The sequence below is a fragment of the Budorcas taxicolor genome, chromosome X (assembly GCF_023091745.1).
Source record: "Budorcas taxicolor isolate Tak-1 chromosome X, Takin1.1, whole genome shotgun sequence".
In the NCBI taxonomy this organism is placed as follows: Eukaryota; Metazoa; Chordata; class Mammalia; order Artiodactyla; family Bovidae; genus Budorcas; species Budorcas taxicolor.
The window spans coordinates 21,225,801-21,297,889 of NC_068935.1; the positions used below are offsets into that span (position 1 = coordinate 21,225,801).

Below are 72,089 nucleotides of genomic sequence, written 5' to 3' on the forward strand. Positions count from 1 at the left end.
TTGACCATGAGAATAAGTGACTTACAGCAACTGGCATCCAGCCCTGAGAACTGGGGCTTGCAAACAATCTTCCTTCACATATGTATGAGTCTGCTTGGGCTCCCAAAACAAAATACCACTGACTGGATGGCTTAAACAATAGAAATTTATTTTATCAATTATGGACGGCTAAAAGCCCAAGATGAAGGCATCAGTGGGGTTGATCTCCTGAGCGCCCTCTCCTTAGCTTGCAGATGACCATGTTTTGCTCTGTTCTTAATAGCCTATTATTTTATGCATGTGCCTCCTGGTGTCTGTTGTTTGTTTGTTTGTTTTTTGTACACACACTAATACTATTGGATTCCCACCTCATGACCTTATTTATTTAGTTACCTCTCTAGAGGGCTTCCCAGGTGGTGCTAGTGATAAAGAACCCACCTGCCAATGCAGGAGACACGGGAGATACAGGTTTGATCCCTGGGTTGGGAAGATCTCCTGGATGAGGAAATGGCAGCCCACTCCAGAATTCTTGCCTGGGAAATCCCACTGACAGAGGAGCCTGGCAGGCTAAAGTCCATAGGGTCACAAAGAGTTGGACACAACTGAAGTGACTTAGCACCCACGCACCTCTCTAAATGCCCTATCTCCAGAGAGTGTCACATTGGGAGTTAGGGCTTCAACATATAAATTTGAAGAAACAGAGATCAGTCCAAAGTATTGGCGTTGAAGCCCCAATACTTCGGCCACTTGATGTGAAGAGCCAACTCATGGAAAAGACCCTGATTCTAGTAAAGACTGAAGGCAGGAGGAGAAGGGGACAACAAAGGATGAGATGACTGGATGGCATCACCGACTCAGTGGACATGAGTTTGAGCAAGTTCTGGGAGTTGGTGATGGACAAGGAAGCCTGGTGTGCTGTAGTCCATGGGGTCGCAAAGAGTTGGACACAACTGAACAACAAGATCAGTCCAAAAGAACATGAAAACTGTGACGACTGGATACAAAGAATGTTTATCCTCATTCACCCTGCTGCTGATAAGTCATTCCCTGCATCTATGCAACTGCACTTCCAACTTCTTTCCCAACCCCATTCCACAAAGACCCTTCACACACATCTCTATAACCATTATTGGTGCTTCCTCAAGTCACATCCCTTCTACTCCAGCCCCCAAACACCCTGTCCCCGGTTTTGTGGCCTGGTCCTGGGGCTGTCTTTATCTTCTGCATGTGTTTTTCATACATGGGTTCTATGCTCCCAAGAAACCCTATTAGCTCCTCAAGGGCAGCGCCCAAATCATCTTTTTCTTTTGGAGCACCAGAACAGGTAGCAAACGTCTGGGCACACAGGGGACACATGTACTAAAACCACGTTATGCCCTATTTAATGACATGACATGAAATGACAGTAAATGTCACAGCACTCCAGAAATGTTGACTGACTGCTGAGGGACAGAAACAGGGTCACCTCATCCTCCTTTCTGCTCCCTTTTTCAGTATTTTCCAAACACCATGGAAAAGGTCTTGCTCTCTGCTTCTGTTAGACAGTTCTATTTTCTATCCTTACACTCTAGGCAGTGAGAAACTCAAATAAGAATGAAGGATATTTATCTCACTCTGAGAGGCTGAGGTTTTTTTGCGGTTTTGTTTGTTTGTTTGTGTGTTTGTTTTTGCCTGCTGCAGCTCTGGGGCTCTCACTCTCCCCAAAAAACAGCTCAATAGCAAAAAGTGAAATTAGGTATAGAGGGCTGGGAGGAAAGAAGAAGGAAGCAAAGAAAGCAATGAAGGTGGAAGGGAAAGCCAAGCCATTTCCAGCACCATGCTGCCCTTCCTGCAGAACAGGAAGAGAGCTGCATTTTGCATGCATGCATGCCTAATGAATTGCTTCAGTAGTGTTCATCTCTTTGCAGTCCTACGGATTGTAGCCTACCAGGCTCCTCTGTTCATGAGATTCTCCAGGCAAGAATACTGGAGTGGGTTGCTATACCCTCCTCACATTTTGCAAAGCACCTCTACATAGACAAACTTTTTCTGGACAAAAACCCTAATGGGAATGGAAAGATGAGTGGTCCATTCCCATGATCATGTTTAAAGTGTAACTTCATCATCAGGCTCTTCAGCCCGAGAATGAGGGCAGCAAGTGCCTCATGGTTTATTTTTATAAACCACTCCAATCACGTCCCAGATCCCAGAGGGGCCCAGCCTGTCTTATTTAAGACCGCACAACATTGTTATTAAACTCGTGTGTGCCTGAGGGACACTTCCTATCTGTTTCAGGGGAAGAGAGAACCGAAGCTGAGCAACTTAGCTCTCTGGCCCTTGTCTTCCAGCCAGTATTTTAATAGTGGCAGGAAATCAGAGAAGCAGCTCAATGATACTCTAAGTCCTGTGAGCAGATTGATCAATTGCACCTGGATTAGTGAGCTGATCTATCATCAGTGAGCAGTTCTGAAGTACTTATTGGACACAAGATTTTGCATTAGGGACTGTGGGCCTTTTCCATGAAGATGACATGATCCATGCTTTCAGGAGCTTCACGGTCCTGGGACAGAATTCATTCAGTAATATATTCATTTTTCTGGCTGCCTAACAAATTACCATCAGCTTCATGGCTTAAAATAATACCCATTTATTCATTCACAGTTCTGTAAGTCACAAGTGCATCACAGTGTAATAGGAACCTCTGCTCAGGGTCTTCTAAGCTGTCAGCTGAGTTGAATTTTCAATAGGAACCTCTGCTCAGGGTCTTCTAAGCTGTCAGCTGAGCTGTATTTTCGATAGTAACCTCTGCTCAGGGTCTTCTAAGGTGTCAGCTGAACTGCATTTTCGTGTGGAAGCCCAGGACTCTCTTCTGTGCTTGTGTAGTTGTGGCAGAGTTCAGAGTTCCTAGTTACCCTGTAAAAGGAAGGGCTGTGCAATAAAGGGGGGAGAAAACCTCTCTCTCCAAATCTGCTAATTGAAAACAACCTTAGCCTGGCAAGAGTTAGGTAAGAGGATTTCATTGTTAATGAGTTAATGTTCTACACTACTGCTGACTCAGACCTAAAAGGATGGTGTGGAGATAAGCTAGTCCTGGCTGAGAAAGCAAAACTGTGAAAGAGCTTAAAGCTCACATAATAATGAAATAGGTCCTTTTTCCTAGGTTATATTCCAGAGAGTTTAGAGTTTGATTCAGGATCCTGGAATGCTACTACTGAGTCAGAATTTTGTATAAATAATGAGAGCAAGTCTGACCTAGAAAAGAGAGATGAAGCATATAAAGTTCAGCCAAAAGGGGCTTTGCATTTGGGGGCAGGGGGCAAGGAAGCAGAGACAGAAATGTAACATTAGATTGGGGAAAATAGAGACTTCACTTAAAGAGCACACACAGAATTTCACAGGCTCTGGGACCCAGGGCAAAAGCCATAATTGAGTAGGAGCTTAGGTAAGACCCACCTGCTGGCCTTGGAGGGTCTCCCCAAGAGGCAGGAGGCAAGTGCAGCTCACTCTGAAAACACAGACACTGGCGGCAGCCATTTTGGGGAGCTCCTTCTACTACAGGGTACTGCTGCTCCTCCCTCTAGCTTATTAACCCCAGGACCCAGTCCTGCCCTGGCCTAAAAGCCTGCAGTTGCCACTGTTGGGGCACCTCAGGCCAACCAACTAGCTGGGCAGGGACACAGCCCCACTAGGCAGCACACAGATTGCCTAGACCATCTGAGCCCACAGCCGCCTCTGGACAAGGCCCTGCAAACCAGAGGGCCCAGCTCCACCCACCAGCCCCAGAATGCCCTGGGCCCCAGCCCTGCCTTCTAAGAAGCTTGCTTTAGCCTCTGAACCAGCTGCACCCACCAGGGGGCAGATACCAGGTGCCTAGAAAACCATAGTCCTGGAGCCTGTGGACCCAGCATGCTTATCAGTAGGCCAGACCCTTCCCTTAGACCAGCTGGGTCCTGGCCCTGCTCACTAGCAAGCCAGTACAAGCTTTGGGACACTCCAGGCCCCAAACCCAGCTGTGTCAAGAACAGCCCATTCCCCACCACTAGAGATCTGACACCTACTCTGGTTACCCTGGGTCCTGCAACCAGATACTGGGACCCAGTTCTGCTTGCTAGTAGTCCAGCACTAACCACAGGACCTGGCTTCATCCACCAGTGGGTGGGGAACAGCCCGAAACTCTTCTGAACATGGACTCTACCCACTAGTGAGCCAGCACTAGCCTAGAGATAGTACTCTGGGAGTCATCAATATTTAAATCAGTGGTTCTCCATCATAGATGCAAAGTAAAATCACACGATGACTTACAAAACTTGCATATGTCAAGGCTCTACCCTAGACCAATTAAATTAGAACCTCTGAAAGTGGGCCTAGGCATTTGCCGGGTTTAAACTCTTCAGCTGATTCCAATTTGCAATCTAAGCTGAGACCAACTGGCATAGAACAGTGCTTCTCAAACATTAATGAATAAAAGTCACCAGGGGACTTTACTAAAATGCAGATTATGATTCAGTAGGCCTGGGGTGGGGCCCAAGATTCTAAATCTCTAATGCCATCCCAAGATTTTGGATTAAAGCTTACACATTGAGTAGCAACAGTATGAAACAAAGTATTAGTCACTCAGCTGTGTCCAACTCTTTGCAACCCCATGGACTATAGCCCACCAGGCTCCTCTGTCCATGGAATTCTCCAGGCAAGAATACTGGAGTGGGTAGCCATTCCCTTCTCCAGTGGATCTTCCCAACTTAGGGACTGAACCTGGGTCTCCTGCATTGCAGGGAGACTCTTTACCATCTGTGCTACTAGAGAAGCCCAATTCTAATGTGAACCAGGATTCAAAATTACTGTTAATCAGTGCAAACTGAAAAGTATGGGGCCATTGGATGGTTAGTGCCTCCTATAGCTCCTGGACACTGAGAAGCAGACAGGAGAGGCCGTCTCAGAAAGCTTTGTAAACTCAGAGGAGTAATTTGCCCAAGAACACACAACTCACAAATATCTGGGCTGGGATTCAAACCTTGATCTGTCTGGGAACTTTCCTGGTGGTCCAGCAGTTAAGACTCTATGCTTCCAATGCAAGGGATGCAGCTTCGATTCCTGGTCGAGTATCTAAGATTCCACATGCTGCACAGTGTGGCCAAAAAAGCAAAAAAAGAGAGGGGAAAAACCCAACCATTATTGACTCCAAAACCTTAATTGTACAAAGAGATATCTCAGGGGGGAAAATGCAATGTTTCCCCAAATGAGATTCTAATAGGCCACACTGGCAAAAGGCACTGTGTCTCTGGAATGATCCCCATGTCTACCTCTCCATCTACCCCTCTTTCTTCCCTTTGATCTTTCCACTAGCTTTGTTTCCTTTCTGTAGTTCCCACCACATCTTTCAGAAGTGGAGGCACTACATGAAAAGGAGCCAACATTGCAGGCTGCCCTCATGGAGGCCAGCCAGATTTGATGTCCTCCTTCCCCAAGTACTGTGCCCTGGAGCCTCCTTTAAGGAGAAAGAGGAAGACGCAGGATACAGCGCTGCAGTCAAAACGAAGCATTCTGTTTCCCACTACTTCTGCCTCCTGACATAGCAGCAGCTCTGTAATGAAAATCTAAATCATTTGTGTGCACACATAGCAACTGTTTATTTGCTGTTAGCTTTGAGGACACAGTAGGGGTTCGATACATTTAGAGAAGAGATCAACACTGGGAGAGTCTAATCTCATAAGTAGACAAAATGAAAAATGAACCCAAAAATGCATCCCTCCATATCTGAAAGAGAGGCCAGTAATAAATATCTTTCAACCTCCATATCTGAAAGAGAGGCCAGTAATAAATATCTTTCAACTTCAGCCCCTCTCCAGCTCAGAAAAATGCCTTTAAAACAGTGATGCAGAACAGAGATGACTCCTTGTAAGGAGATGACTCCTGTCTGCTTGCTAAAAAAGCTTTACTAGGTCTGGTTGGAGATTGATTGTGAAACCATACAACTTTCCTCTCAGGCCACTGAGTGTCCTACCTTCCATCTTTTACAAAATGCATGCACTATTAGTTTTCTGGAAACTTCCATTTTTTTCTCACCAACAGACTTCCTGGGACTAAATACAATCCAGAAGCTTCTCCACATTAGTATTTCTACCAAGAGTGAATACCTGATTGAAGAAAGTGTCCTTATCACATTTTGAAGGGGCCAGACCACTGTCTTAGTGCAAACTGTTGGACAGTTTATAAAATCTCTGCTTGCCAGCAGCTTCCTCATGCCTTCATCCTCCCAGGTTTTCTCCTCACCCAACCCAAACCTCATATTACCACCTGCTCTTGCAGAAACTCAGAAACCAGAGCTGGTCCATTTTGGTTTGGGCACATGCTCCTGTAAGGCAGGGACCCACTGCCTGGAAGTCACCAGCATCTGAAAATCAATGCAGGCAGCTACTCCCCTAGGACTGGCATAATGAGAGGTGACATTAGGGAGAAGGATCATTCAAGACAGGTCTGAATGACTTGAGACCTGCAGTATACTGAGGGACACCGAAGGTGGAGAAATTATAACCCTACAGAAAGTGAAAGAGGAGAGTGAAAAAGTTGGCTTAAAACTCAACATTCAAAAAACCAAGCTCATGGCATCCAGTCCCATCACTTCATGGCAAATAGACGGGGAAACAATGGAAACAGTGACAGACTTTATTTTCTTGGACTCCAAAATCACTGAAGATGGTGACTACAGACTTGAAATCAAAAGACGCTTGCTCCGTGGAAGAAAAACTATGACAAACCTAGACAGCATATTAAAAAGCTTTGCCAACAAGGTTCCATCTAGTCAAAGCTATGGTTTTTCCAGTAGTCATGTATGGATGTGAGAGTTCGACTGTAAAAAAAGCTGAGGGCCGAAGAATTGATGCTTTTGAACTGTGATGTGGCTGAAGACTCTTGAGAGTCCCTTGGACTGCAGGGAGATGCAACCAGTCCATCCTAAAGGAAATCAGTCCTGAATATTCATTGGAAGGAGTGATGCTGAAGCTGAAACTCCAATACTTTGGCTACCTGATGCACATTGGAACTGACTCATTGGAAAAGACCCTCCTGCTGGGAAATATTGAAGGCAGGAGAAGGGGACAGAGGATGAGATGGTTGGATGGCATCACTGACTCGATGACATGAGTTTGACTAAGCTCCTAGAGCTGGTGATGGACAGAGAAGCCTGGCGTGCTGCAGTCCATGGGGTCGCAAAGAGTCGGGCATGACTGAGCAACTGAGCTGAACTGAACAGGCATGTCAATTGGGTAGGTGCTGTCAATCTGACATTCCTTCTTGAAGGAATATCCTGCTAAGTAGGCTCTTCAGAAATGCTCAGTTGGTTCTGAGCTAGCCTGCCACCCATCACCCCTCTACACACAAGATCTAAGTGGTTCTGAGAGTCAGAGAGGATCCATGGTTAGGCACTCGATTTGTGTGTACAGGAGGGAGCATGTTAGCCAGCCAAGCGTGGGACCGACCCCTGTCTCTCAGATCCTCCCTTTGCCCTTTCAACCCTCCCCTAATCCATGGGCTCTCCTTCCTCTCTACTTAACAGGGACAGACAAGGAAGGCTGTCTTAGCATCCAGAGTCTGCTCTAGGCCACAGGGGGACAAAAACAAGCAGGCTAGTCAGATGTCTATTCTGTGCAAAAACAAGACTTGGCAGGAAAGAAACCAGACATCGGCAGTGAGGAATTTAACTTCACATTGAACAAGGGGCTGGATCCCTCTTTGAATATAAGCCCCCGTGGGCCTGGTTTCTTCACAGGAAAAAAAAAAATCCCTTTAAATCCTATCCCCTTTCCCTGGAAAAGGAGAGGAAACTGGCCAACGAACTAATACCTTATACAAGATGACAGTCATTTTAAATGGTTCTTTTGAATTAATCCCTTTCTGCTCAGCCTCCTCTCTAGGGTATAGCTACTTCACAGTGTGTTCAGGTATCTGAGCCAGGGAGGGCAGCGAGGCATTGGGGAAGCAATGTGGAAGGAAATCGGGAACTGAGAACACTCACTGAGCTGTTATTTTCCTTTTGCCTCTGAAATCCCCAAGGTCCATGCTCTGCCCTTCTCTGCCATGCTCTGTGCCAAAGGAGGCTGACCTCAATGGACTGTAGCAACAGGCTTTTTTGTCAGCTGGCATCTGACTGGGGCTGGCTAATGGTGGGCAACAGTAGGAGATCCGAGAGCAGGAAGAGAGGGAAATAAAGATTTTGTGCCCCTGCCTCCCTCCCAGGTGTGTTGCATTTAGGCAGTGGGCTTCCCTGGTGGCTCAGACAGTAAAGAATCTGTCTGCCAATGCAGGAGTCCCAGATCCAATCCCTGGGTGGGGAAGATCCCCTGGAGAAGGGCATGGCAACCCAGTATTCTTGCCTGGAGAATCCCATGGACAGAGGAGGCTGGTGGGGTACAGTCCCTGGAGTCACAGAGTTGGACACGACTGAAACTTTGTTTCACTCAACTCTTCTGCCTAAAGACACAGCTCCTATCAGATAGCCCCTCTTACACCACTAGAATTCTTGCTGGGTTCTAATAACACAGTTTCTTCCCTTTGCCCCTTCAGTGTTTGGGGTGATATCAGCTCTCCACCATTCATCATCTCTGCATGCCCCACCATCATGATAGATTCCCTGAATTCTACCCGTACCACCATAAATAGCCCCTTCATTAAGCTCAGCTAGGAAAACTCCTTGAGTGTACCATCTGTTTCCTGCCAATACCCTAACTTAAACACTTACATCACTTTCACAAATTTTATCCTGCAGAATTCCAAAAGGTTCCCTAGACTTCTGAGAAGAAAGATTACCTGATCCAACTGCCTTTTCTAAAGAAATGGATCTGCATTTTCTCAAATGACAGACATATTCTCCATATACCAAGCTCTCCTAAATTAAGGTTGCATTATTGTGCTTACACAATAGAAATGAAGTTTGAGCCAGTTCCATTTTTGTTTCACCTGTTCTTAGTCATCTTGCTCAGGGAAAGGGGGTGCTACAAACCTAATTACATTGTTTTCCTCCCAGTGAGGTATGCTCAACTTTCTTTACCTTAAACACTTAATCCAGTTTCATGGGGAAAATACTTGCCATTAATTCAAATATCAGTTCCCTACTCTCTGGTATTCCTATGTTATTCCCCATCTTGATGAAAGCCTACATCCCAAAGTGATCATACCAAAATGTTCACTTGTCCTCACCATCACAAAACCACTAGACATCAAGTGTTATGGGATCTATTTCCTAGATGCCTTTATAAAATTTTAATATGTTCTATTTAATCCAGTATACCCCAAATATTATCATTTCAACATTACTTGGCCTTTTGGCTAAAAGCAAATGTAGTTAGTATCTGTTCTTATCAGTATAAAATTATTAATAAGGTATTTTAATTCTGGTATGTAACAAAATATTCTAAATATCTTCATTCAGATTAGTCCATCTGCTCCAGCCCCACAGTCACTGCCTTAGTTCAGGACCTGATTGTCTTACACCTAGACTATTGAAATATCTATAGCCTCTCCTTATTTTCTTCCATTCTCCCCATATTTGTCAAACTGATCTTTGAAAAACACAAATACGTTCACATAACTTCCCTTTCAATGGCCCTCCTTTAGGATAAAATCCAAGCTCCTTATCCTGGTTTAGAAGATCCCATTAGTATTTCCCTTTGCAGCCTCAGCTTTTGCCACCTCCCTTTGCACACTTTTATTCGTCGTTCTTGTGATGGAGCCATGTCTTGTCAAGTCTCCATGCCCTGCTTTCCATGTTCCCTTATATGGTACACACTTAGCCTTTGCTATCTCTCCCTATTCATCTCTCAGACTCATCTTAGACATCATCTTTTCTAGAAATATTTCCCATGAACTCCTTCATCCCCAAATTCGTTTAACAGCCCCTGTATGTGAACATTTAACCCCCACCCCTTCACTTATTAGCACTTAACACACTGTTTGACAATTATTTACATGTCTGTCAATACCCTATCACTTTTAGGGTAACTGTATCTTTATCTTTTCTCCCCAGTACTTAGCATAGAAAGTGGCATATAGATAGATATTCAAAAAGTGTGTCCTGAATGAGTGATTAAATGAATGAATGAGCTCATGAATGGAGTATACACTTGAATTCACTTACCTCCATAAGGCCGATATATGGACCCTGATTGGCCCTTCTTAGGATGGCCTGTAACTAATGAGAACACTTTTTGCCATTTCTCTCCTTCCAGGTAGGGCTGTCCTGGGTTGTATAAAAACCACACTGGAGTGATTAAGAATAGAAAAAGATGAACTGGCCTTTTGAGTCACAAGCCGTCCCTAGTCCCTAAAACTGTACTTATGGAACAATAGAGCTAGCCTGAATTAATTAAGGAAGAGTAGGGGAGATAAATTCTCTTCCTGAGAAACACCAAGTTCCTCACCATCCATCAGCCTTGAGCACAGATGGGATGGAGGCCAGGCCTAAAAATACATCAGCCCTAGGTGACATCAGGACTGTGTTCTTTTATGTCTAATTCACCCCAGATGGAAGGGAAAGCACTTGAAAGTCTTTGAAACAGGCAGAGAAACATGTATCATGCTGGGAATGACTATAGGGGCAAAAGGCCACTGTGGATTTCCTTGTCAGTGAAAGTGAACTCTAGTAAGAATTTCTATAAGGAACCAGCAGAAACATCCTTGTCATCATCATTTTGAATTAGTATTTATTGAACACACAACAAATGCTAGTCTCTGCTCAGAACATCTGATGAAAACCATTCCTGTATCTATAAGAGACGAGGGAATACTTGCCACTATTTTAATGCCAGTCACCCGGCCAGAACACAAAATGAACTCTTATGAATATTTTCTGAAGCATAATGAGGAAGGAATCTTAGGCTACATGCAAGCATCCTTGATTACTGTTTTTTTCCACTGGCAGTCGCTCTCCCCACAAGCTTTGTCACAACCAGAAAGGAAGAGAAGCAAGGAAAAAGAGGAACAGTCAAGGCACAATCATGAGAGAGGCATAAAAAATTGGGCAGGGGCGCTTCATAGATGTTTGCAGAAGGCAACAAATATCAAGGGAGGACCAAAAGAATGGAGCAGTAGGAACCAGCCCTGTTCATCTAATGGCTCCTCCCTGCACTAGTGTTTTTGTTGTTGCTATTGATGCTGTTGTTTGGTCACTAAGTTGAGTCTGACTCTTTTGTGATCCTATGGACTGCAGCCTGCCAGCCTCCTCTGTCCATGGAATTTCCTAGGCAAGAATACTGGAGTTGGTTGCCATGCCATTCTCCAGGGAAATCTTCCCAGTTCAGGGATGATTGAACCCATGTCTCCTGCATTGCAGGTGGATTCTTTACTGCTGAGCCACCTGGAAAGCCCATAAGTGTTTTTACCCAACCTTTAAGCTTTGGGGTAAGTGACAGAAGATGCAGAATTCTGAAGAACTGCTTGATTGTACAGCTTTCAACTGAGGATCTTTCTTATTATTTTGTATTAAAGGGCACTTTGGGACTTTGGAGGCCAGTGGGTACTCACCAGCTAGATAAACATTTGAGAGAATTATTGTCCTTGGTGAATTTTGTAAATAGCCACTGACCCACTGATTTAAGGCAAAGTGAAAATGAATGATGAGTTAAAAAGCATACAAACACTGTGTTACATGACTGGCAAGTGGGTAGCAACTGGCCTAGTCTTAGTACTTCTTTTCAAGGCTCCCTTCCCTCCTCTTTCCCACCCTCTCCAATTCTGCCAAATCTCAAGGTTTGAGGCAGTGGTCAAGCTCCATGGTATAAGAATTGGTGTTCCTCATGATGCTCTCCACCAACATGACAGGCTTGGGGTTTCTTCCAGCAAAGCAAGAGAGCCAGGTGCAAATCAACATGGCTGCAGCTGCGCCACCTCCAGCACAGTAATAGGCCCAGCCAAGCCGACAGGTACCTGTGGAAACAGGGATAGAGACATAAGGGTTAGATTGTCTTCTCATACATTCTCTTGGAGATGTTCAGGTTAAAGTGAGAGTAGGGAACAGTGAATGAGACTAGGCTCACTCTTTTCTCTTTCTTCCTTTGCTGATGGCTGGTATTAGCTTTAGCAAGAGGTTGTAAAATGTTGTTTTGTTACACATCTGTAACAGAATGGGGGTGGTGTGGGTAATGGCAGTGGTGGTGATGCTTATGACAATGATGACAAGAACAACTTGATCAAGTGTCAAGAACTATGTTAAGTTCTTTAGACATATATCTCAATGAACATGATAGTAACTATAGGAGTTAGGTACTCTTATTATCCCTACCTATTTTATACAAGATGAGGCAACCTAGGCACAGGTTTGTGGAAAATCGCACAGATAGGAAGTGGTAGAATCAGGATATAAACACTTGCTCATCCTAACTCTGCAGCTTCAAACTTTTAACCACACTGATATACTACACTGCATGAACTGTTTTCAAAGAACTATATCCTGTATCATGGGGAAATTTGCAGGCAAAATCAAATTACTTGCTCCATGCCATGTGTTTCTATTCTAACCTAATCTTTCAACATCCAGGGAAGAAATATGCACTGGAATCAAGGCCAATCTTCTAAGGGGTAATTTCAGTCTGAAGGATAATGGGAAAAGTCACCTGTTCACAAACATCCACCACACCCATCATTTATTCTAGCACAGGTAGATTCTTTCCTTTGAAGTATTTGAGTTTTTTCAGAGATCCATCAGAAAAAGTCAATGCCCAAAGAAAGAGCTATTATATCACAAGGGATCAGAGTAATAAGTAACTGCTGAAATCAAGTGCTTAAGCAAATAGGACTCCAGAAATTGGAGTAGATGCCCAGTAATACAAAATGGCAAAGGAATCCTGAGGGGGAAAAAAAAGCGGCTTTCACCTATATCACAGTCCTATAGAAAGCAAGTCCTGACTATAGTCAGTCAGTGGTGATGTCAAGACTGATTTTCAGGGCAATTTATATGTATTAATTGAAGTATAGTTGATTTACAAGATTATATTAGTTTTACATGTACAGCATTGTGGTTCAGTACTTTTACAAATTATAGTGTTAGTCACTCAATCATGTCCGACTCTTTGAGACCCCATGGACTGTAGCCCAACAGGCTTCTCTGTCCATGGGATTCTCCAGGCAAGAATACTGGAGTGGGTTGCCATTCCCTTCTCCCGGGGATCTTCCCAATTCACGGATTGAACCCAAACCCAGGGATTGAGCCCAGGTCTCCCGCATTGCAGGCAGATTCTTTACCACCTGAGCCAGGGAAGCTCTTACAGATTATACTTCAATTAAAATTTATTATAAGGCAATGGCTATAATTCACTGTGTATACAATATATCCTTGTTACTTCTCTATTTTATACACAGTAGTGTGTATCTCTTAATCCTATACCCCTATCTTGTCATGCCCCTCTTTCCTAGTCCCACTGGTAATGAAGTTTCTATTCCATATCAGTGAATCTGTTTCTATTTTGCCATATACATTCGTTTGTACTATATTTTTAAATTCCACATATAAGTGATATCATACAGTACTTGTCTTTCTCTGTTTGACAAATCACTAAGCATAATATTCTCTAGATCCATTCATATAGCTGCAAATGGCAGAATTACATTATCAATATTTTTATGACAGAGTAATAGTCCATTGCATTGGGTTGGCCAAAATGTTTGTTTGGGTTTTTCCATAACATCATATGGAAAAACCTGAACAAACTTATATATATATATATATATATATATATATATATATATATATATACACACACACACACATATATACACCACATCTTCTTTATTCTTTCATCTGTTGATGGACATTTGGGTTGCTTTCATATGCTTTTTATTGTAAATAATGCTGTTATGAACATTGGGATGCATGTATCTTTTTGAATTAGTGTTTTCATGTTTTCCTGATCTATACACAGGAGTGGAATTGTTAGATCATACAGTCATTTTATGAGGACTCTCCAAACAGTTTTTCATAATCTCTACAGCAATTGATATTCCCGCCAACAATGTACAGTGTTCCCTTTTCTCCATGTCCTTACCAACATTTGTTATTTGTAGGCTTTTTGATGATAACCATTCTGACATGTGTGAGGTGATCTCTCATTGGTTTGACTTGAATTTATGATAATTAGTAATATTGAGTACCTTTTCATGTACCTGTTGGCCATCTGTATATCTTCTTTGGGAAAATCTTTATTCATACCTTCTGTCCAATTTTATTTATTTTTTTATTGAAATATAGTTGATTTACAATGTCATATTAGTTTCAGGTATACAGCAAAGTGATTCAGTTTTATATATATAAATAGTCTTTTAGATTATTTTCCATCATAGGTCATTAGAAGGTACTGACTATAGTTCCCTGTGCCATAAAGTAGGTCTTTGTTGGTTATCTATTTTACATATAGTACTGTATATTTTATTTTATTTTTATTTATTTATTATTATTATTATTTTTTTTTACTTTACAATATTGTATTGGTTTTGCTACACATCAACATGAATCTGCCACAGGTGTACACGTGTTCCCCATCCTGAACCCCCCTCCCTCCTCCCCCCCCCACACCATCTTCTGTCCAATTTTAAATTGGTTGTTTGTTTTTACAATATTAACTTGTATGAGCTATTTTTTAATATTTTGGGTATTAATCACAGTAGGTCATGTTATTTGCAAGCATTTTCCTCCATTTCACAGGTTCTCTTTTTATTTTGTTGATAGTTTATTTTGCTGTGCAAAAGCTTTTAAGTTTAATTAGGTCCCATTTGCTTATTATTGCTTTTATTTCTTTTGCCTTGGAAGACAGACACCCAAAAAAGGCAATGCTACAATTTATGTCAAAGAGTGTTCTGCCTATGTTCTTTCCTAGCAATTTTGTGGTTTTGGGTCTTACATTTAGATTCTTAATCTATTTTGAGTTTATTTTTGTATGTGGTATGAAGAAATATTATGGCTTTATACATAGCTGTCCAATTTTTCAGGCACCACTTATTGGAAAGACTGTTTTTTCTCCGTTGTATATTCTTGTCTCCTTTGTCATGAATTAATTGACCATAGTGTGTAGGTTTATTTCTGGGCACTCAATTCTGTTCTATTAATCTGTCTGTTTTTGTGCAAGTACTATGCTATTTTGATTATTGTAGCTTTGTAGTATAGTCTGAAATCTGGAAGGGTTATACCTCTAGTTGTTCTTTTTTTTCTCAAGATTGCTTTGGCAATTTTGAGTATTTTATGGTTCTACATGAATTTTAGGATTATTTGTTCTAGCTTGGTGACAAATATTATGAGTATTTTATTAGGGTTAGGGTTTTAATATTTAGGGATTAAAAAATCCTTACTCTTTGGAAGAAAAGTTATGACCAACCTAGACAGCATATTAAAAAGCAGAGACATTGCTTTGCTGACTAAGGTCCGTCTAGTCAAGGCTATGGTTTTTCCTGTGGTCATGTATGGATGTGAGAGTCAGACTGTGAAGACGGCTGAGCACCAAAGAATTGATGCTTTTGAACTGTGGTGTTGGAGAAGACTCTTGACAGTCCCTTGGACTGCAAGGAGATCCAACCAGTCCATTCTGAAGGAGATCAGCCCTGGGATTTCTTTGGAAGGAATGATGCGAAAGCTGAAACTCCAATACTTTGGCCACCTCATGCGAAGAGTTGACTCATTGGAAAAGACTGATGCTGGGAGGGATTGGGGGCAGGAGGAGAAGGGGACAACCGAGGATGAGATGGCTGGATGGCATCACTGACTTGATGGACGTGAGTCTGAGTGAACTCCAGGAGTTGGTGATGGACAGGGAGGCCTGGCGTGCTGCGATTCATGGGTCACAAAGAGTCGGACATAACTGAGTGACTGACCTGAACAGAGGGATTGCATTAAATTTGTAGATTTCTTTCTTTCTGTTGTATAGCCATTTTAGCAATATTAAGCCTCCTAATCCAAGAGCATGAGCTAGCTTTTCCATTTCTTTGTATCACTTCAGTTTCCTTCATCAATGTTTTACAGCTTTCAGAGTATAGGTTTTTCACCTCTTTGGTTAAGTCTGTTCCTAAGAATTTTATTATTTTTGATGTTATTTTAAAGTGGATTTTTTTAACTTTATTTTTCTGATAGTTCATTAACAATGTATAGGAAAGCAACAGACTTCTGTATATTAATCTTATATCCTGCAATGCTACAGAATTTATTAGTTCTAATAGTTTTTTGGTGAATACTTTAGGTTTATTTATATGTTGTATTGTGTCATCTGTAAAAAGTGACAGTTTTACTTCTTCATTTCAATTTGGATGCTTTTTCTTTTTCTTGTCTAGTTACTATGGCTAGCACTTCCAATACCATGTTAACTAGAACTGGCAAGATTGGGCATCACTGTCATCTTCCTGAATTTAGAGGAAAGGATTTCAGCTTTTCACTGTTGAGTGAGCATAAGTTAGCTGTAGGTTTGCCATAACTGGTCTTTTTTATACTCAGATACATTCACTCTATACCCATTGTGATGAGGGTTTTTATCATGAATGGATATTGAATTTTGTCAAAAATTTTTTCCTGCATCTATTAATCATGTAATAATCATGTGACTTTTTATTTTATTAATCTGTGTATCACATTGATTGATTTGTAAATACTGAAGCATTCTTGCTTCCCTGGAATAAATCGCACATGATCATGGTATATGATACTTTTTATATTTTGTTGAATTTGGTTTGCTAATATTGTGTTGAGGATGTTTTCATCTATGTTCATCAAACATATTAGCCTGTAATTTTCTGTTTTTGCAGTATCTTTGTTTGCTTTTGGTATAAGAGTAATGGTAAAATGAAAGTGTTAGTGGTTCAGTTGCATCTGACTCTGCAACCCCATGGACTGTAGCCTGCCAGGCTCCTCTATTCATGGAATGCTCCAAGCAAGAATACTGGAGTAAGTAGCCATTCCCTTCTCCAGGGGATCTTCTTGACCCAGGGATCAAACCCAGATCTTTTGCATTGCAGGCGGATTCTTTACCATCTGAGCCACTAGGGAAGAGTAATGGTGTCCTCATAGAATAAATCTGGGAGTATTCCTTCCTCTTCAATTTTTTTTGAATAATTTCAGAAGGGTAAGTATCATCTTTTCATATGTTTGGTAGAATTCCCATATAAAGCCATCTAGTTCTGGATTTTTGTTTACAGGGAGGATTTTTGAAATTACAAATTCAATTTGACTACTAGTGATCAGTTGGCTCAAATTATCTATTTCTCCTTGATCCAATCTTGGCAGAGTCTATGTTTCTAGAAATTTTCTTTCTTCTAGTCTGCCTAATTTGTTGGCATATAACTATTCCTAGTATTCTCATTATTTTTTGTATCTCTGTGGTAGCAGTTATTATTTCTCCTCTTTCATTTCTTATTTTGTTTACTTGGGCCTTCTCTCTTTTCTTATTGGTGATGCTAGGTGAAAGTTTATCAATTTTGTTTATCTTTTTAAAAAACAGATCTTGGTTTCATTGATCTTTTCTATTTTTTTATCTTTATTTTCTCTCTGATCTTTATTTTCTTTCTTCTACTGACTTTGGTTTGTTGTTGTTGTTGTTGTTGTTCTTTTTTTCTAATTCCTTAGGTTAGGTTGTTTATTCAAGATTTATTTTTTTTCTTAAGGAAGGCCTTTGTTGTTATAAACTTCCCTCTTAGAACTGCTTTTGCTGAATCTCATAGATTTTGATGTGTTGTGTTTCAATTTTCATTTGTCTCAAGTATTTTCTGATTTCCTCTTTGGTTTCTTCATTGACTCGTTGATTTTTTAGTAGCATGTTGTTTCACTTCCATGTGTTTGGGCTGGAAATGGAGAGGCTAGAGCTGGAGCCAGTGTGAGGTGGGACTTCTGCTCAGTGGCTGTTACCACCCTGTCGAGGATTGGATCTGATCCCATCTTGCTGGAGGAAAAGCTCTGAAGTCTGAGCTCAAGCTGACTCTGTTGCCTTTATGCATGTATTTTCCCCTCTCCCTAAACTAGGACCCTTGTCCCAGAGATGGAGAGTGCTAAAGTAAGGGGGCCTCTCTGCTCAAGTCAGCTGCAGACAGTGATTCAAACTGTCTCCAATAAGCTGCCTATATGGACGACTGAAACTGTTTCCTCTCTGCTCAGACAAAGCCTCAGATGCAAGATCCCTTTGTTCCTCATAGCTGACTACTGCTCCAACCTCTGCCACCCATGTTACCATGCCATATCACAAGGCAGGCAGGGCCCATGTGAATTCTCAGTGTAAATTGGGGATTGAGCTATAGTGGAATCCTCAGAGGTCTAGGCTGCTTCTGATACACTGCTTGAATAAGCACCCATGATAGCCACTGCTATTCTACCGAGACTTTGCCCTAGGACCTGATCACCTCTGTATCCCATGGTTGAGTCTTCTCCTTGGTTGTGGCTGCCCCAGATCCAGTGCTGCATTGTGATGTGGAGTGAGTAAGGCTGGAGCGTTTTCTTGGTTTGGGCTGGGGCACAGCAAGACATTCATGGGAAACTGGGCAGTCACCAGAGAAGAGCTCTCTATGCCCTGCCTAGGGAGCAAGCAAGCATGTGTACACAAGCACATGAGCAGAGTTCAGGCGTCCCACAACCCTACTCCACCACCCTTCAATAATCCCTGTGGTTTTCCAACCAGCCAAAATGGCTTGTCTCCTATACATAGGACCCCAGGACTGGGGACCCAATCTGTAACTCTCACTGTCTCCATCCTTGCATTCTCCCTTCCCAGGGACTCAGGTCCTTTTCTTCCTTCCTATCAAATTACTTATGTATCTTTCATATAGACTTGCTTGTGCAGGGGTCCTTCTGCCAGTTTCCAGATGATTTTCAGTGAGACTTGTTCCACACATAATACATTTTTGATGTTTTTATGGGGGGGATGTGGTCCCCAAGTCCTCTCACTTCACCATCTTGATTGATCTCCCCTCATGACAATTTATTTTTCAATAACCAATTATTTATTTTCACATGGTTCCCACTGACTCTTAATTTTCTTTGTTTTTCTTGTCTGGTTGGCATGTTATATAAAGAGTCTAAGATACCCCCAAGTTAGGCTGCTTTGCTTTTCCATTAGGGCCAGGCTAATTTATCCCTAATTTCCCACCTTAGAAATAATCTTTCTACCACCAAGGCATCACTCATGCTGTCTCTCTTGCTATAAACACCTTCTTTCCTTTTATTCACCAATTCATATCTTCCTAAAAATGCTCTTCAGGATTCAGCACCTCCAGGAAATCTTCCCTGGCTAACCCCAGTGAGCTCAAGTCACCTCAACCAGGTAGCCCTCCAGGAATTTATCTATATACCACTTACATAAGTATATCTGTTAGATAAAATGTTGGAATAAATATTTTCATATCATGTATTTTTCATTTACTCTTTACCTCATTCCAGATTGTTGGCTCAATAGAGTAAATGTATATGTTTCTTTTTTGATAATGCCCCCCATGCTCTGTCAACAGTGGATGCTCAGTATGATTTAGCCTAACAATACTTCAAAGATAGATATATTTGCATTTTCAACCCTCAACACCCAAAACTATGACTTAAAATTGGAATTAAAATGACAAAACCAGCTATTTTATTTGTTTCTGGAATGTGCTATAAAGCATAAGTGTATTCTATTCCTTTTGCCTAAAATGCTTATTGCATGTGCATACATACATATACACTTCCCACCACTCTGTGTAGTCAATGTTCAATCATTCTTCAGAGCTCAACTCTGAATGTGAAAGAGAAGAAAGGGATCCAACTTTCTGAGTAACTGCAACATGAACAATGACAGTAGAACTCTGGGAAGAATAAAGTGAAAAATAACATCTTGAGGCAAGCAGACAATAGATCTGGATCTCCCACTCCAACCTTGTCACACCTTCCTTTAGACACACACTTTTTCATTCACTCAGTCACTCAGTAAAAGTAGGTTTTATATACTTAGGGTTTTACAGAGTGAAAATTCTAGAGAAGGTCAAACCTTCCAGTTTTGCCATCCTTACAAGGAAGGCTACAGGCTATATTGTACCTATTTCACAGACAGGAATTTGAGGCTCAATTTAAAGCCTTTAGAAACTCTCTCAGAAACAGCAGGTACAGGCAGGGATCCAGATCAAGTATCTTTACTTTCAATCTGGTTCTCTGCCCTCTATTGTTTTTCTCATCCTCCCAAAAGCCTCTTCCAGGACCCTTAATCTATAAACCGTACAGAGGGGGATCCTGTGTCAATTTGCAGTAGACTCACCCACCAGAGCTTCTTTCCTAACCCCTCAAATGAAAATCTCCTGTGCTCACATGACAGTGTAGGCAGGAGCCAGCTTTGTGGAGGGGCCACTGTTGGAGAGTTTCCTCCTCTCTGCAATCCTTCTAATCTAGTCTAGGCAGGCATCAGATGTCTCAAGCTGCTGCTTCAGTTTCCTGTCTGGTCACTCCCACCCCCATTGGAGGGGCAGAGCTTTTTCTATTAGGTCCATGCACCCTGGGGCCAGGGAAAGACTTGTTTCTGTAAATGAAAGGAATAAATGCATACCATGCCATTACTCCAAAGCCCTAAGCAGGAAGAAAGCTGACACAGTGGGCAGCTCCAGAGTGAAGAGCTAGCTAGAAAGGTCTTAATAAACCTTATTGAAGCCAAGTCAGAACCAGGTATCCCTGGGCTAAAAGCCAACACCAAAGTGCCCCCATGGCCACCTGAAGTGCAGAATTTCCTCTCACAGAGATGCCAGTTAAGCCACCGAACAGCATCTAAGCCCAAGGCTGCTATCACACAGGAAATCAAAGAGAAATAGAAGAAATATATCTCCTATCCAATCCTCTCCCGACAATCCTACCTGTTATCTACCTGAGGGAACAGAGAGGTTACAACATTAGCATTGCAAATGAGGGGAAAGAGCAAACCTTTTAAGAACTACATTTCCAAGTTGAGAGATGCTGTCATTATTCACATACTCCACAGAAAGCCTGGACACTGGTCTCATGGCCTACAGAAGAACTCGTGTTTTCTGTGGAAGGATGTAAAAGTAGGAAGCCGTGGGAATAAGCTACCACACTTTACCTCCAATCACCTTTTAGTGAAGCCCCATGGAACATCACCAATCCCTAAATTCTATTTCTTAAAATACAGTTGATCCTTCTATTCATCTGACAAATATTTATTAAGTATCTACTATGTGCCATACATTTTGAATACATCATCTCATTTGATTCTCACAACAGCCATGATTATTTCCATTTAAAGCTGAAGATTTAGTAATCTCAGAAACTTAATTACTTTACCAACTTACAAGTGTCAGAGTTGACATTAGAATGCCAGGACTAAGTCCATGGTTATCCATTTCAACCATGCCAGGAGAGTGGAATCAACAATACAAGTTATTATGGCCCAAGTTTTATGAGAAAGTATGATACCTTTGGGCTTCCCAGGTGGCGCTAGTGGTAAAGAACCCACCTGCCAACGCAAGAGATGTAGGAGACTCGAGTTCAATCCCTGAGTCAGGAAGATCCCCTGGAGGAGGGCATGGCAACCCACTCCAGTATTCTTTCCTGTAGAATCCCATGGAGAGAGGGGCCTGGCGGGCTGTAGTCCATAGGGTTGCAAAGAGTCGGACACGACTGAAGCAACTTAGCACACACACACACGCATGATACCTTCACCTAATTAATTCACTGCTCTTGGTCTCAATTTCCTTTTTCTAAAGTGAAGGGAATTTTACTGGAGACATTTCTAAAGGCAGCTTCCAATTCAAATTTTCCATTGTATTATGAATATGATAAATGTTTTGAGAGACATACAAGTAAAAAATGTACATAATATCCAGGGAAAGAATTACTTGCAGCTGAGAGGATTTAGGTTCAGGTAGGGTTTTATAAAGTAGCTAGCATTTCAACAAGACTTTAGTCATGAGGAGTGGGCATTCTGGGCAGGGGGAGAGGTTGGTGAGCAAAGTTATACAAGTGAGAATGCAGACCACATGGTTTGGAAACAGCACTCCATTCAGAGTCATTTCAGAAAAGAAGCTGTAGATGGCAAATAATGAGCTGAATCTAGACAAGGAAGGATCATGACTCTGTCATCTTTTCCACCAGGAATAGAGAACAATGGTAATTTCTGATCAGATAATGATATGATAGAACAAAGTTTCTCATCCTTGGCACTATTGACATCTTAGGCTTTTGTCATAATGGGGGTGGGTAGTGTTGTTCTGTGAATTGTAACACCCTGGCCTCTACCTACTAGATGTCTTCAACTTATCCCTGCTCCACTGAACTGTGAAAACCAAAAATATTGACAGACTTGGCCATGTGCCCAGGGTGGAGGTATTAAGAACCACTGAGTTAGAATTACATTTTGGGAGATTAACCTAAAAGCTCTGTGTAAAAGGGATTGGAAGTAATCCTGTGCTATAGGCAGAGGCCAGTTAACCAGAGGCCATGGATGCTGCAACACATCCAACAATACACAAAGCAGCCTCCCACCACAAAAAATCATCTGGACTAAAATGTTCATATTTTCAAGATGGAGCAACTGTCATCGAGGCAAACACCACAATTTTATACTTTGTACTACCTCCGAAAAGAATCCAGAAGAATGGATTACCCCCAGAAGAATGGATTCTTCTTCCTTAAGAACAGCTATGCATGGTTCCTCACTGACCTGGCAAGCTGGCTGAAACTGGGGCCTGGTCAGCCTTGAGAATTCTAGTGTGCTAGCCCAGGGAAGCTGGGGAAGGTCAAGGAGAGAGATCTCATATGGTATTGAGAAGGATCTACTGATTCCCTGAGAGCCAAGAAACTGGAGTCTTTGAAGAAATCTCTTAACCCTATAGGATCTCAGCTCTCTCACTCTTTAAAATGGGAGAAAATAATTAAGTACCTTTGTAAAGATAGAGCAATAGGACGAGATGAATTTTTGAGGTCACCTTCAGAAATAGCCAGGCTCACAGGTGCCTAGCCTTTCAGCCTGAATGCATGGACTGAGCCTGCATGCTGGAACTGTTCAAGGACCTGTGTCCCCAGAAAATACTGCAGTGAGTTAACATCACACCTGGGAATTGTATCTACATACACGTGTAGTTATCTGTGACATGAAAGACTGGGTGGCAGGATAGGGCGAGAGAAGAGGTCCTAACTGCAAATTAGCTTTATGCAAAGCTTCTAGATAAGCCTTGAGATAAGCCTGTTTCTTTTTGTGCTCTTCTGTATCATTTCTAACACCCTCTCTGTAAGTCATTCTATTCTAGTGTTGAATTTGCTGTGACAAGATCCCTCATAAGAGTTATTAAATCATCACTCAGCAGTGGGCCTGACATTTAAATCAAGAAACATTGCCTTTTATTCCAAGCTGCAAATCAAATTGGTTTGGAGTTTGACTATTTCCTTTGATTCAGCATCAAGTTATGTTATTACATCTCCACTGTTTAGAGAACAAGTCATCATTGTCTGCTACTTAAACTGACCCTCCTCCCTAGAGATCTAGTCCTATGCTTTTCAGGGACTTGGTGTCTGGCCAAATGTCAATGGTTCATGATGAGCAAGTGGGAAGGGTTAGCCATAAGCTAATGCTTTTCGTGGGGCCCAACAGTGGTGTGGGTGTCAGAGTTGGGAATAAGAGTAGGAATGAGTCTGATGGAGAATATTTCTCTGCAGGGGGCATGGTTGTAGTTCCAGCTTGAAAGCCAACAATGCCAGTGAAGTAATCCAAAGAAAAGAGTCTTCCTTGGAGGAAGAGAAGAAAGGCATAAAAAGAGAATGTGCCCACTTTGGAAGATAGTTAGTTTCTTACAAAACTAAACATATTCATACCATATGATCCAGCAGTCACACTACTTGGTATTTACCCAAAGGAGTTGAAAACTTACAGCCACAGAAGAACCTGCACACAGATGTTTACAGCAACTTTATCCATCATTGCCAAAACTTGGAAGCAAACAAGATGTCCTTTATTAGGTAAATGGATGAGTAAACTGTGGTACATCCCGACAATGAACTATTATTCAGTGCTGAAAAGAAATGAGTTTTCAAGCCATGAAAAGATGTGGGAAAACCTTAAATGTATATCACTAAGTGAAAGAAGCCATTCCCCAAAGACTACATAGTGTACAATTTCAACTATATGACCTTCTGGAAAAGGAAAAAAGATGGAGACAGTAAAAGGATTAGTGATTGCCATGAGTTGCAGGAGTGTGGGAATGACTAGGCAGAGCACAGAGGATTGCTTAGTTCAGTTCAGTTCAATGACTCAGTCGTGTCCAACTCTTTGCAACCCCATGGACCGCAGCACGCCAGGCCTCCCTGTCCATCACCAACTCCCAGAGTTTACTCAAACTCATGTCCATTGAGTCAGTGATGCCATCCAACAAACTCATCCTCTGCCGTACACTTCTCTTCCTGCCTTCACTCTTTCCCAGCATCAGGGTCTTTTCAAATGAGTCAGTTCTTCGCATCAGGTGGCCAAAGTATTGGAGTTTCAGCTTCAACATCAGCCCTTCCAATGAGTATTCAGGACTAATTTCCTTTAGGATGGACTGGTTGCATCTCCTTGCATTCCACGGCACTCTCAGGAGTCTTCTCCAACACCACAGTTCAAAAGCATCAATTCTTTGGCACTCAGCTTTCTTTATAGTCCAACTCTCACATCCATACATGACTACTTGAAAAACCATAGCTTTGACTAGACAGGCCTTTGTCAGTAAAGTAATGTCTCTGCTTTTTTTAATAACAGAAGATAGAGCAGTGAAATACTCTGTAGGATACTATTGGGTTGGCCAAAATGTTCATTCAAGTTTTTTTCTGGAAGATGTTTTCCCAAATGAAATTTTTGGCCAACCCAAAATAATGATGGATGCACATCATTATACATTTGCCCAAACTCATAGAAGGTACAATACTAGGAATGAACCACAGTGTTCAAACATGGGCTCTGGGTGATTATGTTGTGACAGTGTAGCTTCATCAGTTGTAACAAATGCACCACTCTGGTAGGGGTGTTGATAATGGGGGAAACTATGCATGTGTGGGAGCAGATAGTATATAGAAAATCTCTGTACCTTCCCCTCAATGTTGCTGTGAACTAAAACTTATTTATTAAAGTCTTAATAAAATGAGAGAGAAAGACTGAGGGAAGTCTGTCTTTTCAGTTTCTCAAGTCTTCCCTTTTAGAATCATTGCATCAGATGCTAGGCTCCTAAAAGGCTGAAGGAGGAGACAGAGAAGCAGAGATATAGAAAGAATATAGCAACCACTAACACCTTGAAAACTGATGAGGGCTAAATGAAATGGAATGGAATTTATAGATACATTAAGTTTTGATTTCACACGTGCTGCTGCTGCTGCTGCTAAGTCGCTTCAGTCATGTCTGACTCTGTGTGACCGCATAGACGGCAGCCCACCAGGCTCCCCTGTCCCTGGGATTCTCCAGGCAAGAACACTGGAGTGGGTTGCCATTTCTTTCTCCAATGCATGAAAGTGGAAAGTGAAAGTGAAGTCGCCCAGTCGTGTCCGACTCTTAGCGACCCTATGGATTGCAGCCTACCAGGCTCCTCTGTCCATGGGATTTTCCAGGCAAGAGTACTGGAGTGGGGTGCCATTGCCTTCTTCGTTTACATGTGCATATGTGCTCAATGGTGTCCAACTCTTTACAGCCCCATAGACTGTAGCTCACCAAGCTCCTCTGCCTATGGAATTTTCCAGGCAACAATACTGAAGTGGGGTGCCATTTCCTACTCCAGGAGATCTTCCCAACCCAGGGATTGAACCACGTCTCATGTCTCCTGCATTGGCAGGTCCGGTTCTTTATGACAAGCGCCACCTGGGAAGCCCTTGATTTGACACAAGAGTTGGCAAAAGTCAAGTTCTGAGAGCTAATACTTCAGGAAAAGACTTGCTTGTGACTTGAGATCAGTGGGAAAAAGACCTAGATATTAGTGCGGTAGAGGAGAAGCTGATGGAGGCAGGCCTTAAGGTAGGGGAAGAAGGAATAAATTTGCTTTGAAAATATAAGCAGCTCCAGGGTGTAGAGAGAGGACTGAAATCCTGTGCAAAGAGAAAATACAAATTCCAGCAACTCATGGAGTCAGAATGTTGGGAAGTGGTTGATGAAGAATGTAAAGAGAACCATATTAACAGCTGTTGTTTGTTGTGGGTTTTTTTTTTTTTTGGTCTAATTTAGTCCAATAACCAGGAAATGTGAAAAACACTGCTCAAGCCTTAGGTAGGCAAAATAAGGGAAGGAGTGACTGCAGGATGTCGAAGGACCTGCAGTGGGAACCAGCATAGCTCTCAACCTCAGTACCCAGAGCAGAGGGATGGCATAGATATGAGCTACACAGGATGTCTGGGGCTTTCATAGCCTTCATCATATCAAATCAGGCTGTCTACACTGGCCCTGAGGGAAAGACCCTCAGCTACAGAGAGATACCCAAGTTTCCTTTGGAATTCCAAGGAGTAGTTTGAGAGGAGAAGGACTAGAGAGAGATCAAAGGAGGCAGTGAGACTAAATAAGACAATGAGACTAAAGGGGAAGGTGGAAGAGTATGAGAAGAAAGGCAGGGGGAGTTTGTTGAGAGAACATTAGGAGAAGAGCAGAACACTTGAGAACACAATGCACACCGAGTTGAGATCTTCAACAGACCTCTTCCTCTTGAGGGTCCTATTTTTTCAAAGCAGACTCAGCTCAGGAAAAACAGGTACTCTCTCCATCACTGCAGCACCCTCTAAGCTTATGAGACCAAATCTCCAACCCACTGCCCCAGTTGCTGCTTGGTGTGTGTGGTTGGTGGACTAGGAAAGCAGTGAGGAAGAGGGCAGGTTGTTACTTGCTTACTCATATTTTTTTTCCATGGGGACCTGAATTTAGTGCTAAGCATACTGCTGACTTCACGGTCTCCATGAAAGTGAAAGTGTTAGTCATTCAGTCATGCCTGACTCTTTATGATCCCATGGACTGTAGCCCACCAGGCTCCTCTGTCCATGGAATTCCCTAGGCAAGAATACTGCAGTGGATACCCATTCCCTATGCAGGGGATTTCCTGACCCAGGAATTGAACGTGGGTCTCCAGCATTGCAGGCAGATTCTTTACCATCTGAGCCACCAGGGAAGGCCATAGGTAGCAGCATAAAAACATTTTTAATGCCGGCAAGGCCAAGTTAAATGAGTAGAGAACCTTCTCTGCTAGATTCAGTACAGATGCATAATTGTCAAAGATAAAGCAAAGCCAGTGAATTCAAAGGTACCCACACCCACCACAGCCCCCAGTGAAAAGATACCCAAGCCATGAGAATAGCTCTCTTCTCACTTGCTTCACTGAATATGAGTATTAGTAGGAGCTTAGATTGGATGCCAAGAACCTATGGAAGATTCCAGGAGCCTCTCAGGCTCCCTTGTTAGAGAGGAAGGCAAATCAAACAAATAAACAAGAAAATTTCTGAAAACTTCAGTAGTTCAGGTAACCATATTATTGCTAGTGTAGTGAGTAGTGAAGTTGCTCAGTCGTGTCTGACTCTTTGCAACCCCATGGACTGTAGTCTACCAGGCTCCTCTGTCCATGGGATTTTCCAGGCAATAGTCCCGGAGTGGGTTGCCATTTCCTTCTCCAGGGGATCTTCCCAACCCAGGGCTCCAACCTGGGTCTCCCGCATTCTAGACAGACGCTTTACCATAGCCACTATTTGGCTGGCTCAGTCAGGTCTGCCAGGGAGGTAGGACATTCTCAGTTGCCAACTCCATCTTGGTCCAACCTGATGTTCTAAAAAGCAAGCGAAGACCAGGGCACTTTCTAGAAAGTCAGGGTAGCACTCTGTAGAATCAAGTCTTCACAGTGACAGAGATTTGGTTGATTGTTTTCTTGTTTTTATACAAACTTCTGCTAAACAAATTGAGTCCTATTGAAATCTTCCCCACCACTACTGAGCATTTGATTCTCATCTATCCTCATACTTTGCCAGCCTGCTTTTCCTATTTATATCATTTCTGGCATCACTAGCCTGAGGTCCAGCTACTCTGCTCATGTTTTTTATTCCACTGGGGGTGAGAAGAAGGAATTATGTCTCAGACCAATATAAATTATGCTACTGGGTCTTTACCAAGATTGACCCCCTACTTGCCCCTGAAAAGACCTCCATGTCACTCTGTGTTGTCCTTTGTATACTCCATCAACTACACTTAGGGTTCACAGGAGGCTCAGTGTAAAAAAAAATTCCCTGCCAATGCAGGAACTGCGGGAGACTCGGGTTTGATTCCTGGGTTGGGAAGATCCCCTGGAGATGGACATAGCAACCCATGCCAGTATTCTTGCCTGGGAAATCTCATGGACAGAGTAGCCTGGCGGGTTATAGTCCATGAGGCTGCAAAGATTTGGACATGACTGAAACAGTTGAGCACACACAGCACACTTGGAGCAGTTTCTCACAAGAACTTTGGGAATTACTATAGACTAAAAGTCTGTGTCCCCCAAATTCCTATGTTAAATGCACGCTCAGTGTGATGGCCTTTGGAGTTGGAACCTTTGGGAGGTGATCAGGTCATGAGGACAGACCCTTAATGAATGGAATTAGTCTTCTTATAAAGGAGGAGAGCTCCCTTGCCCCCTTCTGCCATGTGAAATACAGTAAAAGGATGGTCTTATACCAAATAAGGAAGCATTTCCTTACCAGACACTGCATCTGATGACACATTGATCCTAGACTGGCCAGCCTCCAGAACTGAGAGAAAAACATTCTGTTATTTATAAGCTACCCAGTCTTTAGTATCTCTCATAGCAGCCCAAACAGACTAAGACACGTACCCTCCCCAAGAGACAGGTTTTATTTTTTTTTAATTTAAAAAAACAGCTAAGGAAGTGTTGGACCTCTAACTCAGTATGAGCTCTGTAGGATATTTGACCTCTATGAATAAAAAATTAGCCCCTCTTCTCTAACATCTGCTCAATAGACCTCTTCTTGCATCCACCTGAGTTTTCTCAGCTAATTAGTTCTGCAACTGGAATATAAATAGCTAATATTGGTCAAATGCCTCAATGTGCCAGGCACTGTGTTACACTCTTTAAACATGTTGTTCTCACATATGCAAGATCAACAAATCAGATGAGTAAAAGGGTACCAGAGACAGATGTAGAACAAAGAAATACAGTATTAGTGTGATGAGTGTTATGAAATAGAGCGACAAATGGGTACAGATTAGGGGGGTCAAATCCAGTTTGAAGGGGGCAGGGTGTTTTCAAGAAAAATAAAAAGGTAGGTGAAGAAGACCAGGAGCTGACAGTGGCTCAGATCATGAACTCCTTATTGCAAAATCCAGATTCAAATTGAAAAAAAGTAGAGAAAACCACTAGGCCATTCAGGTATGACCTATATCAAATCCCTTATGATTATAACTGGAAGTGACAAATAGATTCAAGAGATTTGATCTGACAGAGTGCCTGAAGAACTGTGGACAGAAGTTCATAACATTGTTCAGGAGGCAGTGATGAAAATCATCCCCAAAAAGAAATTCAAAAAGGCAAATGGTTGACTGACGAGGCCTTACAAATAGCTGAGAAAAGAAGAGAAATGAAAGGCAAAGGAGGAAAGGAAAGATATACCCATTGAATACAGAGTTCCAAAGAATAGCAATGAGAAATAAGAAAGCCTTCTTAAGTGAACTATGTGAAGAAATAGAGAATGGGAAAGACTAGAGATTTCTTCAAGAAAATTAGAGATACCAAGGGAACATTTCATGCAAAGATGGGCATAATAAACAACAGAGATGCTGTGGACCTAACAGAATAAGGAGAGATTAAGAAGAGGTGGCAAGAATACACAGAAGAGCTATACAAAAAAGATCTTAATGGCCCAGATAACCACAATGATATGATCATTCACCTAGAGCCAGAAATCCTGGAATGTGAAGTCAAGTGGGCCTTAATAAGCATCACTACAAACAAAGCTAGTGGAGGTGATGGAATTACAGCTGAGCTATTTCAAATCCTAAAAGATGATACTGTGTGAAAGTGCTGCACTCAATATGCCAGCAAATTTGGAAAACTCAGCAGTGGCCACAGGACTGGAAAAGGTCAGTTTTCATTCCAATCCCAAAGAAAGGCAATGCCAAAGAATGCTCAAACTACCACACAATTGCACTCATTTCACATGCTCGCGAGGTCATGCTAAAAATCCTCCAAGCTTGGCTTCAGCAGTATATGAACTGGGAACTTCTGGATGTTCAAGCTGGATTTACAAAAGGCAGAGGAACCAGAAATCAAATTGCCAATATCCACTGGATCATAAAATAAGCAAGAGAATTCCAGAAAAACATCTACTTCTGCTTCATTGACTACACTAAAGCCTTTGACTGTGTGTATCACAAAAAACTGTGGAAAATTCATAAAGAGATGGGAATACCAGACCACCTTACCTGCCTCCTGGAAATCTGTGTGCAGGTCAAGAAGCAATAGTCAGAACCAGACATGGAACAACGGACTGATTCGAAATTGGGAAAGGAGTACATTAAGCCTGTATACTGTCACCCTGCTTAGGGCTAGATGAAGCACACTCTGGAATCAAAATTGTTGGGAGAAATATCAATAACTTCAAATATGCAGATGACACCACCCTTATGGCAGAAAGCAAAGAGGAACTAAAGAGCCTCTTGATGAAGGTGAAAAAGTCGAGAGTGAAAAGGCTGACTTAAAACTCAACATTCAAAAAACAAAGATCATGGCATCTGGTCCCATCACTTTATGGCAAATAGATGGGGAAACAATGGAGACAGTGAGAGACTTTTTATTTTGGGGGGGCTCCAAAATCACTGCAGATGGTGACTGCAGCCATGAAATGAAAAGATGCTTGCTCCTTGGAAGAAAAGCTATGACCAAACTATACAGCATATTAAAAAGCAGAAATATTACTTTGCCAACAAAGGTCTGTATAGTCAAAGCTATGGTTTTTCCAGTAGTCAGCTATGGATGTGAGAGTTGGACCACAAAGGAGGCTGAGCACTGAATAATTGATGCTTTCAAACTGTGGTGCTGGAGAAGACTCTTGAGTGTCCCTTGGACTGCAAGAAAATCAAACTAGTTAATCCTAAAGGAAATCAACCCTGAATATTAATTGGAAGGACTAATGCTGAACTGAAGCTCCAATACTTTAGCCACCTGATGCAAAGAGCCGACTCACTGAAAAAGACCGTGATGCTGGAAAAGATAGAAGGCAGGAGGAGAAGGGGATGACAGAGGATGAGATGGTTGTATGGCATCATCAACTCAATGGACATAGGTTTAAGCAAATCTGGAAGATTGTGAAGGACAGGGAAGCCTCGCATGCCGCAGTCCATGGGGTCACAAAGACTAATACGACTGAGCGACTGAACAACAACAACAAGGTGAGGAAGATGAGAAGGGTACTTTTGATCAAAGGGCAGAACACATGCAAGGTTGCCAAAGTTTGAAAGAACATGGTATTTTCAGGGTGGCTGGGCAAGAGAAACTTGGGTGGCGATGGAAATGATGGTCGGGGTCCCTATGGACCATGTAAAGGAATCTAGGGTTTATCCTTAAGGCAGTGGGGAAACCATTGGCAATTAGTGAGAATGACATCAGATTTGCAGCTTTGAAACATCACTTTGAACACAGAACGGGAGACAGATCAGGGCAGTCGTGTGCAGTATCTTGAGGAATAGAGAAAGAGAAAGTCAGGGGCTGTTTTCTATAATCCAGATAAGAACTGATACTAAGGGAAAGAAGATAGATTATGGGGTTCTCACTGTATAACATTGCTAGCAGTATTTATTCCTTCTGATGACCGGCATCCTTATAGTTTGGGGTTGACATTACTGTGGTCATATTCATTAGATAACCATTGTTACATACATACATATATATATATATATATATATATATATATATATATATATATAAATTTCTCCTCAAATATATATATCATGTCTCCTCAAATAAACTACAAGCTCCTTGAAGACTGTAATCTTGAGTTCTGTGAATTATGTACAGTGCTCCATTCAGCATCTTGTATACAGTAAGTGTCCAGAATATGCTTATTGAGTGACTGTTGTCTATTTTTGACATAATATTCAAATACTTTTAAGTGCTAAAAAGCCAGGTCTGGCAAGCTGACCTACCTCAGAACTCTGGAGTGAATGCACCCTCATTCCAGCTATTGACTTCATGCCATACCAGCAATGCCAGCTTTGTGTATCATCTATTTCCTTCCAGGTTCCATTGGTCAATAGATATAGGCCATACACACTTTCCTGAGATCACGGATCCCTGAGCAATAACCAATGCCTTGTCTCCCAGGTGGCTCATTGGTAAAGAATCCGCCTGCTAATGCAGGAGACACAGGTTAGATCCCTGGTTTGGGAAGATCCCCTGAAGGAGGATATGGCAACCCAGTCCAGTATTCTTGCCTGGGAAATTCCATGGACAGCAGAGCCTGGTAGACTACAGTCCATGGAGTCACAAAAGAGTCGGACAGGACTTAGAGACTAAACAATAACCAATGCCACAAATAATACAATATGTGTATTGCACTTTACAAGCTAGTTTTTCCATCCATTATCTCATTTAATTCTCTTCTGTTTGTTCATTCATAAAGTCCAAGTCAGAGGCAGGAATATTGTTATCAAGGAAGGAAATGAGCAGCCAGATGAAGTGTTTGACCAAGATTTTCACTTGGTCAGAGGGTAGAGACAGGACCAGGCCCACGTGTGCTTGGCAAGTCTGTGGTACAGGGAGAAGGGCCTGGGACGAGGATTACAAGGAACTGTGTTTGAAACCATGCCCTGTCATTTACCGAATCTCTAGGCAAGGCATTTAACCTTTCTGAGTTTCAGGTCCCCCGTGGGGAAAATAGAAGTGACACCACCTAGCTCTCAGAGCAGCTGTGCAGATCAAATGAGATGACACACATAAAGCACTTAGCATGGCACCTAGAATGATCAATACTTCTCAGCTCTGTTTTCTCTCAGCTGAACAATTTTCAATTAATTCACTAGTTCCCAAAAGTGTCTAGGAAGAGCTTTACAGAACAGATTCCTAGGCTCTACTCCAGACGTACAGAATTGTTATCTTTGGGGGGAGGGCCCAAATGATTCTGATGTACAGTGCACTGGGGAATCACCTGAACCAGATCATATTCAGAGCTTTTAGGTAAAAAGTAGGAGGGAATCAACATTTCTTGAGAATCTACAGTATGCTCAGTGCAGTCGTAGGGGCTTTCATCTGAAAGATACATTTGTACACAATTCTTTCCAGTTCACCTGGATGGGGCTTGGAGAAGATGGTTTGGAAAGTCATACGACACAATACACAGACATATATTTTCACCCCTGTATCATTATCTTAGCCAGAGAATTGATTTTGGCATGTGCAGAAGTTGTCCCCGGTTTTCTTTCTGTTTCCCGCCTTTGAAACACATTTAATTTTACTTTTAAAAAATTCCTTCTGGGTCAGTCTAATGTATAATAATAGCAGTTATCGTTAACATTTACTGAGTGGAGACACTGTACTAAATGTTTTAGGTATATAATTTCATTTTATCACAAGAACCCAGTGAAATGGTTGCTGCAGTATTAACATCCCTAATTAAAAAATTATACCACCTGACCACCTAACCTGCCTCTTGAGAAATCTATATGCAGGTCAGGAAGCAACAGTTAGAACTGGACATGGAACAACAGACTGGTTCCAAATCAGGAAAGGAGTACATCAAGGCTGTATATTGTTACCCTGCTTATTTAACTTATATGCAGAGTACATCATGAGAAATGCTGGGCTGGCTGAAGCATAAGCTGGAATCAAGATTGCCAGGAGGAATATCAATAACCTCAGATATGCAGATGACAGCACCCTTATGGCAGAAATCGAAGAAGAACTAAAGAGCCTCTTGTTGAAAGTGAGAGAGGAGAGTGAAAAAATTGGCTTAAAACTAAACGTTCAGAAAACTAAGATCGTGGCATCTGGTCCCATCAGTTTAGTCGCTCAGTCGTGTCCGACTCTTTGCGACCCCATGAATCGCAGCATGCCAGGCCTCCCTGTCCATCACCAACTCCTGGAGTTCACTTAGACTCACGTCCATTGAGTCAGTGATGCCATCCAGCCATCTCATCCTCGGTCGTCCCCTTCCCCTCCTGCCCCCAATCCCTCCCAGCATCAGAGTCTTTTCCAATGAGTCAACTCTTCCCATGAGGTGGCCAAAGTACTGGAGTTTCAGCTTTAGCATCATTCCTTCCAAAGAAATCCCAGGGCTGATCTCCTTCAGAATGGACTGGTTGGATCTCCTTGCAGTCCAAGGGACTCTCAAGAGTCTTCTCCAACACCACAGTTCAAAAGCATTAATTATTCGGTGCTCAGCCTTCTTCACAGTCCAACTCTCACACCCATACATGACCAAAGGAAAACCCATAGCCTTGACTAGACAGACCTTAGTCGGCAAAGTAATATCTCTGCTTTTGAATATACTATCTAGATTGGTCATAACTTTTCTTCCAAAGAGTAAGCGTCTTTTAATTTCATGGCTGCAGTCACCATCTGCAGTGATTTTGGAGCCCAAAAAAATAAAGTCTGACACTGTTTCCACTGTTTCCCCATCTATTTCCCATGAAGTGATGGGACCGGATGCCATGATCTTCATTTTCGGAATGTTGAGCTTTAGGCCAACTTTTTCACTCTCCACTTTCACTTTCATCAAGAGGCTATTTAGTTCCCCTTCACTTTCTGCCATAAGGGTGGTGTCATCTGCATATCTGAGGTTATTGATATTTCTCCCATCACTTCATGGCAAACAGATGGGGAAACAATGGAGACAGTGAGAGACTTTATATTTTGGGGCTCCAAAATCACTGCAGATGGTGACTGCAACCATGAAATTAAAAGACGCTTGCTCCTTGGAAGAAAAATTATGACGAACCTATACAGCATATTAAAAAGCAGAGACATTACTTTGCCAAAAAAAAGTCTGTCTAGTCAAAGCTATGGTTTTTCCAGTAGTCATGTATGGATGTGCGAGTTGGACTATAAAGAAAGCTGAGTGCCAAAGAATTGATGCTTCTGAACTGTGGTGTTGGAGAAGACTCTTGAGAGTCCCTTGGACTACAAGGAGATCCAACCAGTCCATCCTAAAGGAAATCAGTCCTGAATATTCATTGGAAGAACTAATGCTGAACCTGAAATTTCAATACTTTGGCCACGATGTGAAGAACTGACTCATTTGAAAAAAAAAAAAAAAAACCCTGATGCTGGGGAAGATTGAAGGCAGGAGGAGAAGGGGACGACAGAGCATGAGATGGTTGGATGGCATCACCGACTCAATGGACATGAGTTTGAGTAAACTCCGAGAGTTGGTGATGGATAGGAAGGCCTGGCGTGCGTCCATGGGGTCGCAAAGAGCTGGACACGACTGAGGGACTGAACTGAACTGAATTTAAAAATGGTTTCTGATTTTAAAACGAAGGTTTAGGATACAGTATAATCCTTGAGTAGCAGGGAAGGACAAACACTCATTAAAGGTGAGGAGAACAAAGAAAGCCAATGTTGAGGTTTATAGAGGGAAATCGAGTGGAGGAAAACGGAAACAAAGAAATGAAGCGTGAATAATGTTCTTTGATCAGAGGACCAGAGGCAGGACCGGGAAAGCAGCAGAGAAAAGAAATCCGCCTGACTTTACTGCCACCTCATGGTGGTCTGATGTATAGACAACTGGTTCACAATTGAGCCTTCTTCCTGTGAGCCTGCTAGACCCGCTCCAGGACTCTGGATAAGGAAATAAAGCCAAGTGAAGCTGAGCACCTGCCCTTGGGGACTTTTTAGAGCTTGTCTCCCTCCAGGTGGCGCTAGTGGTAAAGAACCCACCCGCCAATGCATGAGACTTAAGAGACACCGGTTCGATCCCTGGGTCAGGAAGATCCCCTGGAGGAGGGCATGACAACCCACTCCAGTATTCTTGCCTGGAGAATCCCATGCACAGAGCAGCCTAGAGGGCTACAGTCCATGGGTCTCAAAGAGTCAGACACGACTGAAGTGACTTAGCACACATGACACTCACTCTGGAGTCACCAGGCTAGACACCACCCTAGAGATTAACTACTCCAAGGGTAAGCACCCTCCTCTTATACGGGGAATTTCAGGAAAGACAGAAATGTCTATAAGAACCACCATTTTTTCTATTACATTCAAAATGAAAATAGCTTAGCATTCCATGAGATGTGTAGAATCTCATTACTTTAAGTTTGTCTCTATTTTTAATAGAAGATGGTCAGTGAAAAAACTTGCCCTGAATTTTAGCTACTGAAATGAGTGGGAGGAGGAAGTTAACAAAGCAGCTTCCTCACGTTTTATCACTTACACTTGTTGGGCATTGTTTTCATAAATCAGGTTCAAGTAGACTTTGTCATTTCATGAACAAAACCATCTCTGAAAGTAGATAAAATTATCCTCACTTTAGCCATAGGGAAATAGGTGTAAAGAACTGAACTCTGCATGTGAAATCTATAAAAGCCAAAATCATAAAAAAATAGAATAAAATGGTTACCAGGGGCTGGGGGTGAGGAAATAGGACAGATGTTAAGGATACAAACTTGCAACAAATATTAAATAAGACCTTGAGATCTAATGCACAGTACAGTGAATATAGAAAACAATACTGTATTATAGTCACCAAACTTGCTAAGAGACTAGAACATAATTATTCCAATTACTACAAAGAAATTATAATTATACAATGTAATATAGGTGCTAGTGATCACTACAATAAAAAAAAGAACTAAATCACTTGGCTATGGTCACGCAGTAAGATGGCAACATAACCACTCTACAATTTGTTCATTCTACTCAATGCAACATTTAGAGAGTGCCAAGAGCGTGCCAAGTACCAGGGATCTGCAGTTGAATTAAGTTTCTCCCTCATCCACTGATTCCCTCCTTCCTCCTCCAGCTTAGACCAGCTTCCTCTCAGGGTGGAGATTCCTCTCTGGGTGGAGACTCCTCTCTGGGTGGAGATTCCTCTCTGAGTGAACTAGGAGGGCAACTGAAAAACCTTAAGCAACACCTGAACCACAAGTTTTCTGGAAGGACTGGCTGCCCAGGGCATTCTAGTTGATGCTGCCCATCAATGAGATGCTTTTGGCAATGCCTTTGGCCAATCCTTGGACTCCACCCCCATGTTGTTGTTTAGTTGCTAAGTCATGTCTGACTCTTTGTGACCGCATGGACTGCAGCACACAAGGCTTCCCTGTCCTCCACTATCTCCCAGAGTTTGCTCAAATTCATGTCCATTGAATTGGTGATGCCATGGATGACTGATACTAAAAGGCTCCTTTCTTCTAGGAGGGTTGCCTTAAGTCGATTGGCTTATTTCTTCACTATCTTTCTGGTTTTTAAGAACAAAGTAAATATGAAATTGTAAATGTCTCCCCACAGAAGTAGGTGGGAGAGCCAGCACCACATGACTGAAACCCTAAAACACCATTCCCATGGCTGACACCATTGGAGGCCTAGAGAAACACTTCTCTAAATCAGTTGACTTACCTCCTCAGGAGAAAAGATAATTGCATCCATATGCCATGAAGGTTTTTGGATTGTGCTAATGCTCATGTGGAAGTGAGAAACTGTTTAGAAAAACAGGGAGTGTATCTGGCTGGCAGGAAGGTTTAAATAAAAAAATAAAAACATATTATTTAACCCGTCAAATTCATCCCACATTAAGCATGTGTGAAGCAAGATAATTGGTTCTTTACATCAACAGCTAAATGTAGATTTGTGGTTTTTTTTTTATAAAAGCATCTAAAAATGTGGCATAACATTTTTAGAAAACACATAAAATAGATTTAAAAGAATAAAAAAGGTAGGCAGGTCATGACAGGGAGCTCAGTAGGTATTTGGGGCCTCTGGTTGTTCATCAGCTAGTCCAAGGCTCTCTATGTCAAAACAGGGAAACCAAGGCTTAGAATGAGAAAGTGACATGCCCAAGTAAGATCAGGAGAATTAAAACCCAACTGTTCTGAAATCCAGGCAGGGGCTGTTTCTACCACACTCTGCTGCCCCTCTGTGGACATGAACATGTATTAACCTGTTCTATTGTGCTCTGGTGAGCACAAGAACACTCCGTCCCTAAAGAAGGAAACTGGCAGAGAGGAAAGGTAACAGGAAATCCCTGTAAACTGAAACCATAAAAACTAAACCCTGAGTCACCGTAAAAGGCTTTGAACTGGCAAGAATGACAGGAAATGATGGGAAAATAGAGGAAATGGGCCTCTGAGAGAGGAAACAGGGAGCACTCACAAGGCCTTTAGGTAGACTCTGTTGTGGGCCATTATCAAGCTGACTGGGTCCCTCCCACCCTCCCTCCCAGAAGTCAAGCCTGGGACATCTTCTCCAAAGAGGCTCTTGAGAAACGGGCTGATTACCTACTAACAGCAGGTTATATTTAGTGCAACCTAAGCAAAGAACTAAAGAGCCTCTTGATGAACGTGAAAGAGGAGAGTGAAAAAGTTGGCTTAAACCTCAACATTCAGAAAACTAGGATCACGGCATCTGGTCCCATCACTTCATGGCCAATAGATGGGGAAACAATGGAAACAGTGACAGACTTTATTTTGGGGGGGCTCCAAAATCACTGCAGATGGTGACTGGAAGCAAGAAATTAAAAGACTCATACTCCTTGGAAGAAAAGCTATTACCAACCTATATAGCATATTAAAAACCAGAGACATTACTTTGCCAAAAAAGGTCTGTCCAGTCAAAGCTATGGATTTTCCAGTGGTCATGTATGGATGTGAGAGTTGGACTGTAAAGAAAGCTGAGTGCCGAAGAATTGATGCTTTTGAACTGTGGTGTTGGAGAAGACTCTTGAGAGTCCCTTGGACTGCAAGGAGATCAAACCAGTCCCTCCTAGAGGAAGTCAGTCCTGAATATTCATTAGAAGTACTGATGCTGAACCTGAAACTCCAATATTTTGGCCACCTGATGCAAACAACTGACTCACTGGAAAAGATCCTGATGCTGGGAAAGATTAGAGGCAGGAGGAGAAGGGGACAGCAGAGATTGCATGGCATCACCAACTCGATGGACATGAGTTTGAGCAAGCTCTGGGAGTTGGTGAAGGACAGGGAAGCCTGGTGTGCTGCAGTCCATGGGGTCGCAGAGTCAGACATGACTGAGTGACTGAACTGACTGAGTGAACTAAATGTTTTTATGCATGTTTTACTTCACTTAGCCCTCTCAATAACCTTAGGAAAAAACATATTTTTATCCATCCCCATTAATGGAAATGCAGAGAGATTGAGTAGTGCACCCAGAGATGCACAACTATTTAAGTGCCAGGGCTCACATTTGAACCCAGGTCTTTCTACTATTAGACTGTGTTATTCATCATGCTTTGTACAAGTGGCTCCTTGCTGTAATAGAGGCTTTTTCTGAAAACTAAAGTACTGAGAACCTTTTCATTTCAATAACTGGTATCATTATAATGATGATGATGATGATGATACCAGACAACAACTATTGACAGGTTACTATATTCCAAACCCTGTACTAGATGTTTTGCATGTGTGATGTCATTTGATCCTCACAACAACCCCAGGAAGTAGCAATAAGCTCCCAAATGCTAAAAGATTTGCCCAAGGTCACAGAACTAAGGGTGTAGTGATGATAAAGCCCACTCTCACCACTAGCCAATCCTCTCATGGGTTCTTCTCCGGCTCCTACTCTTGGTGAAGCCAATTAAAGGCTTGGTGAAGGTGGCATTAAATGCATCAAAGCTAAAGTTGAACCAAGATAGATTCATTTGTATGGATTAAGTCCGTGAAATCTTTATTTGATGTCTAGAGTTCAATTAACAACCATCAAAACACCTTTCTCAGCTTATATCTTTCATTTACTTAGTCAAATTTAAGTGTGAGGAAATTTGCACTTGGCTATTGCTGGCAGCTGTTGTCTGACTCTTCCCTTCTTACTGAATAGGTGATACATTTAACAAACAGATATTGGATTGCCATTGGGCAATATCTTAGTAGTATATATGAGAATCAATGGGCTAGTCTCAAATCCCTAGTGGGGACTTGAGAAAGTCACTGTACTTTTTGGATCTTATTAGCTATAAATGAAACCACTGATTGATCTGCAGTGTCCCTCTCCTTGTAGGTTTCAGTTCAAGCTCATGATTCTTTTTCTCTGTTTAAAATATGATTCATTAATTTCTTATTTTTGTTGAGATACAATTGACATATAAAATTATATTAGTTTCAGATGTACAACATAATGATTTCCTATATGCATATATTATGAAATGATCACCAGAGTAAGTCTAGTTAACATTCATCACCACACATTTTTTTCTTATGAAGAGAAATTTTAAGATCTACTCTTTTAGCAACTTTCAAATATACAATGCAGTATCATAAAATATGACTTCCCTGATGGCTCAGATGGTAAAGAATCTGCCTGCAGTGCGGGAAACCCAGGTTTGGCCCCTGGGTCAGGAAGATCCCCTGGAGAAGGGGATGGCTACCCACTCCAGGATTCTTGCCTGGAAAATCCCATGGAGAGAGGAGCCTGGTGGGCTACAGTCCCTGGGGTCATAGAGTCAGATGTGACTATCATTAACTACAGTAACCATGCTATACACTACATTGCTAGTACTTATACATTTTATAAACAGAAGTTTGTACCTTTTGACTCCATTTACCCGTTTCACCCAGTGCCCACTCCTGGCCTCTAGCAATGACCAACCTATTTTCGTATCTAAGAATTTATTTTTATCTTTTGTCGTTGGTTGTTTTTTTCAGATCATACAGTACTTGTATTTGTCTGTCTGAATGATTGATATTTCACTTAGCATAATGCCCTCAAGGCCAATCCATGTTGTTGCAAATGTCAAGATTTCCTTGCTTTCTAAGGCTGAATAATATTCCTTTGTATACATTTTCTTTATACATTCATTCATTGGTGGACATGCTAAGGTTGTTGCTATGTCATGTCTACTATGAATAGTTCTGCAATGAACATAGGGGCGCATATATCTTTTCAAGCAAGAATCTTTGTTTCCTTTGAATAAATACCCAGAAGTGGAATTGTTAGATCATATGGTAGTTCTATTTTTAATTTTTTGAGGAACCTCCATACTGTTCTCCATAGTGGCTGTACCAATTTACATTCCCACCAACAGTGCACAAATGTTCCCTTTTCTCCGCATCCTTACCAACACTTGTTATTTCCTGTATTTTTTGATGATAGCCATTCTGACAGGTGTGAGGTGATATCTTACTGTGGATTTTATTTGCATTTCCTTGATGATTCGTGATGTTGAGCACCTTTCCGTGTACCTGTTGGACAACTGTCATCTGCATGTCTTTTTTTGAAAAATGTCTATTCATATCCCCTGACTATATTTAAATTAGATTTTTTAAATTATTGATTTATATGACTTCTCTCTCTCTACATATATATAAACATATGTATATAGGATATTAGCAGCTTATCAGATATATGATTTGCATATATTTTCTTCCATTTGGTAGGTTACATTTCATTTTGTTGATGGTTTCCTTTGCTGTACAGAAGTTGTTTAGTCTGATGTAGTTCCACTTGTTTAATTTTGCTTTTGTTGCCTTTGTGTTTGGGGTAAAATCCAAAAAAAAAAAAAAAATCATTGCCAAGATCCATGTCAGGGAGTCTACTGCCTATGTTTTTCTGCTAGGAGTTTTATGGTTTCAGGTCTTACGTTAAAGTCTTTAATCCAATTTGAGTTACTTTTTATGTATGGTGTAAGATGTGGTCCAGTTTCATTCTTTTGCACGTGGACATCAAGTTTTCCTGATACCATTTATTGAAGAGACTACCCTTTTCCCATTGTATATTCTTGTTTCCATTATCACAGATTAACTGACCCATGTGTGGGTTTATTTCTGAGCTCTGTATTCTCTTCCATTGATCTATGTGTCTGTTTTTACCCCAACAGTATACTGCTTTTGACTACTATAACTTTGTAATATAATTTGAAATCAGGAAGTGTGGTGCCTCTAGCTTTGTTCTTCTTTCTCAAGATTGCTTTGGTTATTCAGGGTGTTGTGTGGTTCCATACAAGTTAATTTTTTCTTTAAATGAAGAAAAAGAAGATAGTCAATTCCCTAAGCTTGACTGGTGGGTAAGAGCCAGGTAAGTGATTTTCCAGCGGGGTGGAGCAGTCACTAGGGGAGGACTGGGACCCCCATGGCACCTGGAAGATGGACTGAGAAATAGGAGAGCAGATCCTAGAAACAGGAGAAGGTTGGAAAGAATGAGTTCAAACTTTTGGAAGGCAAGGGGATTGAGATATATTTTGCAACTGTAAGTTTTTATTTTGAGATCTATATCTTCCCTCTCTGCCTCAGATTGTTTATCTCACACACACACACACACACACACACACACACACACACAAATACATACGCACACATACAATCTCTTTCTCTAAAGAAGATAAAACACACATAAGGAGTAGATATCCCAGAAGACCAGAGAGAGACCTTAAGTAGACTGCATATGATCTTAGTATTTGGAACACCAAAACTTTTCTATATATCTTTATATCTTTCTTCTATGATCAAGTTTTACAGGACCATTTAGGTGCCTTTATGATGCAAGTCAAACCCAGAGGCACTTTAAAATTTCCCATGAATATTCATTCCACTGAAACTCTTTGAAAATTCCATCAGGTCCAGCCACTGCCTTATTTATTTGTACTCTGATTATACTAAAAGATTGATAGGGAACTCAGGCTGAGTCCAGGCGGTGGGGCTGGGGGAGACAGGATGCAAGGAAAGTCCTAATATAGGGGCATGTTATTGGAGAATATGGGCAACAAATGCAAGCCTCAGAAGAATAAGAGACATGAGCAGTTGGAAGAATGCAACAGTGAATCAAAAAAGGAACTAGGAGGACTTGACTCAAGCAAAATTCTGTAATTCCTTCATCCCTATGGATTCACAGAGCACAGTGTTTAGTGCACTAAGGAGATGGGCACTGTTGTCCTTAGGCAAATATATGGTGCAGGAGACAAGGTTAAATAAATGTGATGAGAAAATTAATGATCCTGTGGTAAACACAATCGAAGGCCACCAACATGGGACAGAGACAGCCATAAACAAAGTTGCCCTTTTGGGAACTAAGTCCTTAGCGGTGGTGATTGGTGCAGAAAATTGCCAAATGATTACATGCAACTCACATCTCCAGTTTTTCACTCTGGTATTTTATTGCTACATTAATCAAAGCAGCAACTGATTCTATTAGAATAATATTATGCCCATACCAAAATCCAGCCAACATTTCAAGAAAGAAATCAACAGGTTAACAAATATAGATGTAAAAATCCTTAGCAAAATATGAGCAAAGCAAACCCAGCAACATATAAAATGGATTACACACCATGATCAATTAGGATTTGTCCCAGAAATTCAAGGTTGGTTTAATATATGAAAATCAATCAATAAATACATATGATTATCTCAGTAAGTGTAGAAAAATCACTTGACAAAATTCAGCATCTTTTCATAATGAAAACACAACACTGGGAATAGATAAAAGGGAACTTTTTCAACCCAATAAAAGCCATCCATGAAAATAGCCTATGCATGCATGTTCAGTCACTTCAGTCATAGCCAACTCTTTGCAACCCTATGGACAGTAGCCCATCAGGCTCCTCAGTCCATCAGATTCTCCAGGCAAGAATACTGGAGTGGTTTGCCCTACCCCCCTCCAGGGGATCTTCCTGACACAGGGATCAAACCCATGTCTTCTGTGTCTCCTGCATTGCAGACAGATTCTTTACTGCTGAGACACTGGGAAAGTCCAAATATAGCCTAGCCAACATCAATACTTAGTGGTGAAAAACTGGATGATTTACCCCTAAGATCACAGATAAGACAAGGATGTGCACTCTCACAAGTTCTGTTCAACATTATCCTGGAGGTTCGAGCCAGGGCAATTACACAAGGAAAAGATTGGAAAGGAAGATGTAAAACTTCTCTCTTCTCAGATGACATGATCAGGTATATGATAAATCCTAAGCAATTGACTAAAAAATCATTAGAATTAGCAAAGGTGTTCTGCAAGGTTTCAGGATACAAGGTCAATCCAGAAAAGTCATTTGTATTTCTATACACTAACATGGGCTTCCCAGGTGGCACTAGTGGTGAAAAACCCACCTGCCAATGCAGGAGATGCAAGAGACCCAGGCTCGATCCTTGGATTGGGAAGATCCCTTGGAGAAAGGCATGGCAACCCACTCCAGTATCCTTGCCTGGAGAATCCCATGGACAGAGGAGCCTGGCTACAGTCCATAGGATGGCACAGAGTCAGATACGACTGAAGCGACTTAGCACACACACATACAACAACAATGAGCAATCCAAAAATAAAATTAAGAAAACAATTCCATTTACAATATCATCAAAAACAACAGAATACCTAGGGATATATGTCAGCAAACAAATTGTAAGACCTGTATACTGAAAACTAAAAAATATCATCAAAAGAGATTTAAGATAACCTGATTCACTGGAACATCATCTTGTGATCATGGGTTGGGAAACTTAATATGGCTAAAGAGGTTATATACTCCAAATTGATGTATAGATTCAATCCAATCTCTATCAAAATCCCAGCTCACTTTTTTACAGAAATTGACAAGCTGAACCTAAAATTCACAGGGAAACACAAGGGGGCCAGAGTAGCCAAAACAATCTTCATAACTTTAGATTTGGCACTACTAATTGTATTCTTAGATATGACACCAAAAATACAAGCCACAAGAGAAAAAATAGATAAAAGCAGATTTCATTAAAATTAAATAATTTTGTATTTCAAAGGATGTCATCAAGAAAGTAAAAATACAACCTACAAAATGAGAAAAAGTACTTGCAAATCATATATCTGAAAGGGGTCTAGTGTCCAGAATACATTAAGAATTCTTACAACTCAACACAAAAAGGCAAATAACCCAGTTAAAAATCGGCAAAGGATTTGAATAGGCATTTCTCCAAAGATATAGAAATGGCCAATAAGTAAATGAAAAAATGCTTAACATCAGTCATGGAGGGAAATGAAAATTAAAGTCACAATGAGATATCATTTCACACGTTAGGATGGCTATAATTTTTAAAATGTAAAATAAGTATTGGTGAAGATGCTAGAAAATTGGAACCCTTGTACATTGCTGGTGGAAATGTAAAATGATGCATCCACTTTGGAAAACAACTTGCAAGGTCCTCAGAAGGCTTAAATATAGAATTATCATTTGACACAGTAATTCTGTGCCTACCTAGACATACACCCAAGAGAAATAAAAATAGATTTCCATACAAAAATGTGTATACAAATTGTTATAGCCCCAAAGTAGAAAGGCCAAAGTATACATCAACTGCTGCCACTGCTGTTGTTGCTGCTGCTAAGTCACTTCAGTCGTGTACGACTCTGTGTGACCCCATAGACAGCAGCCCACCAGGCTCCTCTGTCCCTGGGATTCTCCAAGCAAGAATGTTGGAGTGGGTTGCCATTTCCTTCTCCAATGCATGCATGCATGCTAAGTCGCTTCAGTCGTGTCTGACTCTGCAAAACCCTATGGACAGCAGCCCACCAGGCTCTTCTATCCATGGGATTCTCTAGGCAAGAATACTGGAGTGGGTTGCCATTTCCTTCTCCATACATCAACTGATAAGTGGATAAATAAAATATAGCTATACAATGGAATATTATTCATCCACGAAAGGCAGAAGTACTGATACAAATTACAACACGGATGAACCTTGAAAACATTATGCTAAGTAAAAGGAGTCAGACCTACAAAGCCACATGTTATATGATTCCATTTATCTGAAATGTCCAGAACAGGCAAATATAAATTGACAGTGGTTGCCAGGGGCTGGGCACAGGGAGGAATGAGAAGTGGCTGCTAATGGGTAAGGAGTTTCTTTTGGGGATTGTGAAAATATTCTGAAATTGGATAGTAGTGACGATTGTACAACCATGTGAATATAATAAAACCCACTAATTGTACACTTTAAAAGGGCAAATTTTATACTATGCAAATTTTATATAAATAAAACTGTTACTTTTTTTCAGTTAAAAAAATAAACCTGACTTTTTAGAGCAGTCTTAGGTTCACAGCAAAGTTGAGCAGACAGTTACAGAGATTTCTCCTTTGCACCCTGTCCCACACACCCCCGACCACCCTCACTGTCAACATCCCACAATGGAGTGGAAAATTGTTTACAATTGATGAATCAACATTGACACATCATAACCACCCAAAGTCCATAGGGTATATTACAAATCACTCGTGGTATCATACATTCAATATGCTTGGACAAAGGTGCTTAGTCACTCAGTTGTGTCCAACTCTTTGCAATCCCATGGACTTTAGCCCACCAGGCTCCTCTGTCCATGGGATTCTCCAGGAAGAATCCTGGAGTGGGTTGCCATTTCCTTCTCCAGGGGATCTTCCCAACCCAGAGACTGAACCTGCGTCTCCTGCATTGGCAGATGGATTCTTTACCGCTGAGCCACCTGGGTGTGTCCACCATTATAGTAGATACTCAGTCTGACAGAATAGTTTCACTGCCCTAAAAATGCTCTGTTAAAGCCATTATTTTTTTTTTTTTAAGTAGAATTATAGGAGTAAGAACCCAGTAGGAGATGTGTGCTAAATCTTCAGCTTTCTCTACCCTGGTTAGCAGCATCAGTGTCTTGCTTCTTTTTTCTTCAGTCCCTGCCCCCAAAGTTTCTTTTTGAATTTCTTTATTCCTTCCTTCACCTATGGCAGAATCATTGTGTTTACCAGTCAGCCCTACCCTGAGCCAGGAACACTGGACATGCATGCTAGGGTCTTCATTTTGTCACATATTCTCTACAGCCCTTTCCTTATGTTTGAACAGTAAACACCTCCCTCCAAAACTGAGTCAGGTAAGGCTCAAAAAACAGTCTGAGGCAACAGAGAGAAAAGGGAAGTATGGGAGCATAAGCTACAGTGAATGGGTGACCTCATTGTTCCAAAATCCTTTACTACAATTGAAAATACTCAAGGAAACCTAGACATCCCATCCTGGTAGTTTGGACAAGTATTTTGAAATCTTCCAGGTAGGGTCTAATCTATTCCCAGTTCACAATAATGAACTTAAGCCATTCTCAGAGAAGTCGGCAACCACAGAAGAGTCCAAAGTTATTTCTGTCACCCATTTTAATATTTAACACCTCTTGTCATTAACACGCCAGTAACAATGTAAAAATGCCAGTAACAGTTCCCAATGTTTAACTTAGGTTCCTGATGCATGACATAAAACAAATTACGTCTTGTTATATGCTCAGTGGAGAGTGAGAAGAGATACTATTGATTTGTATTTGGAAAATAGTTGCCTAGAAAGAAATACTAATAGAGTCTAGGACTTATTCAAAGGATGACAGATCTGCAGTCTCTAAGCACTTAGAATCCCTCTGTAGATAAAACTGAAACTGTTAGTCACTCAGTCATGTCTATCTCCTTGTGAACCCATGGACTGTGGCCCACTAAGCTCCTCTGTCCATGGGATTCTCCAGATAAGAATACTGGAGTAAGCTGCCATTTCCTTCTCTAGGGGATGTTCTGGACCCAGGGATCGAACCCAGGTCTCCTGCATTGCAGGCAGATTCTTTACCATCTGAGTCACCAGGGAAGCTCTCTGCAGACAGGGAGAAAATTGGTCTGGGTAAAAGTACATAAGGGTGTGGTAAGACATCGTTTAAGAAGCAGAATTTATGTTCAATCCTTGTAAATTATCAAGGCCACATGAGACTGAGCAAGATACCACTTCCCACAAGCTAACACAATGAGAGACTCAGGCAAGCACCACTAGCAAGTACAGGCCCCTCTAAGACCACTTTGAGGAACTGATTCCCCATCACTGCCATCTTGCACAAACCATCTTACCTAACTGAAATTGATTGGAGACATTCCCACACGTTTGCATTATCTCCGGGCTATTCCATCCTAAGGGGTATAATGCACAGCCTGAGCTTATCAGCAGTCCTGGAAAAAAGAAAAAATACACACAGGCAGAAAAAAATACAACAAGCCTCTCTCATCCCAACATCCCCTCTGGATTAGCTCAGCTCAAATTCAGCCTCTTTCACTCCGAGTTTACCCTTCCTCTTTTACCCTAGATATCTATGACACTATCAACTCAACAGGATGTCTTTACTGTGTCATGGGTGGTGAGCTGCAACAGACAGTAAAGGGGCCAACTCATAAAAAAAGGACAGTATTGGGGATTGAGACCAACCAATGTACATCTAACAGCCAAAATGTTTTTGACAATGATTCACAAAGCTGAGTTGGCCTCTCTAACCGGAGTCCTCTTCTATCTTGGTCTGATTTACAAAGAACAACAAGGTAGAGACAGCTACTTGTCCCTACAATTCAGCCTTTTCTAAGAGTCAAGTCAGTCCCTACTAGTTGAAGACAGGTTATGATTTCTGTAACTTGAAATCAGTTGCCAGATTGAGATCTACAAAAAGTATACATGTTACGTAGGCTTCTACTGGTGAGCAGGGGTCCACATTCCCTCCTCCAGAAACACTTCTGAGAGACCATTCCAGCTTCATGCTAAGCATTCCTACTTTCTTTAGCTTTCAAAACCTTCCACTGTGCCCCTTGCCTTCATCTCTCATTCTGCCCCTTCTCTTCATCTGTCATTTAATTATTAGAGGGCAACTCTGTTCAATCTTAGTGATAACCTTACTGTTCTGACCAGAGATATAAATCTGGGTCTACTTGTTGGCATTGCCTTTTAAGGACATTTGTGTCAACTACAGCTCTTGTTTACTGCCTAGGTTTACATTTTGTAACCTGTGACCCACTTCCCCTTGCCTTTGGTGATCGTGAATTGGACTAAGCGTTGGCATCTGACACAAGAGCAACCAAATTCATTGGCTGGCCAGTAATGGGTGGTATATCATGCTCTGAAGAGAATAGCTGGGCCAGATTCTTGTCTCTGGAAATTTTAATCAAGGAACACAGAAACATGCTAGTTAGCAGATGGAGCAGAAGATAGGGAAAAACACCGGGAGGTAAAATCAAGTCTGTGTCAAGCTGAAGCCAAGTTCAATCCAAAGTTATGAATAGACATCAGTTCTGGGCAAGATGAGCAAACTGATTGGTAAAAGAAGAGAACACAGTGGCAGAAATCAGATACATCATGAAGGGAAACTCCATGAAAGAGTTCCTGAAAGAGTTAGGGAATTCAGTCCTTGTCAGTAGCTTTCCAGTTCCACTTTTCTTATGTTATAATAAATCCCCCTTTTCATTGGAGAACTCGAGTCTCTGCTACTTACAACCAAGAGAGTCTAAATACAAGAACACTATACTTGAGTGCTACACCACAGGTCATGGGATGGTCACCTACCACGAGTGTGGATGCAAAACCTAACATAGTATGCTGCTGCTGCTAAGTCGTTTCAGTCGTGTCTGACTCTGTGCAACCCCAGAGACAGCAGCCCACCAGGCTCCCCCGTCCCTGGGATTCTCCAGGCAAGAACAATGGAGTGGGTTGCCATTTCCTTCTCCAATGCAGGAAAGTGAAAAATGAAAGTGAAGTAACTTAGTCGTGTCCAACTCTTCGCGACCCCATGGACTGCAGCCTTCCAGGCTCCTCCGTCCATGGAATTTTCCAGGCAAGAGTACTGGAGTGGGGTGCCATCGCCTTCTCCGATGGCAACGTGAGCTGTTCTCAATATTCAGTGAGGCCAGAGAAAAAGATATGGACCTAAAGAAAAAAACAAGAAGAGTTTAAATAGGAAAACAGAAGGAACTTTCTGATGGTGAGAGAGGGTTTAGAAACTAAAAAGAATGACCAATTAAGGTTAGAAATTCCCTTCAGTGGAATGCTTAAAATTAGAAGACATTCTTATCTGTCTGATAGTCTTAAAGGAAATGAAACTGGTCACTCAAAAGACTTTTCTAGGCTCTGGAATTTATCCAGTGGCAATGAAACAGCACTCATTTTTTTTTCTTACTACAGATAAACTGAAATCATATGATATGAAGAGGTATGCACCAAAGTATGTGATCCCAGAGTATACACAATGGGTTAAGGACAGAATTGGAAACGAAACCTCAGCCTTTTCCTGCTTTCAGTGTCTACCGTTTGAGAGAAGAGTTAACAAAAAATGAGCTTTTCCACACAGAGTAGGAAGAAAAAAACACATGTCTGTAAAAGAATAGCAGTTCTGTATTCCAGCCTCCACACTCAGATCTCTGCAATGGGCATGAGCTCTTGACTTTTCAAGCAGGGGCCTGTGTTAGCTAAATGCCTTTCCCGACATGGCTGGAGAAACCTTCCACCTTCTCCAGCCCTCCTGCTCCTTAGACTTTACCATGCTGAGAAGTTCAAGTCACAGATTACCTTTTCCAGGAAACCTTTCCTCACCATCCCCAGTGCCTACCCCAAGCAAAGTTACATATTCCTTCCCTCTGCTCCAGAAATACCCCGTGCTTACTTCTGTGATCAGAATATTCTGTGATATAAGCCCTTAAAACTGCCACCTGCTTTTATTACTGGACTGTGCATTCCTTGAAGGCAGGTATCATATTTCTCTTCAACTATGTATCCTTGTTACCTACTTATTACCTGGTATGTAATAAGTGCTCAATAAATGTGCCTGTGTCAGAGTATGCTCTGCCTATCTAAAAGACAGCTTCCTTTGCTCCCACTTCCCAAGGGGGGAGCCTTCTGAAAGGATCTCCATGGTAGAGATGAGAGGTCATCCTAGACACTCAATACAGCTACAGAATTTTAGAGAAGGAAAGGCCTTTGGAGAGTACCTACTCCAGTCCCTCTCCACTACAGATGTGGGTGCTGAGACCCAGAGAGGGAAAGCAATTTACTCAAGCTCGCAGAGCCAGTTGCTGGCAATGCTTTTCTTACTAATAAGAGAGATCCTTTGAAGTGTTGTTCTTCTAGAGACAGGTGTCCAGAAATGATCACTTTTGGCAGCAGCATCTATAGTAGGCACTCGGAATCTTATAGGCATTAAGATTCAGAGAAACAGCACGATGGCTTAAGAGAACAATACAATATTCTATACTTGAAAGTTGCTAAGAGAGTAGATCTTAAATGATCTTAAATGACTTCTCACCACAAAACAATTATGTGAGGCGATTTATGTGTTCTCTAACCTTATTGTGATAATCCTTTCACAATGCATACATGCATCAAATCAGTGTATTGTACACCTAACACACAATGTTATGTCAATTGCATTTCAATGAAGCTGGGGAAAAAGAGAAAGAGAAAGAGAAAGAGATTGGGTTCTGTAGTCCCAAAACCTAATTTCAAATTCCAGCTCTGCCCCCGTGACTTTGGCAAGTTACTTAATTTCTCTGTGCCTCAGTTACCTCATCTTTAAAATAGGAATAATAGTACTGTAACTTACAGGGCTGTTTCAAAAAGTAGTACTCATAAAGCTGCCAGGCACATAGAATGTGCTCAATCAAGATTTATTACTATTATTAAACAGCAGCCTCTCCCTCTGGCTTTTCCTTCACTTTCTACTTATATTCACCATGCTAATTTCTTCCTCACATTTTTGTCCTCATAACAGCTGAAAAGTCAAAAGCAGAACAAGGCTTGATTGAAAAGTCACCTGCTTGGAGTTGTTTTCTTGCAATTTTTCTCAGGCACCAAGTCAGAAAGTAGGAATCTGCCAGGTATGTGTTCTGCCCCAGTGCAGGTGGCCACATGCTCTTCTCAACCTGCCCTACCACCCCTCCCATCCCCCATTCTCCCTCCTGCCTTTCAGACAGGTGAGCACAATAGGTTGTAAACATACGTCATGAACTTGTAACATACAAGTGCATACTTCATTGCACTTGTATCAGAGGATTATATCACATTTGATCATAGATGGATAAAGATGTCCAAGGAGACAAATTATTTTAAAAACAAAGTCACAGGGTCATTTATCCTCATTGTTGAAAGGTTCTGTGAAGACCCACGAGATCTTCTAGAACTAACACTCAAAAAAGATGTCCTTTTCATTATAGGGGACTGGAATGCAAAAGTAGGAAGTCAAGAGATACCTGGAGTAACAGGTAAATTTGGCCTTGGAGTACAAAACGAAACAGGTCAAAGGCTAACCGAGTTTTGCCAAGAGAATGCACTGGTTACAGAAAACACCCTCTTCCAACAACACAAGAGAAAACTCTACACATGGACATCACCAGACGGTCAATATCGAAATCAAATTGATTATATTCCTTGCAGCCAAAGATGGAGAAGCTCTATACAGTCAGCAAAAAACAAGACTGGGAGCTGACTGTGGCTCCGATGATGAACTCCTTATTGCCAAATTCAGACTTAAATTGAAGAAAGTAGGGAAAACCAATAAGCCACTCAGGTATGACCTAAATCATAGCTCTTATGATTATACAGTGGAAGTGAGAAATAGATTCAAGAGATTAGATCTAATAGACAGAGTGACTGAAGAAATATGGACAGAGGTTCATGACATTGTACAGGAGGCAGGGATCAAAACTATCCCCAGAAAAAGAAATGCAAAGAGGCAAAATAGTTGTCTGAGAAGGCCTTACAAATAGCTGAGCAAAAAAGAGAAATTAAAGGCAAAGGAGAAAAGGAAAGATATACCCATCTAAATGCAGAGTTCCTAAGAACAACAAGGAGAGATAAGAAAGCCTTCCTCAGTGATCAATGTAAAGAAATAGAGGAAAACAATAGAATGGGAAAGACCAGAGATCACTTCAAGAAAATTAGAGATACCAAGGGAACATTTCATGCAAAGATGGGCACAATAAAGGACAGAAATGGTATGGACCTAACAGAAGCAGAAGATATTAAGAAGAGGTGGCAAGAATACACAGAAGAACTATACAAAAAAGATCTTCATGACTCAGATAACCATGATGGTGTGATCACTCACCTAGAGCCACACATCCTGGAATCCAAACTCAAGCGGGCTGTAGGAAGCATCATTACGAACAAAGCTATTGGAGGTGATGGAATTCCAGTTGAGCTATTTCAAATCCTGAAAGATGATGCTGTGAAAGTGCTGCACTCAATATACCAGCAATTTGGAAAACTCAGCAGTGGCCACAGGACTGGAAAAGGTCAGTTTTCATTCCAATCCCAAAGAAAGGCAATGCCAAAGAATGCTCAAACTACCACACAATTGCACTCATCTCACACACTAGCAAAGTAATGCTCAAAATTCTCCAAGCCAGGCTTCAGCAGTACGTGAACTGTGAACTTCCAGATGTTTAAGCTGGATTTAGAGAAAGCAGAGGAATGAGAGATCAAATTGCTAGCATCCATTGGATCATCAGAAAAGCAAGAGAGTTCCAGAAAAGCATCTATTTCTGCTTTATTGACTACACCAAAGCCTTAGATTAGGTGAATCACAACAAACTGGAAAATTCTTCAAGAGATGGGAATACCAGACCATCTGCCCTGACTCTTGAGAAATCTGTATGCAGATCAAGAAGCAACAGTTAGAACTGGACATGGAACAACAGACTGGTTCCAAATAAGGAAAGGAGTACGTCAAGGCTGTATATTGTCACCCTGCTTATTTAACTTATATGCAGAGTACGTCATGTGAAATGCTGGGCTAGATGAAGCACAAGCTGGAATCAAGATTGCTGGGAGAAATATCAATAACCTCAGATATGCAGATGACACCACCATTATGGCAGAAAGCGAAGAACTCAAGAGCCTTTTGATGAAAGTGAAAGAGGATAGTGAAAAAGCTGGTTTAATATTCAACATTCAGAAAACTAAGATCATGGCATCCAGTTCCACCATGTATGCATGCATGCCAAGTCACTTCAGTCATGTCCGACCCTGTGTGACCCTATGGACAGCAGCCCACAAGGCTCTTCTGTCCACAGGATTCTCCAGGCAAGAATACTGGAGTGGTTGCCATTTCCTTCTCCACCAGTCCCATCATTTCATGGCAAATAGATGTGGAAACAATGGAGACAGTGAGGGGCTTTATTTTGGGGGGCTCCAATATCACTGCAGATGGTGACTGCAGACATGAAATTAAAAGATGCTTGCTCCTTGAAAGAATAGCTGTTACCAACCTATACAGCATATTAAACAGCAGAGACATTACTTTGCCAGCAAAGGTCCATCTAGTCAAAGCTATGGTTTTTCCTGTAGTAATACATATATGGATGTGAGTAGTTACCTTTGCTGTGGAGACAAGGGAATACGATCAGGGTATGAAGACTTCAACAACATCAGTAATAGTCTATTCCTTAAGCCTTATGATGCATATATCTGAAATATTTTATACTATATTTTCAAAAATAAATAAGTCAGCCTGAGAGGCTATGTAGAATCCAGAGTGCCAGGCATCAGCTCTTATTCGGGACGTTTCAGTTCACTTCAGTCACTCAGTCTTGTCTTACTGTTTGCGACCCCATGAACTGCAGCACAGCAGGCCTCTCTGTCCATGACCAACTGCCGGAGTTCACTCAGACTCATGTGCATTGAGTCGGTGATGACATCCAGCCATCTCATCCTCTCATCCCCTTCTCCTCCTGCCCACAATCCCTCCCAGCATCAGGGTCTTTTTCAATGGGTCAACTCTTCTCATGAGGTGGCCAAAGTATTGGAGTTCTAGCCTCAGCATCATTCCTTCCAATGAACACCCAGGACTGGTCTCCTTTAGGATGGACTGGTTGGATCTCCTTGCAGTCCGAGGGACTCTCAAGAGTCTTCTCCAGCAGCACAGTTCCAAAGCATCAATTCTTTGACGTTCAGCTTTCTTCACAGTCTAACTGTCACATTCATACATGACCACTGGAAAAACCATAGCCTTGACTAGATGGACTTTTGTTGGCAAAGTAATATTTCCGGTTTTTAATATGCTGTCTAGGTTGGTCATAACTTCCCTTCCAAGGAGTAAGCGTCTTTGAATTTCATGGCTGCAGTCACCATCTGCAGTGATTTTGGAGCCCCCAAATATAAAGCCTGACACTGTTTCTACTGTTTCCCCATCTATTTGCCATGAAGTGATGGGACCAGATGCTATGATCTTAGTTTTCTGAATGTTGAACTTTAAGCCAACTTTTTCACTCTCCTCTTTCACTTTCATCAAGAGGCTTTTTAGTTCCTCTTCACTTTCTGCCGTAAGGGTGGTGTCATCTGCATATCTGAGGTTATTGATATTTCTCCTGGCAATCTTGATTCCAGCTTGTGTTTCTTCCAGTCCAGCGTTTCTCATGATGTACTCTGCATATAAGTTAAATAAGCAGGGTGACAATATACAGCCTCGACGTACTCCTTTTCCTATTTGGAACCAGTCTGTTGTTCCATGTCCAGTTCTAACTGTTGCTTCCTGACCTGCATATAGGTTTCTCAAGAGGCAGGTCAGGTGGTCTGATATTCCCATCTCTTTCAGAAGTTTAGGAAGGCACTAAGGAATCTGCATTTAATAAGCACACCAAGAAATTCTTATACAAGTGCTTCAAGGACCACTCTGAGAAACACTGTGATAGAACTTCCTCTCTAAAGAGATTAAACAGCCATTAAAAAGAATACATTTGAATCAGTCCTAATGAGGTGGATGAAACTGGAGCCTATTATACAGAGTGAAGTGAGCCAGAAAGAAAAACACCAATACAGTATACTAATGCATATATATGGAATTTAGAAAGATGGTAATGATAACCCTGTATGCGAGACAGCAAAAGAGACACAGATGTATAGAACAGTCTTCTGGACTCTGTGGGAGAAGGAGAGGGTGGGATGATTTGGGAGAATGGCATTGAAACATGTATAATATCGTATATGAAATGAATCACCAGTCCAGGTTCCATGCGTGATACAGCTTAGGGCTGGCGCTCTGGAATGACCCAGAGGGATGGTATGGGGAGGGAGGTGGGAAAGGGGTTCAGGATGGGGAACACATGTATACCCATGGTGGATTCATGTTGATGTATGGCAAAACCAATACAATATTGTAAAGTAATTAACCTCCAATTAAAATAAATAAATTTATATTTTAAAAAAGAGATAAAGAAAAATCAATGACACCAGTGCATAAAGCCCAGGGCTGAGAGTCAGAAGGCCTGGACCACATTCTCTGCTCTGCTTCAAATCTTCCACATGAGTCTTTGTTAATAGGTTAACTTCTTTAAATACCATTTCCCAAACAGAAAGCCACTTTTATAATCCTTGCTCAACATGGTAAAGATAAGTTAAATGATGACTGATGACAGCTTGGAAGACTTTTCAGGAAATGCTTGGTTTGCAGAGAAGATAATGGTTTTTAGAAAACACCACCCTTTCCTTGAATCACATTCTCAGTGATCTGTCTCCAGTGGCAATTTTCATTCAGCTTGAAGCATGTAGCATTAGGACCTTACATGGAGCAAAACATTAGTGCCTGTCTGGGTTTGTTGAATTCTATCTGCTTAACTAAACCAAAACAAAAAAGTCCAGAGTGGTAGTTCTCACTTGGGTTGGAGAAAGGGAACACAGCACACACATCAGGGTCACTGGGGAAATTTTTAAAAACATGTAGCCTTCCACCTGTTGCTATGTATATCAGTATGGGAAAGAGTGAGAGAGAAACCATTTTTTTTAAGCACTCCAGGTGATTCTGATACCTTCCCTGCTCTAGAAAGATTCTTGGCCTCCCTCAAGTAACCTGATCCAAGATCTTACACTTTTTCCTGCCAAGACTTCTTTATATTTACTTCTCACCTATTTCTTCTTCAGTTAGCTCTCACTGAAGGTAGAGGATAATTCACAAGCATCTTGCATGTGTATACACAGGGGAATGTAAATAATGACCTTATTCTCTGGGATCAGGGGCCAGCTGGTTGGAAACCTCAGCATCCCCGGGGTTGAAATAATCTCCTAACCAGATGTTTCCTTCCCTGGTTAGAGGAGGGCATGAAGGTCCCAGTGGAAGGCTCTCTGGACCCTACACTTGTCCAGCTGGATTGGCTGCAGGTGGAGCAAATAGGACCCAAGGGCCCCATCAGGTCACCTTGCTGAATCTGACTCAGGCCAGCAGTTCTTTATTTCTTCCTGTCTCTCCCACTTCCCACCACTCATCTCTGTGGACAGCCGCCAAACTGGGGAACAAAAGTCAGGCAGAGGGGAGGGAGTAGTTCTTAATGGATACTCCATCTCTTCAGTGGTTTGAGGTCTGGCAGAGATAAACCAAACCTGAAACAAATGGGCTCCTCCCCCTGATATATTTTGGTTAATGCACTAGCTGCTGAGAAGCAGTCCGGCCTGGAGCAATGAAATCAATTTCTCTCAGTTGAACAACAGGCTTCAACTTAACCCCCACAGCTCTTTCTCTTATGTCTTTTATCCGTGTAGCTCAAAACACTCTTCAGGTTTGGCTTTCTGCCACTAACAGTGCCCATCTCTGAGGAGTGAGGCACAAGATCCCTGAAGAACCTTGGATAATGGTTGTATGCCAAGGGATGCCTAGAAAATATGATACATTCAAGCAGGCTTTACCATTCCTTCACATCTGATATAACCTTGACAGGCTCCAGTTTCTAAAAAGGAAATGAAAATGACTCTTAGTTGGCTGGTATTACAGATGGGGAAGTTGTGGAAATTCAGCCATCTGTCCAATATTATTCCCTTGCCCAGAGAGAAACCTTGTAGCACACCTTGGGTCTTAACTCTTTCCATGACTACTGTCAAATGGCATTTTATTCTTGAGTTTTAAAGATCTTCATCTAAGCGTAAACACTGACTATGTTCTTATGAGCAATAGCCAATGGGGAATATAAAATGGCAGAATCATATGAGATGAAACTTATATTGATGTTTCTGTTGCCTCTGCATGACATCTGCCACTCAGTTAAAGTTCTTCCCCACTCAGTTTATGGATTAGTTCATTAGATTAGAATGTTAATTCAAATTTAAAATTTTTACAATGAGTCTAAGGAAAGAGGGAAACAGAAAACATCACCTTAACTGGCACAAAAGAGAATCCGGTACTTTTCATAAGAAGGCAAGGAAATCATATCTTAGCTTAGGGTTTCTCAACCTCGGCACTATTGACATTTGGGACCAGATATTTCTTTATTTTGGGGAGTAGGCAACTGTTTTATTCTTATGCATTGTGGTATATTTAACAGCATCCCTCACCTTTATCCTCTGATTGTCAGTAACACCCTCCCGAATATGTGATAACCATAAATGTCTCAAAGACATTACTAAATGTCTTCTGGTGGGGGTGGGGGGTGAAGGGTGTAAAAAGTCAGTCCCTGATGAGAAGCACTGTCTTAGCTCATCACTATCATTGCACCCCAAGACCACTTGAATGCAGTCATCGGAGAGAAGAAGAAAATTAGGATCTGGGCTATCTTGCCAATGAACCAATTCAAGGAAAGAAAGGAAGTGAACATGAGAGAGGTCAGTCATTTGCTTAAAACCACAGGGCAACTTAGTGAAAGAGCCAGAAGTGGGATCGAAGTTTCCTGGCTCCAGTCACCCACACTGTGCTGCTAATGGAGATGACAGTTATAATGAATAGAAATTCTAAAACTTCAGGAACAACAACACACTTCAGCCATAGATTCTACCAGCACTTTTTTCCATTTCCCCATCCAGGTGTGAAAAATAGCTCATATATTCACACACATATTTGCCTGTATCTAAACTTGCCTTTTTCTTCTCAGTTCAAATGAAACCACTTCCATTGCTTTCCTACTGTCTGCCATTTTTGCATGTTGTTCTTTCTTAGCCCATCCACACACTGCAGCATCCCAGGTCTCCTGCACTAAATTTAGAGGCAGACTGAATGAAGGAAAAGATAAGTAGAGTGAGTCGGGGCCAGAGGAAACCTAGATAGATTGTTGATGGCTACCAGTCAGGGCTAGCCTTAGATGTTGCCAGATAAGCGGTCAACTGCAATCTGCCTGGTAGCTAGCATTTCACTATTAGAGATGTATTTTTTTGGTGAGGACTGCATATTAAACTCATTCAGTAATTAGCATCTTTGTGTATGTGTTAATGAGATCACGGACCTCAGATAACTACCAGTGATCAGGGATCTTAGAGGTCAAGTTTACTTGGGAACTGTAATACTAGAGTATAGAGTTGTATACCATACTAGTAGTATACTAGAGTTGCTTCCTCTGCAAAGCAGACCTGGATAATACTGTTAAATAGGCACTCTGCAGGCAAAAGAATGTGATGAAAATCAGGGCCAAAAAACCAGATATCAATTCTGCCTACTAGCCAATCTTGCTGTGAATAAAACCCTGATGTAGATTGCACTTTGGGGAGTCCCAGACCAGGTATTTCAAAGGAGCCCCCATTCAGAGCCTTGTTGTTGTTGTCCAGTTGCCAAGTCATGTCTGATTCTTTGTGACCCCCTGGACTGTAGCACCCCAGGCTCCTCTGTCCATGGGATTCCCCAGGCAAGAATACTGGAGTGGACTGCCATTTCCTTCCGCAGAGGATCTTCCCAACTCAGGGATTGAACCTATGTCTCCTGCATTGGCAGGCAGATTCTTTACCATCTGAGTCACCAGGGAAGCCTATTCACAGCCTTAGCCTATTCACAGCCTTAGAGTTGGACAAAGAGGAGAAGCTCAGAGTGGATTTCCCTGTAAGGCAACACGCCCACTATGCCCACCCCTGCAAAGCTCCCCAACCTCCCCAATCTCAGCCACACAGTCTTACCTCCCACGAACTGTGCAGCTCCCATGCAACGTCCCATCATTCTGGAGATGAGTTCTTCCATGCAGCAGCCCAGGACAGCAGCCAGTGCCACCAGGAGCAGCAGAGCACAGCCAGCACCTGTCACCACCGTGCACATCTGCCAGGCCAGGCTGGGGATGGCACTGAAGCTGGCATAGCGCCCACACTCTTCAACCATGATCAGACTCTGCCCCTCTCCCCTCACAGGGTAATTGCACCTCCGGAATGTGCTGAATGACACTGGCTTCCCCAGCTGAGATCCAAAGAGCCAATAAGGCAGGAAGTAACTGGTAGAACTGGCCACGGCGGTAACAAGGGACAGGAAGGCCCAGAGGGTCCCCACCAGGGTCAGGCTGCTCCTCATAGTCCCAGGTTTCTCGGTGGGGATGGGGAGATGAGTCGGTTCACAGCACCAAATGGAGAAAGTTGTCATGTAGGCTCCACCAGCCTAGTTTTCATCTGCCTGGCCAGCCCCAGGGCTCAGTCATGTGCTTCTTGGCCCTTACTTCTGGATAAGGTTATTGTCTTGAGGACCATTTGGGTCCCTATGGGATTCTGCTCTCCACCACTTTTCCCATCTTCCCTTCCTTCCACCTGGTTCAGACTTCTATGATCTCTAGGCTGCAATGGAAGAACCACAGAAGTGAATTAGTGACTGTTCCGTCTACTCCAATGCAGCCTGCCTGAGTGTGTGAATGCTAAGTCATTTCAGTTGTGACCAACCCTTTGTGACACTATGGATTATAGCCCGCCAGGCTCCTCTGTCCATGTGATTCTCCAGGCAAGAATACTGGAGTGGTTTGCCATGCCCTTCTCCAGGGGATCCTCCAATTCCAGGGATTTAACCCACATCTCTTACATCTCTTGCATTGGCAAGCAGGTTCTTTACCACTAGCATCACCTGGGAAACCCAATGCAACCCAAACAGACAGCTTTTAGTTCTTGACATCTAGCTTGGAACAAGGGGTAGGAGGGAGGCCTGAATCAAACCTAGGCTCTCCAGAGAGCCCCCAGTTTCTGATGGAACGACCTTGTTTACCTGAGTCCTGGAAAGAGGTACTGCCTCAAGAGGGCCAGGAACCAAGGTGCTTTCAGAGAATGAAGGAAGAAGGAAGATCACTCACAGCGCCTGCCCATACTCCAAGGGAAAAGATGGAAGGAGCACTCACCTTGGAGTTAAAGCATGTGCCCATTTGACCTTAGTAGGATATCCAAGAGAGCATTAACTTGGGCTTTCTCAGTGTTGCATCAGTTAGGTTGAAATGGGTAAATAAAATAAGGGGCACCTAGTCTCATTCCCTATGTTCATCACTGAGTGAGCTCTGTTCAGTCACTTTTCCCCAAGAACAAAATGGGAGGCACCTTCCCAAACAGTGAGAGTTGTTTAACACTAAACTGTCTACTAAGAAGAGCTGCCCAGTCCTTTGCTGAATATAATCATGAAAACTTCTCTCTCTGAAACAGATCTGGTTCCCCCTGCCTGGCCGCAGGAACATAGATCTCGAGCTGTAAGGGCCTTTCAAAATGCCTTTTGGAAAAAGTCATCTCAGATTCAAGACGCTGAGTGCCTTTTTAGATCTAATCTCCTCAGCCCAGCTCACAAATGGCTTTCACAGACCCCACTGTCAAAAATCAACTGCTTCCCTCCCAACTACATTCATCTGCCATTGCTTTCTGGCCTGTTTCTCGATGAAAGCAGCCAGAGACCACACTGCAGCCTGCTGACAACACTGTGAACATCTCCAGCAAACAGATGGTGGAATCTGTTTCAGAAACTTCTTCATGATTCATCACCACTGCTTAAAGTTACAGGTGGTGGGAAAGGGGAGAGGGGGGTAGGGGACCAAAGGCAGGGAAATTATAGGAACTGTCCTTGGGGTCACCACCCTGCCAGTTGAGACATGGCCAGAAACAAGTAGCAGTTGTACTCAGGGTCTCAAGGACCTTGCCCAGCCATGAGCCGTGTCACAACTCTCATCAAACAATCTCTGGCATGAAGCAGGCACTGCCATCCAAGTATGTTTAATGAAACCCATTCTAGAGAAGCATCCAATTTCTAGGCTGGCAGAAATCTTGATGAATCACCTAATTCAACTTTTTTTTTTTTTTTAACATATGGGGAGGTGTGGCCTTGTAAGTGGGTAGTGATTTCCCCCAAATCATGGAGAAGCTAACAAGCAGCCAGACTGGAAAAAGAAACCCAATCTACAGATGCCTAAGCCTGTACTGTTGTACTCCACAGTGCAAACCACCCTCCTCCTCTATCACTTTACAGATGGAAATACAGAGAGGAAATGATTTCCTCAAGGGTAAAGAACTAGTGAAGTACCCTGGCTGGATCAGAGTCCAGTTATCCGATTCTTAGTATAATGCTCTTTTCTTGCTTCACCACAATTCCCCTCCCAATACAGATATAGTGTGTGCTGTGTGTTTTGCGCAGGAAGGGAGCAGAGACTATAAATTGCAGGTGTTTACTTTGGAATGTTAGGGCTTGGGAAGAAAGTGCCCTGAGCTGGGCCCCAGGGAATGAGGCTTTGTGCCTGAGAGTTGGGGGAATGAAAGAAAGATGTGATGCAGGGTTGAAAGCCAACAGGAGAAGTGAAACTAGTCTTGAGTAATTGCTGTTAGAAAGCAGGTATGCTTGGCCGCAATGAGGTAATGCCTCTGCTTGCTATATTAGAGCGTGTAAGATTATGGAAAATGCAAGCAGCTCTCTTTTATGAGATCACTTCCTGGTGAAGAAGCCCAGGCCAGAGGATGAGAGGAAACAAGCTGATAAACAGCTGCTGGGTGCACCATCATATTCCCTTCCAAGACCATTGTTTCATGTGCTTTGCCAAACAATCTCAGGTTGGTAAGAAAGGTAGTACCCCCTGGTTTACAAATGAGCAAATATGGAATCTAGAAAAATGGTACTGATGAACCCATTTGCAGGGAAAGAATGGAGATGCAGATGTAAAGAGTGGACTTGTGGACACAGTGGGGGAAGGAGAGCAAGATGAATGGAGAAAGTAGCACTGACATATATACACTATCCCGTGTAAAGTAGATAACTAGTGGGAAGCTATTGTAGTCCAGCCTGGTCCTCTGTGATTACCCAGAAGGGTGGGATGTAGGGAAGGGAGGGAGGCTCCAGAGGGAGGGGGAATATGTATAGTTACTGCTGTTTTGCATTTTGTGTGGCAGAAACCAACATTGTAAAGCAATTTTTCTCCAATTAAAAATAAATTTTAAAAAGAAAGCTAAGGAACTTGCTCAAATTTACACAGTGACTCAAATGGCAGCACCATCATTTCTCACCTCTCACTTCACCCTCCCCATATTCTTCCTCATCTCCCCAGAAGTGTTTTGACGAAAAGCCTCCATGGTTTCCCACCCACAATGGCAAATCTGTTTAAGGATGATGAAAAAAATCAGACAGGAAGGACAGGCAAGGCAGGAGGAAAGCGACTTTCTCTACCCAGCATGTCACCACCAGGACCAGGGCATTAGATGTTTCAAGTTTGTAGTCAGAACTAACCCCATATGTCCACCATGAATGTTTATCATCTTGAGATCAAGTCCCAGGACAAAAGCCAATAGAAGGGCAGAGAGTATAAGGCAGAGAAAGGGACTAAATCGGTGAGTGGTACCTGGACTATACTAAAATAGGAGGAGGGCTTCTGATATAAGGTAATCACCATCTGTGCCAAGTCAGGCTGTTTAAAAAACTATAAGACTACCAACCATCATTTCATTTTAAAGATGCCATTTTGAAGCCAAGAGATAGGAAGGTGGAATTACAAAATTCAGTTTAAATTACATATGTTTAGCTTTAGAAAAACTCATTGGCTTTCAGAATTTAAATTAAATACTTTCAACTTCAGGAAAAACTTTCTTCTTTTCTCATTTAGAACTAGGATGTCCAACCACGCTAGTTAACTTGGGACTAAGGAATGTGGGATTGTCAGGGATGAAACTATTAATAGGAAAGTCCCCAAATGGATGAGTTAGTCATTCTATCTAGGACTAGAAGTGTGGTGAGCCAGCACAATCCATGGACAGCAGGTTGAGAATCACTGACACAGATAATTTTCTCTTGCTCTCTCTCCAGGACTCAAACAATAAAAAGTGAAAAGTGACCATGGAATTAAATAATGGAGAGATGAAATCTTTATATCCTGAAGGTAAAATCTTTCTGAATCATAGGCTTGACCTCATGCAGTCAAAAAAAGGAGGTCAAAGATCCCATTGCTCAATATTTTCTGAGCACAAAATAAGCCCCAGCCCAGCTTCTCCTATGGCAATGGGCCATGTGGGGTCTGCATGTACACTGTTATACGTTCACACAGAGAAATGCATTCAACCAAATGCTTTGAGTTACTGCGCCACCTGTCATGGAGTAACCTCCCTTCATGACAGCCCTCCAAAGCAATCAAGTTCATTCCCAGGAGCTAGCCAAGTCTCTTTTACATTCACATAAATAAAAGTCACACACAATGCTATACTTCACTTTACTTCTCTTGTATATTTCATGTAGCAATCACTTTGTTTCCCTGTCCTGGAAGGCCTCACCACACAGCCACACTGGATTTCAGAAACCAAGAACTCACCCTGGTGCTCCTGCTAAATGGTCCAGTAACCAGGTATTGCTAGGTTGGCTACTGTCCCTCTTTCTTTGTTTATCACATGGTCTCTCCCCCTTGGCTGCTCTATCTCCTCAATGGATCACATGCCTGTTTCTGAGAGTGGCTGTATGAGATGCAGTGAGTGTGGCTAGCAAGTTATAATGACCAGGGTGGAAGCATGAAGACTGTTCTAAATTTATTGTCCTTACTAGAGACTAGTAGTAAGGATACTGTGGTCATTCTAAAATAGACTCATGGATAAAGGTCATTTCAACCTATAAGATGCAGGAAACACTCCTAAGCCATACATATCAAATGATCATCTACCCTGCTTTTAAAGAACTCTAGAGAAAAGAAGACTCAACAGTTTTTCTCAGTAGCTTGATGACTCTCACTGTCAATAAATCATTTATGTCTCATTTTAAACCTTTTTCTGATACAGTTCAGTTCAGTTTAATTCAGTCACTCAGTCGTGTCTGACTCTTTACGACTCCATGAATCTCAGCACTCCAGGCTTCCCTGTCCATCACCAACTCCCAACTTAAGACCAATTCCTTTGGTCAGGTCCTCAGAGGAAATGGAGGACAGATTGGCCACTGTCATCCAGACAAGAGCCCTTCATCAACACAGATTAACTCAGATTGCTGGTATCTTGTGCTCAGTTGCTCGGTTGTGTCAAACTCTTGTGACCCCGTGGATCATAGCCCACCAGGCTTTGCTGTGCATGGGATTCTCCAGGCAAGAATACTAGAGTGGGTTGCCATGCCCTCCTCCAGGGAATATTCCCAGCCCAGGGATTGAACCTGTGTCTCTTGCATTTCCTGCATTGGCAGGAGGATTCTTTACCACCTGAACCACAGGGGAAGCCCTGCTGGTACCTTGCCTTTGGACTTTTCCTCCCCCAGATGGGCACTCTTCCTCTCCCTGTGGTGTCTCCTTCCCGAGCCTGTAATCATTTGTTCTCAACTTTTCACTCCTGTGTATCCCTACTTATATGTGAGCACTTACTTAGTATCAGTGAAACTGGAAACATTGCTCTTGTATTTTTCTTGGTGGAGAAAAATAAAGCAAATTCTTCCAACACCTTATCTCCTCCCCAGTCTCCATGGAAAAGGACTCAAAACACTACTGGTTTTGGACTGGTTTGTGAGAAGCAGCTTTGTTGGCACTGTTATTGGCAAGGGAATATGAACGGGCATTTCTCCTCACACCCCCAAACAGTGTGCATAGCCTACTAGCCAACCCTTTAACAAATAGTGGGTTGGCCAAAAAGTTTGTGCAGCTTTTTCCATAACAGCTTACAGAAAAACCTGAAAGAACTTTTTGGCCAGCCCTATTCATCATACTCAGTGTTGAGACTTTAAGAAATAATTAATAAGCATAGGCATATGGTTTCAGTGCATAAATAGTCTTACTCCGGTGGCTCAGACGGTAAAGCGTCTGTCTACAATGCAGGAGACCCGGGTTCAAGCCCTGGGTTGGGAAGATCCCCTGGAGAAGGAAATGGCAACCCACTCCAGTACTATTGCCTGGAAAATCCCATGGACAGAGGAGCCTGGGAGGCTACAGTCTATAGGGTCGCAAACAGTCGGACACAACTGAGCGACTTCACTTCACTTCACTTCCAGAAAAATTTCTTGCTCTTGTATCGAATTTTGTATATAAGCAACATGACCATTCTAGATCTTTCTGCTTCAGTGCGTGCAAAGTCACTTCAGTCATGTCCAACTCTGGGTGACCCTAAGGACTCTAGCCTGCCAGGCTCCTCTGTCCATGGGATTCTCCAAGCTAGAATACTGGAATAGGTAGCTATTTCCTTTTCCAGGGGATCTTCCCAACCCGAGATGGAACCTTGGTCTCCTGCACTGCAGATGGATTCTTTACCACAAGCGCCACCTGCTTCAGACACAGCCTCAAAAAGAATCTATAACCACTTTCCAAGTATTTCTCACCTGATTTTCTGCCACCTGAGTTGCCCCAGAATTTTCTCCTCTATACATCTCCACAATGGGCATCTCTCCAGATTCTCCTATGCCTGAAATCATCTCATGACTTATCTACCCCCAGGATTGTGTTTGTTTCCCATTCATATCATGGTGACTTGAAGACCTCACTTTCTGTAAGGTTTGTTGAGGTATACTTGATATATGAAAGTCTGCACATATTCAATGTATCTATCTCGATGAGTTTGCACACATGCCTACATCTGTAGCACCGTCACCACAGCCAAGACACTGAATATATTCATAATCTTCAAAAAGTTCCTTGTAATGAATTTGCGTCAGTTCTAGTGAGGTGGATGAACCTAGAGCCTGTTATACAGGGTGAAGTAAGTCAGAAAGAGAAAAATATCACGTATTAACCCGTATATATGAAATATAGAAAAACTGTACTGATGAACCTATTTGCAGGGCAGGAGTAGAGATGCAGACCTAGAGAGTGGACTTGTGGACATAGAGGGTAAGGAGAGGGTGGAACGAATTGAGAGAGTAGCACTGAAACATATAAACTACCGTATGTAAAACATATAGCTAATGGGAAGTTGCTGTATAACACAGGGAGCTCAACCCAGTGCTCTGTGACAACCTAGAGGGGTGCTATGGGATGGGGGCAGGAGGGAGTTTGGAGAGGGAGGAGACATGTATACTTATAGCTGATTCATGCTGTTGTACAGCAGAAACCAACACAACATTGTAAAGCAATTATCCTCCAAGTAAAAATAAATAAACCAATTGAAAAAACAAGTTCCTTGTATTGTTTTGTGGGTTTGTGTGTGTTAAGAAAACTTAACATAAGGTCTATCTTTGCAATGTATTTTTGAAGTGCACAACACCATACCACAAGCACAAAGCTGTACAGAATATCTCTAGAAGTTACTCACCTTGTGTAAATGAAACTTTATGCCTACTGAAAAACACATTCCCCCTTCCTCCAGCCGCTGGCAACCACCATTCTACTCTATGCTTCTGAAGACCTCACTTTAGGTCTAAATCTTGTCTTTCAAATCCTCAGTTTTCTTGCTTGTGGATTGTCTTTCTAAGTCTTCTCCCTCCTCCCATCCTCTTTTAATCTGGGGTAGGAAGACTATCAAAAGTACCTGTGTTGGGTTTGTTTGTTCATTTACTTGCATTTCTCCATCCTGAGGTGAAGACGTTCACCAGGAGGTAAGATCTTGGGAGGCAGGAAGCCAGGGAGTTAGTGCTGAGAGAGGACCAACCGAGTCATCAATAACCCAGAAGGTCAATTCTAAATAATCACGTTGGCCATGGAGAGACAGGGAAAGCCCATAAAAAGAATCTCCATGTTATATCCTGGGCTATTCCCTTTCTCCTGGGTCTGAGATTAGAAAGGTGGAAATTGGAATGATTTCCCTAAATTTTATATGAGCTTCTCCCTTCTTTGTAAAAATAAAATAAAATACTGCTCATTGAGCTCCCTGTCTTTTGCTTTGGAAAGTGGAGTATCAATCAGAGATCTTCACTCCAGGTCTTATTTTGCCTGGACCAGTGCCACCACCTTTAGTGTTCAATTGGTCGGCTAGGAGACCTCTCTCACACCCTCCATGGGTTAGGAACTACTCCAAGCAGTCTGCTCTGGCAAGACACAGTTAAGTTCTATCAACAATGGATTAGCTGGTAAAGCATTTCCCTACAACTTTAAGTTAATATCCCCAGCCCTAGTATTGTTGCCCAGTACTTCTACCCATGACCTCCAGTAGTGAATAAAATGCCACCACAGCTGACCTCCTCCATTCAATGAATCTAGCAGTGTAGGAAGAAGGTGCACTGAATGCTTCTCCTCCTTCAGCAGACATGAGAGGCAGCCTGGCATGTGAAGAGTGTTTTTCAAATGGGGTCCCCTAACACCTCTGCATCAGAATCACCATTAGTACTTGTCCAAAATGTAGACTACAACCTCTTTTTAGGATTCACTAAATTAGAATCTATGGAATTTGCATTTTTCAAAAATCCTCAGTTGATTCTGATGGAAACTAATGATTGAGAAATAGCATCTTCATGGACAAGAGTCCAGATTTTGGAATCCAGATGTGGGATAGGGTCCTGAGGTCTGCCCCTTACAAGTCAGATGAACTTGAAAGGCTCACTTAAAACCTCTGAGTTTGAGTTTCCTCTATAAAATGAAGATGATGGAACACAGAGTTCAAGTGAAGTATCATCTGTGCTGTTATCCCAACACCAGGATAGGTAATTCTCCCATCTACTAGAGAAGACAATATTGTCCCATTAAGTAATAGAGTAGACTCAGAGTCACTCAAGAAGGAGAACATTATTCTTCTTCCCTTTCTCCCCTAACCAGTATCTCAGTGACTTCTCCTCACCATGAGACTTCTTTCTGCTTTGTTTCCTACCATGAAACAGAATCATTTGGCCCAGTGTTCCTTTCAAGAATGGATTTATAGCTAAACTATTTCAGGTTTTTCTGGAAATCATCATGCTTTGGCACACAGTAGGAACTCAAATATTTACTGAGCAAATGCAATCTTTTACTTTCAGTCCAACTCACTTCAACATCTGCATTTCAGTTTAACCCCAGCACCCCATTTCAGTACCATAACCCCAATTTTGGCAAGTCTAAGAAGTCAACCCAGCACATCAGCAAACCCGATCCACTTTTATTTTTATAGACAGGTCAGAACAAAATCCTTCCCTCCACTCCCAGAGACACGGACTTCCTCTCCTCAAGTTACCAACTCTCCTGGGGAAACCAACCAGCATTTAACTCTTAGGTCTTCACACCATGTCAACACGAAACGGGAATCCAGCCCCGATTCCTCTTAGCCTCTGTGCAAACAACAGACTTGAGGAAGTAAAAATGAACCAGTTTGCCTTTGGGAAGAAAACAGCTTCTCTGAGCTGTCAGATGAAAGGGCAGGAAGCCTGAGAAAGGAAGGGGAGAAGGGGGGCTGAGCAAGGGGAGAGCAAACAGTTTCTTATCCAGCTGTTTCAATTGTATTTGGCCCAAGTTGCAAATTTACCTTCTGACCACGAAGGCTGATTGACTTGTTCCCTCTCTTCGGACTCACATCTGAGAAACAACTTCTCCTCACAGCTTGTCAGAGGGGATGGGAATTCCAGCTGCTCTTTGCAGTGATGCCTGAAAAAAAACTTGCTTTACCTTTGGGAGAGAGAGGCGGAGTCTAACCTAATGGAAATTAACTCCAAACATGCTGGAGTCTTCAAAGTCAGCCTCAGACATGCAGGCACTTGTAGCTCAGCGGGCACAGCATCCCAAACCTCCATCCTCACAGATGCCAAGTCAGCTGTGCGAGAGTAAGTGAGAGTGTGTGCATGCATGTGTATGTGTGTGTGTGTGTGTGTATGAGCGTGTGCAGGCATGTCCACACTTGAACTGCATACCTGTCTCACTTCCTCACCTGCTGCCCAAATGCCTGCCGAGGAATAGAGGTTCTCCCTAACTTCCCAAACCCTAAATAATCTCACCATGTATATTACATAGCAGATTTACGTGGCTGGAAATGACTCACTAGACACATGCCTGAAGGGAGTAGGACAGAATAGACTGTTTTCCCCAAACTGATTTCCACTATATGACAGGGAAGGTGCTCCAACAGGGCCATCCATGACTCCAAGGTGTCGCAAGTTTACCTTGAAAAAGTAAAAATCACACATTGAAAAGGGTAAATAATACTTTTTTAAAAAATGACACTACTATCAAAAAATAATAGCAGCACTACCAAAAGTCAGTGTTTAATATCCCAAAGCACCAATAACTGTTTTTATGTTTGAGAGAAGAGTTGAGAAGTCTGGAGATTCATGAAGCTTTGCCTGACACTCTGCTCCAAGCTGATGTCATTTCTCCCACCTCTAATGTCCCTGGCACTCTATATTTATTTCAGGAAATTTATTACCTTCTACCTTGTATCAACTTTTTGCATATATGTCTCCTTTCACCTCTGAGTTGCCTTGTGAACAGGGAACTTGGCTGAACAAAATGAGTTAGAAGAAGGAATGGTAACTAGCTAAACTTACTAGAGCATACTGTTGTGTTGTTGTGTGTTAGTTGCCCAGTTGTGTCTGACTCTTTGCAATCCCATAGACTGTAGCCTGCCAGGCTCCTCTGTCCACGGAATTTTCCAGGCAAGAATATTGGAGTGGGTAGCCATTCACTTCTCCAGGGGATCTTCTTGAACCAGGGATCAAACTGGGGTTTCCTGCTTTGAAGGTGGGTTCTTTACCATCTGAGCTACCAGGGAAGCCCTAATAGAGCATACTAGACTGAACCAAAGAAACTTTCCTTCCATAATGGCCCACTTACCTTCTCAGAATGCTATGGAGGTTATCAGGCCTGTTATAATTCAGAATATGAGAGCAAATGAACTAGTAGTTTAGCACATTCATTGTAGCCTGAGTATTTAATGAAGTTGTTGAAATTTTTCCCACCAGCATTCCTGTCTTTCATCAGTGATACAGCCTTATATTCATGAATGTATGCATTTGTCTATCTTGCTACTTTCCACCAGCACTTTCTAACCAATTTTTTTTCCTGCTCCAGCACACTGATAAACCTCATTCCCATCTGTAATAATGGCTTACTAAGGGAGTTTCTGGGGGAGGAAGAGGTGACCCCATAGGTTGAATGTCAAACTTTCAGTAGTATGAACTCCCAAGATAAGTTTTATAATCTTCCTGTTCATGTCCTCTTGAGCACTACTGCTTCAGATATGGGACTATATAAAGAGAAATGCTGACCCTTTCCCATTAAAATTAAGTCAATATTAACTGACACTGTGTGTGAGATATGGCTGAAAATTTTGACATCAGAAAGATAGTGATTCCATGCTATGCATTGATAATGACTGCCTTTTGCTTATGGCTACACCTGACATTTGGGTAACATCACTATCTGTAATTCTAAGAAGAGCTAATTTTTACTTACCTTTATTTTAATCCTCTTTTTCCTGTGCCTCCAGTTCCTTTGAGTGGAATACCATGGAAACTTAAATGTATGCTAAATAATAATCAAATTTATTGAGTAAAGTTTTGTTTCCTGTTCTTAATTTAACAATTGATAGTGACCTTGGAAAAAAAAATTGCTGGCATCTTGCAGCTCTTGGTAAATTTACATCTGAAAAGCCCTGCTTCCATAATATCATATGGGAAGGACTGAGAAGGGAACACATATTATTAGTCATTTAAGGGACAGGGTGATATATAATATTTTAATAATACTGAAATGGGTATTGGTCAGGGACCTGGGGAATACCTACATCCTGCCTTTGATCAGTATGAAACAAGAGATCCTGCAAAGATAAAATATGGTGACAGGTGATTCACCCCCATTCTTAGTTTGCAAAACACTGCTCTGCACAATAGAATTTCCCAAGCAGAATCAACACTCCTACAACATTTGCAGTCTAGACAAGGGGTCAGCAAGCTGGAGCCTGTGCCATGCACCAAATTCAATAGGCTGCCTGTTTTTGTAGTTTTATTGGCACACAGACATAACTTATTCATTTATGTATCATCTATGGCTGTTTTCATGTTACAGCTGAAGAGTTGAGTAGTTGTGACAAAGATTTCATGGTCCACAAAGCCTAAAATATTTATACTCTGGCTATTTAAAAAAAAATAATCTGACTACTGGTTTAGATCCATACCAATAGATTATAGCAGAGACATGTTAATTGTTATAAGAAAGGTGTTGATAAAAAAGGGAGGGAAAGTGAAATAAAGAGAAGATGTATAGAACAGTCTTTTGGACTCTGTGGGAGAGGGTGGGATGATTTGGGAGAATGGCATTGAAACATGTATAATATCATATAAGAAACGAATCACCAGTCTAGGTTCAATGCAGGATACAGGGT

At 42.0% G+C, this 72,089-nt stretch overlaps 1 protein-coding gene across 1 annotated transcript; it reads right to left on the reverse strand.

The window, feature by feature from the left end:
* Positions 1-11,692: 11,692 nt before the first annotated feature.
* Positions 11,693-60,069, reverse strand: LHFPL1 (LHFPL tetraspan subfamily member 1). The gene is made up of 3 exons (XM_052663730.1): positions 59,619-60,069; positions 47,861-47,959; positions 11,693-11,874 (listed from the first exon to the last, which is right to left on the reverse strand). The coding sequence occupies exons 1-3, from the start codon at positions 60,067-60,069 to the stop codon at positions 11,693-11,695; spliced, it is 732 nt and encodes a 243-aa protein (XP_052519690.1).
* Positions 60,070-72,089: the final 12,020 nt, after the last annotated feature.

What these genes read in the sequence shown, in the direction of transcription:
- LHFPL1 (XM_052663730.1), bottom strand. Translation starts at nt 60,069, where the DNA reads ATGACAACTTTCTCCATTTGGTGCTGTGAACCGACTCATCTCCCCATC. An exon ending in AGCTGCACAGTTCGTGGGAG is followed by an intron (nt 47,960 to 59,618) that starts GTAAGACTGTGT and finishes TCTTTTTTCCAG; the next exon opens with GACTGCTGATAAGCTCAGGC. An exon ending in CTCCAATCAATTTCAGTTAG is followed by an intron (nt 11,875 to 47,860) that starts GTAAGATGGTTT and finishes CTGTTTCCACAG; the next exon opens with GTACCTGTCGGCTTGGCTGG.